Raw genomic sequence first — 72,089 nt, 5'->3', positions numbered from 1 at the left:
TTAAGATTTAGTGTAGGGTATTTTTCTCTTTTCATTTAGCAGTCACTGTAATCCTTCATCACCAAAGCTATCTTCCAAAACTATACCAGAACCACCAATATATCTACCGTCACACATACCACCATCATCACCACCAAGCTAGATTCATCGATTTCTTACCCTAATATAGAAATCTTTATTTATACTCGGGAGAAACAGCAAGAGTTGTAACTGATCACCGTGAATTTTAGCAGAATTAGGATCCAATACTTTACCAGACCCGACATCTTCGTCTTGACTTTTGGAACATCAGCTAATTCAAACTCGGTTTCAACTTCTGATGTTGTTGATTTATGATCAACAACAGGGGTATGTGTTGTTGTTGATGATTATTTCTTCACCCAACTACAACGACTTGTGTGATAGGACTAGGGTTAGGGTTCTTGAAGCTGTTAAAGGAGATGAAAGTACCGATCAATCTATAGGAGAGAGAGAGAGAGATGAAGAAGGGTAACAAAGTTAGGTTCGATTTGTAGGTCCTGATTTGTAGGTTCCAAAGAAGCATCATTCGTAATCTCTTCCTTCTCCTGCGATTCTTGGGTTCCGATTTTTTGGTGTCGTCAGATGTTTGGGGAGGAAACGGGTGGGACACAAAGAAACATGTGGAACGGGAAGAAACGGGTGGGACGGGTTCAGTGGTGATCGTCGACAATGTTCACCTGGTTCCACCGGAGACTGTGATTATGACGGAGCACCACCGCCACCCCTCATCGGAATCTGTGATTGAGAGGATAAGGGTTGGGTCACATTGTGGGAGACGAACCTGGTAGGGAAAAGGAAGGGGACCAGGAGACGTTGGGTTAGCTATTTAATTTATTTTAACTTTTTTAATCTGAAAATGATGATAAATGAAAAGAGAAAAATACCCATGCACTACCGACACAAAAGTGACAGGGTTAGAGTCAAGGACTAATTGCGAAATGAACTGAAAACTTAAGGACCAATGGTGTGACTTTTTGCTAGGAAGTCCTCAAAATCCGATATTTTGTAAACCGCAAGGACACGATATTGATGCTAGTGACGATATCCTTGATACTAACTAGCATGAATGCGCTAACTATAGATATAATGCCTGAAGATGAAGACCTACTTTATATCACCCTTCAATTCGAATTAGCAAAAGTAATGTCTCATTGCATAATATGGATTCCAAACAACCAATTGTTAAATTTTATCTTAAAAAAATATATAATATAATTATTTAACGGGAAAGATACATTTAGTCCAAATTAAGCTCTGATTTTTTATTTGGGTTGTTCTAAATGCACGAATAAAATTCTATATACACCAACGTCACTTTGTTAAATTCTAATATACTTTATCAGTTTTCATTTAATGCCCTTTATTTTCTATTAAAGTGTCAAAATCTACCTTCCATTTTCCGCTTTTATAGTTTTTATTTTACTGTTTTGTTTATTTAGTTGTTTTATTAACTAAACTTATTTTTTATATATATAAATAAAACACATGGTAATTATTATTATTTTCAACATTTTCTTTTTTTATTGATTGAGAATTTTAAATTGTTCAATACTAAGTTACAAATGTTTATAAAAATACATTGTAATAAATTTATATTAATAAATAATCAAGATTTTATCAAACAATAATGTACTTTTAAAATATACTTTAAAATAAAATGAGTACATTTTATGTCTATATATTAAAATAAAGAAACGATAATAAAATAAGGCCATCCCAACAAGGGTTTCATGAAAACTTTAATGGGTTAAAAAATAATCGGGATAATGACTTGAAAGGGTAACGAACTTTCGACTTTTGTCACATTTAGTCACTAAACTTTTTTTCGTTATCTATTTGCCATTGAACTATTGAAACTGTTTACATTTTACCCTTATGACCGGCTGTTACCGGTCATAAGGGTAAAATGTGAACAGTTTCAATAGTTTAGTGGCAAATAGATAACGAAAAAAAGTTTAATGACTAAATGTGAACAAAATCGAAAGTTCGTTTCCCTCTAAAAAGTTCAATGACTAAATGTGAACAAACTTCCTATTGTATTATGTTTTAGCAAAATTATTTATTTTTGTTTAATTGTAGCAACATTTGTTGATGAAGAAATCTATGAAATAATTTAAAAAAAAAAAAAAAAAAAAACCTGAATAAATCTCCGATAGTAACCCGCTAATCCCAGGAAACTCCGAATCTCAGATGGAGACTTCGGAACCTCCCATCTCATCACGGCCTCGACCTCGGCCGGATCGACCAGAATCCCGTTCTGGTTGACGAGGTGTCCAAGAAATTGCACCTCGCGCAACCAAAACTCACACTTGGAGAACTTGGCATACAAGCTCTCCCTCCTCAGGGTCTCCAACACCTCTCTTAGATGCTCCTCATGTTCCTCCCGAGTCTTGGAATAAACCAAGATATCATCAATAAAGACTATTACAGACCGATCCAGCATCGGTCTACATACGCGATTCATGAGGTCCATGAACGCGGCAGGAGCATTGGTGAGCCCAAACGGCATCACCACGAACTCATAATGGCCATAGCGCATCTGAAACGCGGTCTTCTGCATATCCTCCTCCCTGACTCTCATCTGATGATAACCCGAACGCAAATCAATCTTGGAGAACTAAGATGCTCCCTGAAGCTGGTCAAAGAGGTCATCAATCCTCGGAAGTGGGTAACGGTTCTTCAACGTTACTTTGTTCAGCTCCCGATAATCTATGCACATCCGATGCGACCCGTCCTTCTTCTTTACAAACAGAATCGGGGCTCCCCAGGGTGAACTGCTCGGACGAATAAATCCCTTGTCTAGCAGCTCCTGCAGCTGCGTAGACAACTCCTGCATCTCGGGAGGAGCCAACCGATACGACACCTTGGCTATCGGAGCCGCGCCAGGAACAAGGTCAATCCTGAACTCCACCTGTCGCTCCGGAGGTATCCCAGGAAGCTCCTCTGGGAAAACATCTGCAAAGTCTTGGACCACCGGGACCTCGCTCACTGTCGCCTTACCCGCCTCCCGGGTATCCATCACATATGCGACATATCCTGCGCATCCCTGCTGAAGATAGCGCCTAACCCTCGCAGCTGAACATACAGTGGGTCCACACTGAGGCCTCTCTCCATGAATCACTAACTCTCCCCCGCTTGGGGTCCTGACCCGCACTAGCTGCTGCGCGCAATCTATCACCGCCCCATTAGGGCTCAGCCAATCCATACCTATAATCACCTTGTTCCCACGCAACGGAATGGGAACCAAATCTACCAAGTAGCGCTCCTCAAACAAACGCAACACGCAATCTCGAAATACCATCGATGCTCGCACCGATCGGTCGTCGGCAATCTCCACCTCCAAAGGGCAATCTAACTCGCCCGAAGACTCATGAAACTTCTTGCTAAGCGCAAGGGAAACGAATGATCGGGATGCACCCGAATCAAATAACACCTGAACTGGGAGGCCGTTCACATGGAACGATCCTAATGCATACATATACATACAGGGCACAAATCAATAACATAACATCATAAAAATAAGATAGAGGGAAAGAATCATACCCGTCACCACATCGGGTGCGGCGCGTGCCTCCTCGGCAGTCAGCTGAAATGCCCGGCTCCTCACCACGGGAGCCTTTGCCTTGCCCTGCCGACCATCCGTGATTCACAGGGTCGCTGGAGCTGGCGCCTTTACTGGCGCTGCAACTGTCAACTGGGGGCAATTGGCCTTCTTGTGGCCCCTCTAGTTACAGTGAAAACACAGCAACTCTGATGTCTGAATAGCTAAAACTGGAGTAGTACAATCCCTGCTAAAGTGCCCTGCCTTGCCGCACTTGTAGCAGCCCACTGATCCCATCCTACATGCCCCCATATGCGTCCTGCCGCATTTCCCTCAGCGGCTCGGTCCTGACTGGCCTTTCGGCCTACCATCTGATCCCTTGGGCTTCTTCCCCGAAGCCCCTCCTACCTGACCCTCCTCTAGTTTCCGTTTCCGGATGTGCTCCAAATCTATCTCCCTATCCCTCGCCCTGGCAATCATGGAGTCCAGGGTAGGGCAAGCCGAAAAGCTAACATGCTCCCGGATGTCAGCTCGTAGCATATCATGGTAACGAGTCCTCTTCATGTCCTCGTCACCAGCATACTGGGGCACCAATAAAGCCCTCTCCCGGAACTTGGCGGTGATCTCTGTCACAGTCTCCGTCGTCTGCCTCATGTCTAGAAACTCCCTGGCCAGCTGCTGAAGCTCGACAGCCGGCGCAAACTCTGCCCTGAACCTGGTCACAAAGTCCGACCAGGTCATAGCCTCGATAGCTGAGGCTCCCAACGAGTCACCCACTGACTCCCACCAATCCCGGGCTCGGTCCCGTAAACATCCTGCTGCATACCTCACCTTCGACCCCTCGGGGCAGAAGCTAGTCAACTGGGCAGACTCGATGTCTGCAATCCATCGCCTGGCAGCAATAGGGTCCTTCACCCCATGGAAATCCGGTGCACCACTGCCCCTGAAGTCCTTAAAGGACAGTGTGCGAGATCCCGTCTGGCCAGATGCCATGTCGCTCCTGAACGCCCTGAGGCGATCCTCCATCAACTCGATGATCCCTTCCTTGCTCGTTGTTCACCAACTTCCAAGCCAATGACTTAATGGCTTAAGATATCAAGTCCAAACTTCATATCCATAACTAATAGAATGTCTAAAGCCATAAAGTTGCAAACTTTATGGCCATGCATGGTTACAATGATCCCAAAAGCTAAAACTCCAACTCCTTAACCCATTAAGACACCTCAAAACTTGCATGCAGTGAAAAGAAGGTCCAAGCTCACACTTTTATCACTTAATCTACCCTAAAACGTCCATAATGACAACTCCTTTGATCTAAGGTAGTTCCTACCCCCAAAAAGACCAAGAAAATGGGGCTAATAAGCACAAACTTTTAACATAAAAAAATCTAGATATATGATGATCAAGTTCAGAACTTTATACCACAAAATGATGCTCCAAGATGCCAAGAGTCCAGATCCACAAGCTTGAGAGCAACACCAACACTCCAATGATCTTCCTTCTCTATCAAGAACACTAAAATAATACCAAAAAGATGCACAATGTTTCAATCTCTCATACACACTTACGATTTTCTAAATGAGGATAGGGACTGGAGTGTTGAAGGGTTTTGAGGCCATAATGTTCTTTAAATATGGTGAAAACCCTAAAAATTAGGGTTTGGTCTCTGAGTGCAAACACATGGCATCAATCATAGAACGATTGGTGTTTGAACGCCTAACATCCTACGCCAAACGCATGGCTTTTAGACTAAATTGCCAAAAATTACCACAACACGGTTAAAAGTGTAAATACCTGGAAACCATGGTGGTACAGAGGAGATGTAGTTACAAAAGCATATAGGCGGCGACAGAGCTTGATCTGAAACCCTAAGAGATCTATGAAATCTGTGACGAAACCCAAGATAACGTCCATAGCGTCGGTAACAGAGTTCGATCTATCAAAACCCTAGCCGAAGTTGATGGCGGCATACATGTGACGAAACCTAGTCGATGGAGATCGTTTGCAGCGCACATGTGACAACAGAGATCGATAGCAACACCATAGAAGGAGAAAAAAAAGGAATATTCAGATGATGTTCGAAGGGTGCAGGTTTTATACGACAGGTGGTTACAACTGAGGTGGGCTTTCCGATTTGGAAGGTAAGGTTTAAAGTGGGTGTTGGTAGCGGTTTACGACGGTGAACAAGGGTGCGACAAGGGTTTTATGATAGTGGTGTAACCTGCAAAAGGAGGATGTAGGAAGCTGGTGGTGGGTTTTAAGGTGGTATAAGGTGTTTGATTGAGGAAGAAGGATGTTGGAAGGTGGAGATGGAAGTATGGTATTTGAGAGATGCAGGTGGTGTGCTGTAGTGGTGGTTGTCCGGAAATGGTGGTCGGTGGTTCTTGAAGAGTTAACAGAAGAGGGGGGGAGCTCAGTAAAAGGAGGTGTGGGGTGGGGTGGGGTGGATGGGGATGTTGGCGTTATGTATGAAGGGTGTTGTTTTTTCTTTTATTTTTAAATTAATAATAATTATAGTAAGATTAAATTAAATAAAAAAGAAATACAAAATGGCACAATAGTCATTTTATGTCCCATAAGGGACGAAACATGTAAACTTAAACTAATGAGGGATGAAGAGTACATTTTTTAACCAAACGGGACGATCCGAGTTAATTTTTGAAAATAACGAATAAACTTACTTTTTGAAACATACACGAGGGACGATTCATATAATTTACTCTAACTTTTTGTAACGACCCAATTTTCACATCCAAAAATTTTTGTTTAAAAACGTTACTTTAGAAAATATTAATAACTAAAATTATCGTTTAATCAACCATAACGTAAAGTGAACCATGTCTGAAAACCAAAACATACAACTAATCAGAATATCAGAGTATCTATCCTAGTGAAGCTCGTAAATGCGGAAACCGGAGAGTGTGTGTGTGACATGCTGCTACCGCGCCGGCTCCTTTCCCTTAGCTGAGGAGGTACCTGAAACCAAAACTGAAAACTGTAAGCACAAAGCTTAGTGATTTCCCCCATAATACCCCATACCATGCATACAGATAACAACCAATGTTCAGCTAGGAGTTACGGGCCTTGCCCACACTCGGGAAGATACGGGCTCTGGCCACACTTCGCTAGCCGGGAGATACGGGCCTCGCCCACACTTGTGAAGATACGGGCCCTGCCCACACTTCGCTATCTGGGAGGTACGGGCCTAGCCCACACTCCACCCTCGGAGAGATACGGGCCCTGCCCACACTCAACCGCTAACCCATAACATACAAGTATCACGCAGACAACAAGTATAAGCAACTCTATCATATTAACACATATATCATACTTGATTAAACCCAGAGATACGGGCTCGGCCCACACTCTAGTACTAGCATCTCTTCTACGCGGGTCGGCCTTGGTGCCTTAGACCCGTTCCTACTGGAAAGGAAACTCACCTCGAAATGGTTGTTGGTCTGTGTGGGAATTGATCACCTACTACTGCTGTTGCTGCTCCGGAAACCCTCCGGCTGTAATTCCCACAATATACTCAATCAAACACTGCTCGCTGTCCTTTGGGTAAAATGACCATTTTACCCCTGACCTTGCCCTAAGCCAAAGCCAGATTCAACTTTCAGTTGACCCGACTCGCCGAGTTGGCTTTCCAACTCGCCGAGTCCCTACCCAAACGACTGCCCTGAATCCCGATCCTACCCGTCGAGTTAGGCGACGACTCGACGGGTTTGCCTTCTTAACCAATATTCAAGTCCTTCATCCTACTCGCCGAGTTGTATGAACAACTCGTCGAGTTCATCTTCATCCGATGAACACTCATGCTGAGACTCGCCGAGTTGTATGAACAACTCGTCGAGTCTGTTCTTGATCTAAGGAGATTACCTTGAACTCGCCGAGTCAGGGCATTGACTCGCCGAGTACCTCCATAGATGGGTTAAGCTTCCGACTCACTAAGGCACACCTCGTGACTCACTGCTCACTCGACATTACGAAAAGGGGACAAACTCGGAGACTCGCGAACAGACTCGCCGAGTCATATGAACGACTCGCCGAGTCGTTGCCATGCACCTACTAAATACACGGATTTGCTCGATTCCAGTCCATGCCATTCATAGATCTGGACTTCCAGGACACGAATCACACGTAAAGTTTCCAACTTTACGTGTGGATATTCACCAATATGGATTTTAGGGCTCAAAATGTCTCAAAAGGGTGGATCTAGGGCTATCAAGCAACATGGGGCCATAAAGCTAACAGATCTGAGCTCCTGGAGCTCAATCTTGCCTAGATCCAGAGGCCAAACATCTTATTACGACATATAATGCACATACAAGCTTGGGGATTTGACCAAGAAGGACCCAAATGAAGTATTAAGCATAGAATCATGGGGAAAACGGGTTATACCTCAAAGGAACTGCTGGAAGAACACAATAATGCCTGGATGGCTTCCCTTCTTCTGGATCTACTTCCTTCCTCCTTCCAAAACCTTCAAAAACCCACACAAAAGCCTCAAACTCTCAAGAAACGGCTTAGAACGAGGGATACCGGGCTCTAAGGGTGAATGGGGCTGGCTAGAGGCAGTTAAGTCGTTTAAATAGGGTGCAAACCCCCGAAACTTAGGGTTTCATCCAACAGCTGTGACTCGCCGAGTCCAGGATATGGACTCGTCGAGTCGACAACTTAAACGTGTCCCGGGTCCCGCATCCACTCGGCGAGTCGGACCTATGACTCGCCGAGTCCAAGGCTAAAAGAAGGAAAATACTCAATTAAGATTTACGTACCAGGAACCGGGTGCTACACTTTTAACATAGATTTGGTTTACATCTATTAATAAGGCTTTTAAATTTCATAATTTTAAGAACAGATTTTCTCATCCTTTCTAATGAATTTTTCATATCACATTCATGTTATTATTTTTTTACTTTCAGTTTTGTCCGTCCTATCTCACAACATATGAAAAATATTCTTTTTTCATGCTTTCATTAAATTATTTATTATTATCTTTTTAATTTAAACTTTTACTAAATTGAATTTATGAAAAATAAAATAAAACTAAACATAAATTTTTTTATTAAAACATAGAATAGTACAACTAAAAAAAACAAAAAAAATAATTAAAATTCAAACACGATAATTGAAAATCCCAAAACGAATGACATTGGAGAGAAAATGAATGTAATTGAAGAATGATGAAATGGAATGGAAGAATATGCGATTTTTAATGGTAGAAACGGGTATTTGCTATTTATATTTGTAAAAAAAAGATTGAATTTTTGATCGGTTAGAGAGAGAAAGAGAGTAAGCAAGCAGGTTAAGATATCTATTTCTCGGACTTAATACGTCGACAGTACTGCACCTATCCGTCACGTCAAACTCATGACTTTGTCCATCGTAAAAGGATATCCAATGATCAACCTATGATATGTTATTAAAATTTATATTTCTTAAATAAAATGTCATTAAATATTTAATAGGTATTACTAAATAGTAGGAAATAATATATTCAAAATCAAATTTAATAATATAGTAAAATAAAATATAATTAATTGGGAAAAGAGTTATAAAACATAAAAATGTATTGACTGATATATATTAAAATGGTTTAGAAAAAAAAAAAAGTTTTCTAATATAATATACGGCAAAACAAATACCAAAGAGTTATAAAATAAAATAAAACTCTCTTTAAACATATAACAAAAAATCTTCTTTTTTAATTTAAAGAAATCATTTGGGTTTTAACCATTCTTCCATGCTACCTTCTTTTTAATTTAAAGAAATCATTTGGGTTTTAACCATTCTTCCATGCTACCTTCTTCCTCTGGTGTATCTGGTCGACCACCCCTAGCCTCCTTCTTTCAATTATTCATAATAGCTATGTCTCTACTACCAATAACCTCTACACCCTTCACATCTCTGTCGTTCTAGTCTCGTCAAAGACAACCGGAGAAAAGGGCCTAAAACTAGAAGAAATATTGGAGAAATACAACTGTCAGGATTTTGATTGAATTTACCACAGAGGGTAGCATTGATGCCACTGATTGAAACTTTCTTTTTCACAATTGCATTGCTTTTCTTCCTTTATTATTCTTCCCCAAATTTCGATAAAATTATCCAGTTTTGAAGCAAATTTGTGACGGGAAAACAATAACCATATGTAATAATCAAAACCCATATGAAGAAAAGATGAGAGATAGTGACACGCTGGTTAAACACCCAACTTACATAGCTGAAGAAGAGAAAGAGACTTTGACTTATACAACCAAAAAAATTATTTGTCGAGAGCACCTACCACCTGGTTATGTCTACATCTCACAAAAGATGAAAGAAATCTCACAAACGAATAATCGATTCAAATCTCCCCCAACAAAATCAAAATAAAACTAAAAAGATTTACAGCCAGAAACCGTTGTTTACAAGCAGAAACCTGCAGGAGATGTCGGGTTGGATGAGACAGAGATTTGGACCAGTGCAATTGTAGGTGAAAGAGGGGTCGTAGCATATAGGGATGTCGTCGGAAACAAAACAAGTGGCGCCGAAGTCTGAGAGGACGGAAGCATTAATAGTGAGGATATAGGTCATGGTGAGAAAATGTAACGCCCAGTTCCTGGTATGTATTAAATTCAAAATTTATTCATTGTTATATAGAAACTCGACGAGTTGTAGGCCCCAAACTCGTCAAGTAGGAATGGATTTGGACACGGTTTGAAAAGTCTACTCGGCGAGTTGAGAGCCTCAACTCGACGAGTATGACTGGCAGAATGAAACCCTAATTTTTAGGGTTTTACACCCTATTTAAACACCTTAAACTCCAAAGGCTGGCCTCACTTACAGCCTCCATCATCCCAAAACCTTGCCACGAAACCCTAATACACTTTTGAGAGTTTTGAGCCATTTTTGGTGCATTCTTGTGGTTTTGAAGAAGAAGATACTTGAAGAAGGAGCAGGGACGTGTTGGAGAAGAATAGATCCATAAGTCTAGCTTCATTTATGACTCATTATAGGCATAAAGCTCCTATATTGCCTATAGTATGCTTAGATCTAGTTTTAGGGCATTTTCTCCATATTTTGGTCCAAGAATGTAAGCTTTTGGGACTTGGACGTCCCAAGTAAATACCCTTTCAGATCTAGGGTCTAGAAGGGTTTTAATGGCATAAAGGTGCAAACTTTATGGCCATTGAAGCCCCATGAAAGCTTTAGGATGTCATTTTGGTCTTTTAAGCTCCAAAAGGCCATGCATGAAGAGAAAGTCAGAGACTTTACGTGTTCATGTAGTGTCTAGGGTCCAGATCTATGTTTTTATGCCTTAGCTTGAAGTATTATGGCTTTTAGATCAAGATATAGGTCTTAAAGAGTGAGGGTTTGAGCTAAACCCATTAAGGAAGGCTATTAACGGGTAAAGTTGGAAACTTTACCCGTAAAAGGACACTTTCAATATGTAGATGAAGTTTGGAGCTTAGATCTGAAGGATAGGAGCTTAATCTATTAAGATGGCTTAACAAACTGAAGAACTCGACGAGTTGGGTCGAAGTGTCTCGAGTCTGTAAAGGGCAAAACTCGACGTGTTCAAGGGTGACTCGACGAGTTGACTGGAGAAGCCCTGATTTTGTGGACAGGAGGAACTCGACGAGTTGTGAAAAAACTCGACGAGTTGGATCGCGATTTTAGGGTTTATGAATCATGGAACTCGACGAGCTGATGGACCAACTCGGCGAGTTGAGTCAACCCAAAATATTGACTTTGACCAGAAGGCAAACTTTGACAAAGGTGTTGACTTTGACTTTGACTTTGACTTTGACCAAAGTTGACCCTTAAGGGGTTATGGGTATGAAAGGGTAACTAAAGGAGATCCTTTATGTGTAGGAGTCTGATTGGAGTTGATTTCAGAGTCGAGGACAGTTCAGCTACTTCACGACATTTGAGGTGAGTTAGCTTCCAGTAGAAGTGGGTCGAAGGCACCAATGACGACCCACCAGTAGTTGATTATATTTGAGATAATTGTCTTTGTGATAATTATCTGGTATGCCATTATTTATTATGCTTTATGTGCCAGTATGCTATGATATTATGTGAGTCGTAGGAAGGGTAGGTTAGACCCCGCAGCCGGTTGAGATAAATCGGAAGGTAGGTCGGGCATTCCGATATGCCTGATAGTATGTTAATGCTATGTATTATGTGGTAGTGGTAGGGGTGAAACAATCCCCGTAGCCTGTTGAGATAAACCGGAGCGCAGGTCGGGCACCCAGACATGCCTGGCAGGGTAGATCGAGCACCCAGATATGCCTGACAGGGTAGGCCCAACACATAGATATGACCGACGGTATGTTATTATATGGTATGCGATATGATAGGGGAACTCACTAAACTTTGTGCTTACAGTTTTCAATTTTGGTTTCAGGTACTTCCTCTTCGAAGGGAAAGGAGCAGGCATGATCGCATCGAATCACAGTACATTTTTCGGACCAGAGATCTTTGGGATTTATACTCTGATGATGTTTTATCATGATATGTTTTGATTATCGATACATTGGCTTTTGATATGAGTGATACTACGATTGTTTTCTGACAAGTGATTTTATAATTATTTAATTTGAAATTGAAAATTTTGAACCGTATTTTTGGGATGTTACAGAAAGGTTGAAGTGTTTTCCGATTCGAGAGAGAAGAAGATGTGGGTAATTTTTGTCGATCCAATGGAGGGCACCATCGGTGCTTGGTTTAATCTAAAGAAGGAAATCGGAGGCGGAGGCAGCTGCTCCGGTGGCTTCCCTTGGTTTCTCTCATTTTCTGGTTCGATATTACAACATGTGGCAAAAGAGCAAGCTGCAGTCGTTGATCAGGGGGAGCCATTTTTGGTCTTCAGCAGCAATAGAAACAATGTTTTAAAAACCGGTTTTTTTAGTTCAACCAGTATGGTGATCGGTTTCCGGTTCAATATCCAAGTAAACCGGTTTCTATAATTCTTCTCTTTTTTCTTTTTTTTTTTTTGTATTTTCCTACACATACATGCATTCATAATTCAAGAATTTGATGTCCACAATCAAACATTGAAAATACACATAAAAACAAGTTGTAGATCAATCTAAATACGTTAGAATAACACATAACTATAAGTTTTGCATCGATCCACGTGCATTAAAAAGAAAATAAAGTCATTGATAAATATAAACGCATCAAAAAACTTCATAACATTTATCATGTGCTTCTATTCATAAAAAAAATTAATAGATGTGAAAAAACCATCAAATTTTTTTATACAAACTGTTTCAATACCTTTGCGGGGAGGGACATCCCTCCTTTCATTTATTTCCATTTATTTTTTTCATTCATTTCCATTTATTTTTGGAGATCAAAATAATATATATTTTTAAAATGCAGAATAAATAAAAAATTTCGAAGAAAAATTTAAAATATTATTTTCATGGATTCAAGTCTATTTAGGATTCTTAATGGATTAGATATTAATGGATTAGATTAAGAATAGGATACAAGAAAAACTAAACAGCTGAAACTCTTACAATCAAAGAAGACAGGTCTATATTTTATTAAAGAAATTTTAATTAATAGGATAAAAAAACATATATAAGATGCACACAGATTTAAACATACAGACTTACCGTTAAGAACAATAGTTGAAAAGATTTTATCTGTACTATTAGATTATCGCAACTAACGAAATGAAAAAAAATAGAATATGCAAGATTGACTGATTGAGGATGGTTTTCAGGAAGAAACTGCTTATGATTGGAAAACATAACAATAACACATTTTCTAAACGTCTTTTAGTCAGTAAATCAAAATCCAATATTACACATACCAAGATGAGAAGACAAATCTTAACAACCATTTCATTAACATTTCAATTTCAACTTGAAGAATAAAAAGTGATGAAAAAGCTTAACAATTTTTATTCTTTCAACCATCCATCATATCCCATATCTCATCCAGATTCAAAAATATGAATCAATCATATCCTCATCCCATTGCATACTTCTGTGTCCAGCTACGAGCAGTGGCTTCATACTTGGTCTTATCAGTCTTGTACATATGAGCTATCTCTGGCACCAACGGATCATCAGGATTTGGGTCCGTTAACAATGAGCAAATGGAAAGCAACACCTGTATGTCATCACAGATTCATTAGAAAACTTTTAAAAATAATTAAAAAAACAAATATTCAGAAGATCAAAACCAGACCTTGGAGATTGTTAGTGCAGGACTCCATTGTTCCTTGAGGATATCTAAGCATATGCTACCATTGCTGTTGATGTTTGGATGGAACACCTTCGTCCTAAATGCAACCTGAAAATCAAACTCTACAAACTTTAATCTTTCAAGTACAAGGACCTAAAAGAATACCAGAAATCATATGTTTGATAAAAAAACAGAAGAAGCAAATCTACCTTAGGAGGCTTGAAGGGGTAGTCAGGTGGGAAATGAATTGAAACTAAGAACACACCACCAGAGTATGGACTATCATTAGGTCCCATGATTGTTGCTTGCCAATGAAACATGTCTTCTGCAACTGGACCTATAATAACAATAAACAAAATTACATCAGCTTATGCATATATTAAGGTCTAAGATCAGTTCTCAATACAAAGAATCTAATTCAGGAAGACTTATCATTCAGATATTGTCAACTTACTTAAGCAAATAGGATTACATATGTGATCACAAGTTATTTATTTAACATATCAACCTTGAAATACCTCGATGTCATTAGTCAAGAGAAGTAAAAGCACCTAAATAGTATTCACTCAAAGAATTCCATTGAGCGATCAATTTTGTATAAAGAATCATAAATCAGGCATCTTTATCATTCAGCCACTATTGACACAGTATAACAAGAGGACGCACAACATCCACTGCAGGATAACAATAACGTTTACAGAGAATATTTGGTTCCTTAAGCTCTATGTATAACTATATATACTTGCAGTGGGTCATTAGATACCATACAAACTTGGTTTCCCTGAATTACCCACACCCCCTAACCAAAACCTTGTTGATAAGCATGCTTTCACCCGATTAAAACATCATTTACTTGCAATCAAACAATATAAACTTGTTCTAGCACAAATCAATCATGGCAAAACATGATTCCTTACGAGAATTAAACTTAAGAATGAAAACAAGTAGTTTTACCGGCACTGCATGACGTAGGAGGGTCCTTCTGCAAATCCTTGAGTTCCTTCAAGATACGTTTCGATGCCATCACCAGAGCTACTTACGATCTCAGAGCTTTACTCTCACCAAAATGTAAAAGCAGATCGCAAGTGCACAGCCAAAAAATCAGCACCGTCTAACCACGCCCTAATTCAAATAAGAATAAGAAATCAGTCCACGAGACAATTGACACAACGACAATCAAAATACCCAAGCGAGCAATCAGAGATCTATACTACCATAACCCTGTGCATACAAACAATCAAATTTTGATTGTCGCGTATACTACATATACAGATAATAGAATTCAGCTATATGTCTTTATACGTGAAGGAGGAAGTACCTGATCGAAGATATATGGAAGCAAAACTGTTGTAATTGGTGGTGTAACAATTTGAGGAGCAGAGACAGCAATAGATCGAAATGGAACTAGGGTTTGGCTTAAATTTACAGCGTATCAAATTTATAGGGCGATCAGCTTCTAGAATTTTCTTTCAATTGCGGGCCCCACAAAGTTGGCGTGAGATAAACGGGCGTCGGACTGTAAAGGCGACTTTTCTCGTTTTCCAACTTCGGCCCACTTTTACGCCAGAGATATCTTTTTTTAATCAAAAAATTTATTATTTTTCTTTAAAATCTAAGAACTTTTTTAATCCTAGAGATTTTATTTTTCTTTTAAGCAGATTAATTTTGTTTATTATTTTGTAAATTTTAGTTATAAATTATAAGATGGATCAAAATAGTTATGTGAGACTTGTGAAAATCTCTTTAAGCTCCAAATATGAAAATCTTTAATTTTTTAATAAAACTAAAGAATTTAGAGTTCTACCTACGAAAATGAGAAGATGGGCTACCGAAATCTCCTACTATGTTGAAAAAATCTAACTTTCGGCCGAGTTTAATGGTCTATTATGGTCTCGGTAGAAAATATTATTTTCTTTTTTCTCTTTTGGTTTTCGCATAATATTCTAAACAACATAATATAAAATTACCAATAAAGTTTATATTTTTTTTTTCTAAATCCGCACATAAAATAGCCCTGATCTACCTGAAACCTAATATTTTCATAGATGTTATCCGCGAAAGTATCAAAAAGTTCTATAAAAATTGGTTTTTTTTCATATGAATCTGACATTTTCTCATACAACATCCGCAAAAATGTTTAATTCATCCCAGAAAAATCTCATTTTTGTAGATCTTCTCTGATATTTCTACAAATGCCAAAAATGTCAAGTTTTAAATAGTCATGCTTATTTTGTGTAAACTTAATATCTATAAGTGTATTCTTGTAATTCTAAGCGTACACTTAGAATAGGTAATTCTAAGTCTAAAAATCTTAATTATATATGACCCTTTCTGGATACGTTAAGGTTATATATAGCCGAGATTTTATGGACTTAGAATAGGTGATTTTCACTCTACTTCCTTTTCCTTGTTTGGATGTGATTTTAGAGTAGGATTACTTATTCGAAGGTATATTTGATCTGGATTATATATAATCGGTACACCCCATGTGATTATAGGAGGACCAGGAAGGATCACCTTTGTAAAAATTTAAATTTTCTCATAGATTCTTTAGACATTCCCATTCTCGTATAAACCCCTTAGATAAATACTCTGGAAATCAATAGAAGAGTCAAGGAGGATCCAACAGAATTTCATTAGGGGAATCCCAAGAAAGAAACATATGAGAAGCACATAGACTATTGAAATCATTTAGTGCCCTTACCCTATTAAGGACACCAATGAGATATTCGCATGAACTTCAGAGATTCAAAATCTTCATTACGAAGCAATGGGGACCAGGGTCAGAATCGGAAGTAAGACAGCTCGGGAATTCAATATACCTACATAGGAGAAAAACACTGTATAGATACCAGGAGAGAATAAATCAATACCAAGAGAGAATAAAATGGAGAACAAAGGAAAACCACACATCATTCATGTAAAGAGTTTGAGCACCATTTCATCTAAGTAATAACTAGTAAATTGGATCAACCTAGTGAATTATTGATTTCATTACTCACATTAGGTTTGGAGCTTATCCTCTTTTCCTGTCATATCTAATGACCATAAATCAGATCACGAAATCTTAATTGATGGTGATTACTTCTCAAATTCATAAGTCTATTCTATGTAGACACTGTTATGAATTGTTTTCGAATATTTTCGAAAATTGGGAAACGATATCCACCAAGCGAAGGTAACTTAGTTCAGATGATACTCGGTTCCTAACCATTCAAGAAACTTAACTATATTCCTTACCAGGACTGCATCATAGGGATGCAGGTCGAATCATTAAGAACAATATAACAAAACGAAAGATTAATACATAGATACAAATGGTTAGAATACATCTAGAGACACGATAGTCGCTCACGAACTCATTTTCTTATCATATAACATAATCATGCCTCCAAAGAAGTGTAACCAACCCACCAGCAAAACACCAATCCTTCAGATAGATGCAGCTACGTTTCAAGCTGCGGTCACAACAGCTGTAACAGCTATCCTGGCACACCTTAATGCTAACAATGCAAATGTTAGTAGTAATGCTATCGGTAAACCCGATCGTGGTGATGATCAAGTACAGCCACAAGTACTTACTTGTAAGGACACCTCGAACCTTAAGCCTAATATCCTTACACGAAAGTTCGAGAACTTGAAAAGGAGTTGTTCAACTCAAGAACCTAACAGAGGGCAACAAACTGGGGCAGTCAATACCCCCATCAGCCCTGTTATTCTTGTTGGATTAATGTCTAAGTCCATAACTATAATTGGTAAGACTTGACCCGACCCGGCATGGTCCATTTGGGTTGCATACCATCATGCACTTGGATGAGAGAAATAAGACACTTATGGTTATTAATATATTATAAGTTCTAGTATATTAATAATAAGAATGATAAGATTATTTAATTAGTATTGATCAAGAATTAATCTAGGATTAATTAAGTGATCAAAAGAAGACTAATTAAATATATGGGTTGATTGTGTAAATCATCCATACTTGTATAGTGGGCTAATGCTCCATGGATAATCAAGTTTGGCTAAAACCCATAGGATGGTTCATGGATGCTCCATGGTGTATTTGTACCCATGGATCCAAGGAAATGGAAAGTCATGACAATTAGGGTTTGCCCTAATTGTAACACTATATAAAGATCTTATTCTTGACAAAATTGGCGACTAGTATTATTCTAGTGAGGGCTAGCCGATTTTGATAAGTGTAGAATTCCCTCAAGTCATTCCAAGTGTTTTGATGATTGTGATTCCATTTGAGGTGTCACACTTGGGGCACTAGGCACTCAAGCTTCATGAAGACTTTCTACATCAAAGAGGTATGTATTCTATCTTGCTATAGTTATTGTTTTGTATGCTAGATTAGGATAATACCTTGGAAGTTCTTATTTGCATGTATAATAGAGAAAACATAGATCCAAGGTATTTAGGGTTGCATGTACACTTAGGAGTGTTAGAATGCTCAAAACCCAACAGTGGTATCAGAGCCTAGGCTTGTTTTCTTGTTATACTTGCAAAAGAAGCTGGAAAATCGAGTTTTGATGCTGTCTGCCCAGCAGACTCGCCGAGTCCATAAATGGACTCGCCGAGTCCAAGGCAAAATGCATCCAACTCGCCGAGTTGGTTGATGCCACTCGCCGAGTAGGAGCCCCAGACAGCATATATTCGAGGTTTTTGGCTAGAAATGGACTAGGAACGTTACCCTAAGTTGTTTTTGATCTTATAAACTTGTTTTTGATGTGGTAATGTTCATGCTAATCCATTTTCAAAGATAATTGTCAATAGATTCATGTTTTGTATTAGTTTAAGGTTTAGACTAATTACATGAAAAAGTTTGATTTGAATTATCTTGTTCTTATGAGTTGCTTAGATTAATAGAAATGTTGAGTGAAATAGTTGTTTTCAATCCATTTTAATCTAAGAGTTGAGTATAAAATGTGTTTGTGTAACTTGTCCTCAAGTTACATGAAGAGTCACATTAAAGACTCATAAAACTCATAATAGTTGGCAATGGTTACAAAATGAAGAGTCTTGTGTCATTGAATGTTTTTTTATGACTCCATAACTTGTCCTCAAGTTATGGAAGTTCAAGAGTCACTTCATTAAAAGAAAAATATGTAACCATAATTAAATCCATAAGTTATAAAATAAAGGAAAAGTTAGTTCTTTTATTAGTTTAAAGTCTTCCATAACTTGTCCTCAAGTTATGGAACTTGAAGAGTTTTTGGATTAAAACTACTTTAAACACATAAGTTATGGAATTAATTAGTTTTGAATAGTTTCAAAACTTGCCCTCAAGTTTTGGAATTTGAAAAGTTTTCAAGTATGAATACTTTAATTCCAAGTTAGCCCTTAGAATTTTAAAAGTTAAAATTCAACCCTTATACTTTATAATATTATAAGTTAATAATATATATATGTATAAGAGTAAAGTCAGTCTTACCGCTAGTACGCCTCATTCACGAAGCCGGTCTATAAGGTGGGTATAAGGTTGTTGCCTATAAAATGGCAACTTAATGGGTGTCCACTCTCACCCACCGCTTGCTTGACTGGTGGAGGGTCGTTAGCCGAACGGGTTTGACAGGACTTGAATTCTCCCTTCATTAAAAGTATTAATGAAAAATACTAAGTAACTAAACTCTTAATAATACCCAATCTTAGTTACTTAGGAAAATGTGAATAAGGTGCTAATCCATGAAATTACACTTTACACTTTGTCAAAGTCGTTAGTGGAGCGTGTGTGGTTAACCGGCACACTAACTTGGACTTAACAAGGTAGGTAAAGGGTGACTTAATATTTATCATAGTATCGATGGAGCGTGTGTGGTTAACCGACACATCGATTGAGGGGTAATTTATTAAGGGTAACAAGTGATTTGCATGGTTACTTCACACCTTGTTTTGTGATCCTCGGCATCCCAGTCACAAAACCTGAAGGGCACACTCGAGATTGAAACATGCCATTGAAAAGTTCAATGAATCTCAAAGATCTAGGAGTTTCAAAACCAATTAAAACCTAATTATACATTTCATTTATCTTGGTGGAAATTGGTGAATCGTCATTCACCTACCTTCAAATATTTTATAGCTTGGATTACGGCATACCTCTTCTAAGTTATAAAATAGTTTGTTGGGTCCTAGCCTTAATATTTCAGATTGGGTGTCATATTAAGGACTTAAGATCAACTATCTTGAATATCTCCCAAAAGATGTCTAGTTTAGACACCTATGATCTTCCCAAATCTCTTGAAACAAGGTTTCCTAATGAAGATGATGTCCCATGGATATCATACTTCTTTCTCCTCCTCCAACTATTCTCCCTAACCCACAAGTTCTTGAAAAGTTTAAGGTCACTCAAGCCCTATTGGCAAGGCAAGGTCTAGGTGTGAACACATCTTGGAGATGTAGTCACATATTGACAAGCCGGGAGAGTTGGGTGTCAAAGTCTTGAGAAAGTTGGTGGTTCAATCACTTTCTAAGTCACATAGTGAGTTCTTTTGGAACACCTATGAAACCGACTATGACAAGACCCTTAATGATCTTATCTATTTGCTAAGATCAACTTCCTAAAACTTTATGGACATTAACAATGATGACATTGGACATCTAGTAAAGCATTCTCTTCCCGATGGAAAGGGATCGGCCATAGTCAACTCGGTTGACCAAATGGTAAAGAGAAAAACTAAGTCTGTGATAGTCCTATGTACCATTATCAAAGGGTCCATATGTTTGTATTGCCAAAGAAAGGGGCATTGGTTGCGAAGCTTCCAAATTTACCTAAGGATGTTAAAGTCAATTAGTTTGACTCTACTTCAGGTAAATTCCACTATCTAACTCTGTTAAGTTTCTATTCTGAGATTCTTGATACATGATGTGACTGGGTCACATGGTGATGTGTTAAGAATGAAAGAAAAGTGAAGAAACTTAAAGAAAGAATATGCTGAATCTGATCGCATAGATGGATTTCTATCGCATAGTTTGGAAAAATCGGATTCTTGAGCTACTTCTTAGGAGTTATGATATATTGCTTAGGAATAGATAACAACAAGTTTTCATGTGCTTATGGATTGTAAGGATAAGTTTTTTCCGCAAAGTTTTAAAATAAAAGAAAAATTTTTGATTTTATTTATTTTAAAAATATCCTTACAATGGCATTTGAGGAAAAATTGTTGCTTATATGATTCCATTAAGAGCAAGAGTGGAAATATGAAATTGATTCTTTCATTTATGGTAATGTCTAAATTTACCAAATAAGGAAAGATTCTCATCACCCAAGTTTCAATTGGACCGGAACTTGGAATCATGCAAGTTGTATAGCATGATGAATGAGAACTTTCAAGTTTTGGAAAATTAAGACTAATTACTTGTTCACATGGATGTGTGAGTCAAGCAATGGACTAAGGGATCGAGTACATAGTCTTGTGCCCTGATTTAGTCCACCACAAAAGTTTGATAAGACTATTCGTCATGATTTACTTAAGTTCAGTAAATATGATTATACTTACAAGCTTAAGTGTAACTCTGATACATTGGAAAATGGTTTCAATGTATGACAGAGCGAATAAGAAGAATCAATTTAGGCAGAAGGATAAAAGTTTCTCAAATCTGAAAAGATGGGAGAGTACTTTAGTATCAGCTTTTGTGATCATCTTAATGATTAAGAAACCATATCACAATTAGTTCTCTAAGGAAATCTTAGTGCATTCTTATGACTAAGAAGAGGGATCTTGAATTGTTGAAATGGTTAAATCAAGAAGATGAGTCATACCTCGTTCCAATACAAGTCTTAGAGTCATACTCCAAGATTGTAATTTGAGTGACATGTCTTAAAGAAGGTTTAAAACACTTGTCAAATGTAAGAGTAAAAGTTTTCTACTCTTGTACATTTGAAATTGGTAAGTTGTGATGTTTTGGATAAAACAAAGACCAACTTAGGCCAATTGTGTGAAGTTTTTGTCTTGATTAGAATCCACACTATATCTTGGATATTTGACAAGGGAGTCTTATATGTCAAGAGGACAGTGGGAGTCTTAAAGGTCTTGAAAGTCTCAAGAACTAATCAAGAATAGAACCTGAAGTTCTTCAATAGCACACGACTTGAGGTTTATAACCTATCGTGTCGACATATTCTGTGCCCATTCCAGTTGAAGTTGGCTTTGCATATGAGTTCTTAGAGTTCTCAATGTGTTGCATAACAACTTGGAAGCAATGGCAGGCCCTTGAGCTGCCAAGTGGCAAGAAGTTAAGATTGAGTTCAATCCATATGGTTTTGGATTTGTCATTATCTTTGTCTAGTGACTATGATTTTGACAATTCACATGGATAAGAACACATACACCATTAAATCTAAGTGTCATAAGGTTTCTCTCCGATTCATGAAAATGATGGTGAGGAAACACTTTCACTAAGTAGATTTTATCTAGATAGCAATTGTGATATTTGCATTCTCAAAGTCGTTAGTGGAGCGCGTGTGGTTAACCGGCACACTAATATGGACTTGTGAGAAGTGGCAAAAAGGTCTAACCATTATGATTACGGCATACCTCTTCATAATTGTTTAGACTCACAAGTGTGCTATCTAAGGGAAGGTGTATGATTTTGATAAAGTCTTATCAAAACAATCTAGTATCAGAAATCTGAACTTTGGTAAGAAAGTCAGCTGATTTCTGAGTACATGTCAAAGCTAGTGGGAGCATAAGTGTTATGCTAATAATCATCATGATAGTGGGAGCATGATAATTATGTTAAGTATTGCAAGCTAGCAATGTTAATTATAGAAAACAAAAGTTTCAATTAGGAAAAAGTTGTTTTGCTATAATTAAGGGAGAGGAAATTATGCTTCATCTCAAATCTATAAGCTTAGATCGTGAGGTTTTAATCATTTAGTCAAGGATATATATATGAATTTCATGTTGGAATGGCTCAACATAAGGAAATTCTGTATATGGGTCCATTATTTGCGTTCTAAAATTCGATTATGATTACGGCATCCCTTTTCATAATCTGAATTATGAGAACTTGGCAAATTGAAATGGACATATTATAGCAAAAGACTAGTTTAGTCTTTATGTGAGACATCATGAATCGTGTCCCATATGCTTCGGATATAGGATTGATTACATGTGCTATATTCATCCGTTCTAAAATTTTCCAAATGCCTGGGGCATTAAGAAGGGAAAAGGTTTAGAACTGGATATGACTAAAAGGATTAAACAATTGTCGAGGACAATCTAAGGTTTACCAAAGATTGGTTACTCAAGGACAATTGGAAGTATAGTGATAATTCTGGAAGGACCATATTGACATAATCTGTAAGGAGGCAACTCTTGTTCAGAAGTGATAGTCAAAATGGAATCTGGAAATGTTTCAAAGTTAGAATTTTCAATCTGTGTAAGATTAAGGAAACTTAATGCAAGAAGAATATTTCCAAGGAGTTGATCTCCTTTGGAATACTCTGTAATGATTGTTGCCAAGTCTTTATGACTTTGTGCATAATCATTACAAGAGGATCAATGCATATAAGTTTAGAATCTAACAGATTTCAGTAAATGGCATGAATTTGGAATTCTTGCATTTGCGGTAAGGATTTGGGAGTGTGAAAAGAGAATCATTGAAGTTATGTTCAATTGATCTAGTTCACAAAGTAAAGATCATAGACAAACATAGTATGCATACTTGGTGTGTGGCATGACTAGTGTTTAAGAAAACATAGTGTACATGCTTGGAGCATGGGACAACTATTGTTTTAAATTCAAGAATAAAGTTGATAGCTGAAACAGTATACAATGAATAATGTGTAATCATATGGTGATAAATAAAAGGTGTTTTATTTATGTTCAAAGAGTTGATACCATATTGGATTCAATTATTATTGTGTTTCACTTTGCATGTTTTGACTTCCCGAATAAATTGGGTTATTCTTCTGGAATGACTAAGTTATTCAAACTATCCACAGTCGGTCATATTTTGGAAGTAGATATGAATTAAGACTGTCATGATGGGTTGTAGAGGTCTAAGGTGTTGGACAAGGCTACAACAATCATGAGTGCTCATAAGTTCTGAGTATTGGATTCAACCCGCGCTCATTGGAATCACTTCATGGATTTTATCACGAGTGATCATGAGACGATAATATCTTATATTCTTCAAACCTAGAGATATGAGTTGTTACTATGAGTTGATAGTACATTGATTGCACGAAACCGCATTTGGTAACTCGGTGCTATAAAACGTGCTTTTGTGTATGATTCAACAAGTAGTAGAACAAGCCATATGAGTCGAAGTTTATCCGTTCCTTTTACCTTCGGGATAAAAGCGATATCTGTGGGCCCCTCGATGATTTGATGATGACAAATGGAATTGCTCGGCCGGGCCAGGACTGATTTGATTTGTTCAATTAGTCAGTCGTCATAAATCGGAAATCGGGAAACAACAGATGGACAGAGAGAATGATTATAATCCATGTCTCAGTCCATATGATATCTAGAATGGAGGAATATATGATCCCTTATCTAATGGACAAGTCACTGACAAAGGTCAGAGTTCATCTACAAGGTCAGAGTTCGACAGAAGCTTTTTGAGAGCTACGATTGCCGGTCGGTTCTTGAAGTCATTCGCAATAATAGTTTTAGACTTATCCAAGTGGGAGACTGTTGGATTAATGTCTAAGTCCATAACTATAATTGGTAAGACTTGACCCGACCCGACATGGTCCATTTGGGTTGCATACCATCATGCACTTGGATGAGAGAAATAAGACACTTATGGTTATTAATATATTATAAGTTCTAGTATATTAATAATAAGAATGATAAGATTATTTAATTAGTATTGATCAAGAATTAATCTAGGATTAATTAAGTGATCAAAAGAAGACTAATTAAATATATGGGTTGATTGTGTAAATCATCCATACTTGTATAGTGGGCTAATGCTCCATGGATAATCAAGTTTGGCTAAAACCCATAGGATGGTTCATGGATGCTCCATGGTGTATTTGTACCCATGGATCCAAGGAAATGGAAAGTCATGACAATTAGGTTTTGCCCTAATTGTAACACTATATAAAGATCTTATTCTTGACAAAATTGGCGACTAGTATTATTCTAGTGAGGGCTAGCCGATTTTGATAAGTGTAGAATTCCCTCAAGTCATTCCAAGTGTTTTGATGATTGTGATTCCATTTGAGGTGTCACACTTGGGGCACTAGGCACTCAAGCTTCATGAAGACTTTCTACATCAAAGAGGTATGTATTCTATCTTGCTATAGTTATTGTTTTGTATGCTAGATTAGGATAATACCTTGGAAGTTCTTATTTGCATGTATAATAGAGAAAACATAGATCCAAGGTATTTAGGGTTGCATGTACACTTAGGAGTGTTAGAATGCTCAAAACCCAACAATTCTAGCACCAACCAAGCCGTACTTAGGAAACCTCCCACATTGCAGCAAGTGTACCTACCATAATCATGGAGTTTGTCGAGACCTGCATTGCAATAAATGCAACATAAAGGGGCATACCGCCCGCATCTGTAGAACTCCGGTCGAGTTCATCATTGCAACTACCGATGTTGGAATCATTCCCATATGTCACCTTTGTGGTGAAATAGGACATTACAAGAGGGACTGTCCAACAGAGAAGAACGACGGGGGAGCAGGAGGATTTTGATCCCAATACATGGGAAAGCATCAAAGAACCTTGCTATATTTCGGTACGCTTCCAAACCCCGATAACTATTTATAATTATGATTACTTTTCCGTCCAAACTAAATCATAACACTTATATAAAAATTTGAAACCCTAACAGGTAAGCTATGATGACTTAGTGTATACATAAGGGTCATTTATAATTAAGATTTGTAGACTTAGAGTGAGTAATCCCGCCTCATTTCTTGTTCCTTGTTTGGTTGTGGATTTAGGGCAGGGTTGCTTAGTCTAAGGTCTTACCAATCTTAATTATACATGACTTGTATGCACCAAGCAATTATAGAGAGACCTAGTAAGGATCGTTTCATGAAAGTTCATAATTTCAAATTATCAGGACCCTCGTATTGGTAGTACCCACCAACTTCGAATCAAAAAGGGGTTCGTAGTGATAATAACAGAATAAAACCAGAAGCGCGAAAAACTTAGGTACTTAGGATATCATTCTAGTAATCATTCATCCCAGAACGACTTAATATCTATTTCATCGAGAAAATTCTGACATCCTCATTCGACATGGTTTGGCCTGGCCCTTACCATGTGAAAATTCTTATGTTGTATAAGAGAAATTTTCCTTAATCAGCTGTAAGATGAAATTCTTTCAATCCATAACACAAAAACCCTTAGGTTTCCTCTCGTTTCAAAACTTCAGAAGTACCCATGAGAAGAGTACCACACCATTCTAACCTACTTAGTAGACAGGAAACTTCAAACGAAAAGCACAGAAGTAGTCTTAGAAGTCAGTAACTACTGAAATACCTCAATAGATCTCATAGGAAAATCATTGTAACGCAGGTCAAGTTCAAGAATAGAGACTAAGAACTCATTAAATTGATCTATCGTTGCTAAGTGTATACACGAGGGTGGTATATAAGTTAGACTTAACAAGATTAAGGATGTGTGCTTCCGCCCTATCTCATGTTCCTTGTTTGGTTGTGGACCTGGGGCAGAGTCACCCATCTGAACGTTTTGGGAAATCTAAATTATATACGACTTGTATACACGAGGTGATGATGGATGAGCCAAGTATGAGTCTGATCAGGAACTTCGAAGCAAAAGCCAGCATCATGTATTCTACCAGGTAGAATTCAACATGAGACCACGACAGTGGGTCGAGCTACTAAATGACTACGAATTTGAAATTCGTTATCATCTTGACAAAGCCAATATAGTAACTAACACCTTAAGTCGAAAAGAGTACCTAGGTCATAGTTCCAATCATTGACTATGATAACCCATTCAAATCTCTCCACACAAAGTAAGGAGGCTCAACAGGAAGCCGTGAGACCTGAAAATGTGGCTAGTAGAGAAGATAACTGGAACGTGTGAGAGCACGGTATGCGAATATCTGTTATCTCCACTGAGATAATAGAATCATCTTCTAGTTCAGGCCGTCACTAAAAAAAATCTCTAGGAACTAGAGTAGTCATGATTCGATGGGATCAACTATGGTAAAGAATGGGATACCCATTTACCAATTAGTCGAGACCATTATCACACTAGCATTCAAGTTGCTCCATTCAAAACCTTATGTGGTCACAAGTATAGATCCCATCTGCACTAGACTAAATTAGGTAATATGCAACTAGCTAGCGATCCAATTTCAACACATCACCCTCGTTGATCTGGAATTCATCCGAGAAACTACTAAAAAAAAAATACGAATCGGGAAGCTCCATAAAGCTTCCAGAGTTAACCAGAGACACTACGGCTTCGATAAATGAAAACCCTTGGAATTCCAGGATTGATGACCTTGTCATATGAAGGTCTCACTCAGGAAAGACAAGATGCGCTTTATAAAGCGTGAAATACAAAACTCAAAGTACATAAGACCATTTGAGGTTATTACCAGAATTGGTCTTGTACCTTTAAACTTAGACTACCACAAAAACTTAATAACATTCATCCCATCTTTCGCATATCTAATTTTAAGAGGTGTCTATCTGATAAAACACTTGTTATTTCACTTGATGAAATCAAGTTATATAAAAGTCTACACTCTGTAGAAGAACCAATAAAAACCATGGATAGGGAAATCTAAAGAACCACGCAAAGTCTTATCCCGTTGGTGAAGGTTCACTGGATTACAAACTGGGGACCTGAGAAAGGGAAGATTAGACCTAGTCCATGAGTATCACTTTAGACTTAATTTCGGGACGAAATTCCCTCTAATGGGGGGATAATGTGACACCAGTCAAATTTTGGTCAAAAATAAATTGATCAATAAACATAATTGGGATGAACCAAGTGGTAGAGATTGTAAAAAGGTTTCCAAAAATATAAAGAATACTAAAATCCGGGTTATAACGAAGAAGTTATGATCAATCGGAAATCTGCGATAAAACCGGCAAAACACTATTCAGTGTAAAAAGCGAACTTTCAATAAAAGTTTTTTTAGACTTAACAATCTAAATAAAAGTTGTATAATATGTTAAACCGAGAACGTTCATAAAAAGAACGTCAAAATCTGACTTTGTATGAGGAAGTTATGATTTTTCGAAGTTTCGGTTTAGCAGTAGACAGCTAAAAATTTGAAATATAAATCGATCGATATTTAGCCGACGCAACTTAAACGAGAATCGAAGGTCTCTTCAAAAGTAGCACAACGGTAAAAAGACAGACGAAAACGGACATCGGATGAAGAAGTTATGAATTCTTAACGGATTTTCCTGTCCCGGTCTGTTAAAAATAATAATATTAAAAATAAAGTCAAAATTAGCCGACGAAGTCTAAATGAAAGTCGTAGAGTATAATTTTACCTACGTGTGCATATAAAGAACGTTAAAAACGGAGTTCGTATGCAAAAGTTATGAATTTTAGAAGTTTTTGGCTCAAAAACCGAGAAAAATCGCATAGTCACTATTCTGCCACGTCACCCTCGCATGCGAGGCTTCCACGTGTCATCTTCGGGTTGGACCGCAAATCGCCGTGTCACCATCGGATTGGACCGCAGCTGCGGTCCAGTAAGAAGCCTACACCTTCGCATCGGACACACCCTTCGCATACGTGGCCTTCTCTTATTGGACCGAAGTCCGGTCCACTCAGAAGCTGCCATGTCCGAAGCCTCGCCTCGTGTACTAGCCTCCTATCCGACGCGTGGCTGCTGACTCCTCGCCCTCGCCACCTGTCTTCTTCGAGACGCACCCTCGCACCCCTATATAAAGGGTGCGAGACTTCTTGGATTTGAGAGGTTTTTCACCCCAAATTTCACCATTTTTCACCTTTTCACCCCTCGACTTTCTCACGACCCCCGAAGGCCCTGGTATCACGTCTAAAGCCTGAAGCAAGCCCCAGAGCCCCGGAATTCTCAAGAATTCATCCTCTCTCCTGTTGAAACTCTACCCAGTTTGAGCTGGTTTTTCGTCAAACAAACTCTTTTCCGGGAAACGAATCGTTGCCCGAATCACCGCTTATCAAGGTGAGTTCATACCCCTATAAATTACCTTTTTAATGGTTTTTAAATGCTTTTTAGGAGGGAATACAAGTTTAAAACAATATTAAATTGTGTTAATAACTGTATGTGATAATAATCACACAAAGAGTTTCTGTATGCTTTTAAGAATTACCAAATACATCCAAAATGACTTAAAGCCATGTTAAATCTTTAAAGTCATGTAAGCTCCGTTAAATTCTTTGAAAAATGTTTTATAAACTATTTCAAATTATAAATGCCAAAAATCATGTTTATATATGTATAAATATATAAATAAGATTTGAAGGGCTTAGGACTAATGAATTATCTTATTTCCTTTTCCTTGTTTGGATGTGGAGTTAAGGTTGTGTTATTTGTCCGAAGGTCGTTTCCTTCTTTATATATATATATATATATATATATATATATATATATATATATATATATATATATATATATATTATACATATATGAGTACAAAAGGTTACTCCTTTTGGTATCACCACCTTTGTATCGGGCTGAGCAAATGTGTTCATCGATGAGAAATCATGCTAATTAGATTAGAGCATATAAATTATAATTGGTATAATTTATGATTCAAAACTAAATATACAAGTATGATTCACGACTGTATACTTTCCAAGGAAATTACCAACAATTCATTTATCTATACCAGGATATGTATAATGCCTTTAATATACGAATAACATATTAAAGAAGTAAAGATACATCATACCGGGTTTGCATTAACAAAGGTATGATACAGAGTACCAGGGTTAGCAATCACGGGGTAATAATACATCATACCGGGTTTGCATTAACAAAGGTACGATACAGAGTACCACGGTTAGCAATCATGGGGTAATAATACATCGTAAATCTCGTTGAAACAATAAATTTGTGAGAACCTTCAAGGTGTACTTATCTAAGTACGACTTTAAGTCCTAACCTATTAACCAGAATCTCTTGTAGGGAGAGCGTGAATTTGTGTATAGATCTATATAGGACTGACAATCCCGCATCTCTATTGTTCGCTACAGTTTGGACGGCAGGCCTAGGGTGTCAAATATCATTCCATTCCGACGCCTGAAGAATGTCGCCGCAGGCATATCAGTCATATTAGTATGGTTAATAGAACTCACATGGATAAAACAATGAGTGAATTACTAAGTAATATACTTCTCTTAAAACCGTAAGAAAAGATAATTACATCCCGACCAAATATACCTTCTGTAGTTTTTACTTACAGTAAAAGCTACGTATCATGAAATCAAGTATGGTAAATATACTTGTACTTCTGTTTTTGAACATTTAAAACCACAAAGCAGTATTATGGATAATATAATATTTTCCAGGATTAATACTAAGGTTTTTACCATTGAACATATATAACTAATAATACTTTTACAAATGAAACGGTTTATGGAATTAAACCACTCTTTCAAAAGAAACGGTTTATAGGATTAAACCACTTTTACAAATGGAACTGTTATGGGATTAACCATTTTTACAAAGGAACGGTTATGGGATTAAACCACTTTTACAAATGAAACGGGTTATGGAATTAAACCACTTATCAAATGAAACTTAGTCATTCAATCTCTGTAAACTATTATAACATAAAAGACCTTTAGTGGTTAATTCTATAAGTCCTTAGCTATTACATCAGAGGTATATATAAGTAATATCCGATTGACAGTGAAATGTGTGACTTCCGCCTTACTTCCTGTTCCTTGTTTGGTGGTGGGCTTAGGGCAGATACACCCATTTCACTGTCAGTTCGATATTTGGTTATACATAATTAATATAAACTAAGTAATTACAGAGGGAAACTATTGAGGTTATCAGTTTATCACCTCAGGAAATATAGGATTTTCTGGAGGAACCAGTGAACTTTTCCAAAGAACCTAGAGTATACTTTACAGAACTAAAATATTTATGAACTCACCAGCTTAAATGCTGATCTACTCTTTTCAAATAACTTGTATCCTCAGGAATCCAGTAGACAGGTACACTCCCGAAGCTCTTGCGAAGACTACCTAGTACCGTACCGTGACTCTTGTCTTCTACTGTACCTACTTTGGTATTTGAATATGTAATGTTTAAACACTTATGTAAAACTTATACTTATTAATGAAATGATTGTTTGTACTTGGATTACTATATTGCATGTGTTGTGATACTTACATGAAGTCCTCCGCCCCCGAACGTTTCCGCTGTTCTGGTTTGGGGGTGTGACACACTATACTTACCATGAGTGGTATTTTTGTGTGACCGAGATGTATTATGTGTTTATCTGTGTATTGTGATATTCTGCATTATATCTTTGTGATTTATGCTGAGTATTATTATTATGAGCTTATTGAGTTAGGACCGGAGAGTCCACCCGAGTTGTGGGATCGGAGGGTCTCCACTGAAACACATTGACCAGAGGGTCGTATTGAGTTAGCCTCGAGTAGCTAATGTGATGTGTGTGGTATTTTGAGAAACTCACTAAGTTTCGTGCTTACCGTGTTATGTGATGTGTGTGGTATTTTGGGGCTTTTGACCGGTGCATGACAACGCCTCAAATCGTAATGGTTTCCATATGTAACGGACGTGTTTGTTGGGAGCACACATGACTTTCCCTTCCATTTCAAAAAAAGATTTAACTTCTAATGACTTTACATATGCGATTTCAATTTGGTAGAATGGATCTTTTACACAAAATTTCTTTACAAAATTTCTTTCTCGAAAACATAAAAATCAATAAGTGTATCGTTTTATGTATCTCTGATTTCATCTGAAATCCAGATATTGATTTCTTAGATTATACCTAAACAACTTTCTTGTTGACCTCGAAATTACATATTTTAAAGATGTGTATATTTGATTCGTTATGATATTCAGAAACCTTTTTTTTTTCTAATATTATATTAACTAAAAATGTATTAGGTTGATGGAGTTATATGAAAAAATGGTGTTGGCTGGAACCAACATGTAAAAGAGCAGAAGCAAATAACCAGTTAAATTAAAACTTGATTTCCCTAAAGGTGCACAAATGGTTAAAAATAAATGGGAAGGACGGGGAGGCACCCCAAGATAATCAATCCTCCACACATGGTATTGCAACTTTGGTGCTTCAAGCAGGTTCGTCAACTCGTTGCTCCCCTCTTTCTCTTTTCTCTTGCACATTGTGCTTCTTTATTTTTACCATATGTTGTTTTGAATGTTTCTCATTTAGTGGACCGGAAAATATACCATTTTATAAGATTGATTCTATATTATTCACCGATCAAAAATTATCATGCTAGAGAGAGTCATTTATTAACCCACTAAAAGTTGTCATCTAATTTGCGGAGAGTAGAATTTCAAATACTTTTATTAAACATTAAAATATTATATGTATACAACTTAATTTCTAAATATTATTTTACCCTTCACTTTAAAACATCAAAATATCATATATGTTATTCTTAAATATTGAAATATGATATGTCATTCTTGAACAACAAACTATCAATAATAATATCTAAAATATCCATAATTTACAACATGACAATATTCAACAACAAAAATTAAGCAATAAATTCATACATTCTATGGAAAAGGCTGAAGATGAAGCAATTTGTTTGTCAAGAAAGCAACATTTCAATAATTTAAAAGTAGATGTTTCATTATTACAGACGTAAGGATAAAATGTTAAAAAAAATTTAATTATTATAATAATTCTAAGAAATAATTATAAACTATCAAAGACATTGTAAAAAAAAATAAATTAGACAAATATTATATTTTGAAGGTTTAAAAATGGTATATGAAATTCTCCTGTTGGACAATGTCGATTTTGATCCTAAATCTAGAAACTTAAATTTTTTACGATTAGTGAATTTTTATGTTGTGGTAAAATTTGTATGTTCGTATAAGCAAAAATATATCTCTTGAAGGGGTTTTATTATATTTTGCCACTGAATCCTAATTCAAAATATGTGTTTTGGGCCGCTTGTAAGGATTTGAAAGAAGATTTAAGCATAAATAAAGAAGAAAATAGGCAAAAACTTTGGGCCAAGTAAAATACCTAGTGCACAAACTGATATTTTTCTAGATCTTGATCGGATTTTGGCCAAACCGGTTTCTAGCAAAAATATGCAAACGGAGAGAGTTGGATTAGGAACCGGATTATGTAGACCGCGTGAAAAAACCAAAAACTTTATATAATTTTTGATTTTGAAAAATAACAAAACAGAATTTGCAATACATTCAATCTAAAAACAGAAAACAAAACATATCTAATAGAAATAGGCAAGATTTTTAGTCTTCGGATTGTTTTAGGGTTCAAATTCAAATGCTATTTTTCTACTTTAAGTTTTTAGAAACGTGTTTCTTGGGCATACAAGATAGTACAATTACTTTTTTTTTGTGCACCTCAGCCTAGCACATTTCAATTACTTTTGTAAAGCTTGTATTTTTCTTGCATGCAAGCTTGGTATATTGTAAGCATATGGTAAGCGACATGACACCTATGGTTTAGCTATTGGAAGAAAGTATTCCGCATAATGATGTCAAGTATTAATGTATTATGTAAGCTCGTAGAAGTTTTTGTGGAGTTTCTTGTGAAGTTGATGTCAAGCTTTACTTTTTGATGTGAAAATGAGGATCTCCAAGTTAAGTTTCAACTTCATATACGAGGATTTGGCAACCTTAGGTGTTATCATCAACTTAATTTCAAAATAATCACATTTTTTATCCAATATATCCCAAAATATAGAGAAAAAAAATCAAAATTGTCCAAGTAGAATAAAAGAAATGGGTTTTAAATAGAGCTGTCAAAATAAACACTTACAGTCTAAGGTTATACCTTATAACAAATAATTTTAAATACGGATCAAAACAGTTGAATAATTTAATTGAGGCCGGGAAAAAAATTGTCCTTCACTTTTTGTATTTTATAAAACTAAACAATGAAATATGCTGATACAAACTATACTTATAAGATAATAAGATAATAATATACTTTAATTAGATAAAACCTTTCAGGAGGTTGAAGCATTTAAGTATACTTTATGAGATTTAAGAGATTATCCCCAAATTTTACTCATTTACCGTTTAAGGTATAAAACATAAATGCATGTATGAGTATGAGCTTAAAGATAGTGAAAAACAGAAACCCAAAAAGATTGAGGAAATTGAACCAAATTCACTGTTTAAAGCAAGCAACTTATTCAATCAAGTCCATGCGTGTACACAAACAAATCTGATAGGCATAGGGTAAGTATCTAAGTATTAGAGAATCAAATATATGTTTTGTTTTTCTTCCTAAGTTTCTTCAGTAACTAGTTTATACGTACTAACCTGTGTAAAGCTGAAATGATGAAGTCTGCACTCTGCACATCTGAATCTCTGGATTTGGTTGATTTATTCAGAGGGAGGCCGGTTTTCAAAGTTGTATAACTGGATCTGCTCCAGCATTCTCACAACTTCATGGATGGTGGGTCGACTATCAGGTGACTTGACAACACAAGCCAAACCAATCTGCAACATTTGCATCATCTCCTCTTCAATGTTATGAAATCTCATGAGCTGGATATCAAAAACCTCAGCTGTCCATTCTTCCCTCACCACTGACTGAACCCACCTAGGCAGATCCACCATCTCTCCTCTCCCTGGAGATTGAACTGGCTGTTTCCCAGTTAACATTTCAAGCAGGAGGATCCCGAAGCTGTATACGTCTGATTTGTGAGAGTGTTTTCGGGTTTCAACAACTTCTGGAGCTCGGTATCCAGCAGCATGGGATGATGATGGTGCAGGATGGAAGTTCATGAGTGGAACTAACCCCATATCAGAAATCACGCCATCCATTTCGTGGTTGATAAGAACATTTGAAGACTTTATGTTTCCATGGCTGAACTTTGGGCCTCCAAAAGAATGGATATGAGAAACGCCTCTTGCAGTTCCAAGGGCGATCTTGATTCTAGTTTCCCAGTCTAGTGGTATTCTCCCAGAACCACTGTTTCCTGCATGCGGTTTTATTGTAAATTAGTAATGACAATTCACAAAGACAAAGAAAGATTGGATTTTTAACAAAATGCTTACCATGTAAGAGGGACATTAAGCTACCTCCAGAGAAATAGTCATACACAAGAAGCTTCTCGTCCTTTGAGTAAAAGTAAGCACGAACAGGGACAACATTGTGGTGATGACTAACTCTCTCTATTATCTCCATTTGCTGTTCAAAGTCTTTCTTGACTGCTGCTACTTCTTTCAACCTTTTCACAACCACAGTGGTTGACTCCTCCAAGACCGCTTTATAAGCTGTTCCGAAACTACCCTTCCCTAGCACCTCAGCAGAAGCACGCAACAAGTCTTCAAGATCAAAGTTATAAGAAGAGCCTTGAAAGAAAACCAGCTTGTTGTTATCAGTATCTAGCACCCCACTACCAAATTCCTCACTGGGCTTCTGACCATTTCTGTTAGTGAAAGACTTCCCTCTCTCAATCCTACGTATATCACCACTTTCTTTCTTAAGACAGCAGCAGAGGACAAAGATAATAACTAAAACCAAAACTGCAACGCCTCCTCCTGCTGCAATTGCTATAATAGCCCATAATGGGAATTTGAATTTCCTTGAGGAAGGAGGATGGTGTAAACAAGACTTGAGAGGTACACCACACAAGAAAGGGTTTCCCAGAAACGATGCACTTGGTAAAGCTTTGAAGGATGAAGGGATAGAACCGTTGAGATGATTGTTGCTTATGTTGAAATGTTTGAGTTTTGGGAATGTGACATTTGGGATTGGACCAGAGAGGGAGTTGTTTTGGAGGAATAATCCGGTAAGGCGTGAGAGAAACTGGATAGTTGCTGGAATGTTTCCAGTAAAGAAATTGTATGATAGATCAAGGATATGAAGTCGGCGAGGAAGAAAGTCTGGAATGTTACCAGTGAAGTTGTTATGTTGAAGGAAAAGAGAACGGAGGGAAGGAAGGGAAAGGAGATCAGATGGTAAACTTCCATTCAAGAAATTTGATCGAAGGCTGAGAACTCTCAAGGCATCAAGCTCTCCAAGAGTGTTGGATGGTATGGGGCCTGTAAGTCCAACTGCAGGAAGTCTAACAATAAGGACTCGAGTGGCATCAGGTGTACATGTAATGCCTACCCATGATGTGCAGATGTTAGTAGAATTGTCCCATTGGAGCTTTGAACCATGTGGAACAGCAGCTGCAAAAGCCTGTAGAGCTTGTTTATCTGAGTTCAGGTCAGCAAACACCAGAGGAAGAAGGGAAATTATGACAAAAACTTGCAAAAATAGTTGACTGGAGCAGAGTTTCATGAGGATTTTTTCACACAAATGAAGCTTGTGGTGATCCATGTCGAGTGTCTTTCCTGGTTCAGCCACACAAAAAGAAGATTTGGATAATAGTGACAGTAAGTTATCTAGAAAAAGAGGAATTTATGAAAAGAGAACCCAATATAAAATCAATGCTGTAAATGAATTGTCTATAAATGGAAAGGCATGTATCTAATTTTAGTTTTTTTTTTAATCTTTTTTATATGTCAATTTTATTTATGATTTAATTGAATTCAATACATATCGATTGAAGGCAAACAGGCAACAAGCTGCGCCGCTAGCCCGTTATGCAAATGCAAGTTTCCTTGTAGCATGTTATCTCTGTATCATAGCAACCTAAATCTGTCTATTTCTGTAGGAAACAAGAAAATTCTATTGCATCAGTCTTGAACTTTGTGGATTTCCCATGCTTCAAGTGAAAAGACACAACGATTTGGTTTAGCAAATCTTCATGTACATGTGAACAAGTTACAGATTAATTCATTCAGCTAATCCACCATAATCAAAGCAATTAACATGTTAAGTTGCACAGTAACAGATTATCTATGTATTAGTCAATCTTAATCGATGAACTTAATTAGGAATATTAGATTACCATAACAATCATCTCATTCTGATAATTTTCTACAGAACAACATTTTACATCTAACTAAACTTAGAACGAACAATAATTCTAACCAGAATGCATTAATTGTTTATTAAATATACAGATTTTATGCTAGTTTGGCTAGTTGCAAATGGCATGCAAGTAGATGATAATTTCGCTAAACAAATTCACGAACAAACACATATTTAACTAATATATGATTACATGAACAGTAATATATAACTACATGAACTCTCGACGAAACAACGAGATTTCAATCTAATAAATCTAAACTGTAAATAGCGTACAAGCAAGAGAACTTTTCATCGAACAAAACTACACGCACGCCAGAATTTCAATGGAAACTCACCTCTAAACATTAAGACGCACAATGCTTCTGAAGATCTTATGTTTGAATGTTGAGCTCCGAGTCGTCATTAGAGGTCCAAACTATTAAAGCAGTTCTAATTCCCCCGCCAATGCGTCGAGAACATTCTTCAGAGAAAATCCATCAGCATTTTCCTTACGAAGTTCGGATGATATAGAAACAGGAGATGTTAATTTAGGAGAAAAATGGAACTCGCTCACTTGAAATTGACGTGAAACAGATGAACAAGCATCTAAAACTTCAGCAACATTTTATCTGACACGCTCAAATGCAACGTATATGTGTTGATTGAACTGGATTAGATTACTTATACTCAAAATTCATCATGAACTTAGTCTAAATTTGAAGAAATCGGAAGAACACGCACTCACGCAGGAGTGCGTGTGTGTATGTTTGTGTTAGAGAGAGAGAGAGAGAAGCACACTGGTATTGTTGACTCCAACAAACTACTGTGTGCGAGGGTGGGGAGATACACTCGCCGGTATTATTTGATTTTATTCTAATTCTTTTTTCAGATAATTACATTCTTTGTTCGATTTAAAATATTGACAAGTTTGCTTTGAGAAAAAATAAAATAACATTGTTCTTATTCAACTCAACCCAAAAAAAATATATAAAAATAGGATTTGTTTATTTGCTCTATGAAAATCGTTATAGTCTGTGAAACCTAAAAAGCATATTAAACATTCATTAGTTTGAAAAAATAATCAGAAAATACAAATTGAAGATACCATAATACTTTATGGACACCGAAAACATGGACACTGAAAAAAAAAATCCCATACAAGCAATACGAAATATCTAATTATACATCTTCCTTATCTTCCCTAACCTATTTAAATACTCCCCAGATATAATGGCTCGTAACAATAACAATTAGAATAAGAGAAATTAAATATTTTCCTATCTTTTGATCCTATCAATTTTCATACTCATTTAAATGATGACCTGTGTCATATTATTATCCTAAAATATTGTTAAATCACATTAAATGAGCATTAAATGTTATACATGTCACCATTTAATTGGATAAGAGTATATGTAGGAGCAATGAGTTACAAGGTAATTATCTTTTCGTCTTGTTCACATGTATGCAACTTAATTTTTTTTTCTATATATATTTGACAATTTAACTTGTTAAATGTGTTCACATATTACCATTGTTACCTACTATAACATGTGACAATGATAATATGTGAACACATTTAACAAGTTAAATGATAAAATGTGTACAAAAAAAAGAAAATTATCTAAATATAAACAATTTTTTTTTACAAATTTCTTACGGTTTTTTATAAAATCTTACAATATTTTTATTATATTTTTTTCTTATAGGTTTTTTTAATATAATATTTTAAACTTTGCTTATAAATTTTTAATTTTTTTATAATTTTAATACAAATGCTTTTAAATCAAATATTTTATAAATGTTTTAAATTTTTCTTACAAATTTTTACCTTTTTTTCGTACAATTTCTTTTGTAACTTTTATATATTTATTTCTAAACTTTCTTTTATAATATTTTTAAGAGGAAATCACACAAATGTCCTACAAACTTTCTAATTTGACCGACGGATTTGATTTTTAATTGAGATTTATTTCGTGATTAAGAAATTCCTTTTACATGCCAATAATATTTTAATTATGTTTATAAATTAATTAGATATTAATATATTTAATATAACAAAAATATTATATCTTTAAAATATCAATAAAAAATTACTAAAGAAAGTAGGTTGTTTTATTAATTTGAAATTTTGAATGTATTTGGATGACCTTGAAAATTTGAATGTATTCAACCCATTAATGCAATTATGACATCCACAAAGACAAAACTGAAAAATTAGTCCTTGTGGTTTTCTAAAAACTTTGGATAGGGTCCAAAACGTTTTTAACTTGCATAGAAGGTCCAAAATCAAGAAATTCCTGCGATTTTAGTCCAAAAAAACTTGAAAAAACGGTTATACCCTTATTTATTTACTTTTACATTTTTTACATTTTATTAACATTTCAATAACAAAAATATTAATAATAATAAAAAGAAAATAGGTAAAACTCTCCTTCTCTATCTTATCTCTCTCTCTCTCACACACACACATACACACACAAACACATACTTGCAGGCGATCAAACCCAAAAGGCTAGAACATCTCCGACGCATCCCATCCTCCGATGTATGTTATCGTTCACCCCTCCCTTTCTCTTCAAAACCCACAGCCATATTTCACACACGGACATTAGTTTCTTCGTTTTTTTATATTTGTGATTGTATATAAAACCAGTTTCAAAATTCAATCTAAAGCTTGAAAATTACACATACATACGCACCGTTGGTAACTCCTCAAAACTCGAGGTTTCTCTAATAATCTTGCATCCGGTCTCATCCTAATCCCTCCCTTATCAGCAAATGAACGAAGGAAAACTAATTTCATAACCTCTACTCAGTTGACTTGTGTGGTATTAAAATACAATGGTTGGTGGTTTTTGACACCAGTGAACATAACCCACCATTGGTAACTCCTCAAAACTCGAGCACCATTGACCGATCTGATCTTTGCTTCCCTCTCTCCCCACCGTTCAATCACCCTACCTGGAATCTATTTTCCAGTTCCAAAATTGGAATCCGCAAAACCCAAAACACATTGCATCTGATTTCAAATCGAAACTTACCTCTTTTTCTCTGTAACACACATCAAATTTCTTTTTCTTTTGATCCAATGTGACCATCTCAGTTCTCTATGCAAATTAGATTTTCACTGAACCTGAAAAACTTCTCCAGAAAGGCGATACATGGTTCAAAGTTTAATTTGACCTCCTGAATGGGAAGGGGGTTTCATTGGAGCTGTGTTTAGGAAACCTACAGTGGGGTTCACTCATCAAGAGGCTGCACAGTTGACAGGAGGATGCCGACAATGGGGTTGGGAGGTAGACTCTTGAAGATGAAATGACAAAAAAACTTGTAGATGTCTGACAATGGGGTTTTACCATCGAGGTTTCGTGATGGCAGGTTTCAATCATCAAGAGGTGAATCCATTGGTTCAAGAAGGAGAGGGGGAATAGAGGCGATGAGAAGTAAGATACTTACCGGTGATGAAGGGTGGCGAGAAATCTGGGCGGTCGACAGCGACCTTAGGGCGGCGGCGTTAGGGCTTCTCGACGGGAAAGGTGAGTGAGAATGGAGAGCAATTTTGACGCCGATGACTTTTTGATGAGTGAGAGAGGGAGAAAGAAATGAGTCGAGGTGTTGTAGCTTGTAGGGCCCATTTCTTTATTATTATTATTATTATTATTATTATTATAAAACAATTAAAATAAATAAAGAAAATTTTAAAAAGAAATTAAAAAGGCATAAAAGTCATTTCAACTATTTTAGAGACTAAAACCAAAGAAAATTTTTGTTTTTACACCTTATCCAAAGTTTTTAGAAAATCAGATGAACAATTTTACAGTTTTGTCCTTCCACAAAGGAAAAACAAAAGGAGTGAAACAAGTTGCATGCAACGTCCAAACCTTTGATGGGACTTATTGATCATATATCTTCTAATGATCGTTATTACGTAAATATCAATCAAAATATCTTCTTTTCGTGGATTGTCCATTAAAATAACTTAAAACAAACAAAAATCTTTATGATACCAAATGAAAATCTAAAAGGAAATGACAAATTATATAGAAACGGTACACGGTACACATGCCATACAACTTTAAGATTATAACTTTTAAGGTAATAAATATGATTCTAAATGAACAAAATTTACGTTTGTTTAAGTTAACAAATATGATTATAAATGAACTAAACGTTTGTTTAAGTTAATCGAACAAACAAATAGGTATGAACATATAAACAAACAATTTTATTTAGCAAATTATTATGTTCATATTTGTTTTGATGTTCGTTAAGATGCTAAATAAAAAGAAAGGTTCGTAAACAAACGAACTTAAAATACATAAATGATAAATAAACAAATAAAAATGAATATAAAGATCCAAAACAACCGTAAAACTTGACCGTCAACATCATTGATATGTTGACTGTACTTATCAATGTTATTTTTGATATTTTTACAAAACCTAGAATTAATAAAGTTAAGTCTCAACTATGCTTTCACTTTCACTAATTTTAAATATTATACATGTAATGCAATACAATAATTGAACATAAACAAAAAAATATAAAAAGAATGAACATAAACGTATATAAATAAATATAAATGAAGTAATACAACCGTATACTGTATTCGGTTGTATTTGGTTGATTAACTAAACAATAAAAAAACAATATTTATATTCATTTATTTATTAAATAAATAAATATAAATAAATTTTCCGTCGAACAATTTATTCACAGGTCGCTACACATTTAGTTCATTTAGAGACCTAATAATAAATGTAATAAATGTAAATCTTAATATGTTACAAACTGCTACTATTATAAAAATTTACATATAGAATTTTAAAATATGAAACCACAAACTAAAAATGGTGCAATGACATGCTTGTGGCATACTGGCATATGAGTATGACTATTTTTCAATTGGCACAGTCTTAGACACATAACAATGCCGTTTTTCTTAGTCTTTCTTATTAGTATTAACTAGATTATATCCCGCGTTAAACGTGGGAAACGCATAAAAAATATATAATCGTTTATAGATATTGTATATAATGATTATAAAAAAATATATGGTTATTGATATTATTGAAATGTGTAGAAAATGCACTGAAAACGATAAATATATATAATCATTAAAAGATATTTTTATAGACATCATTTTTTGTTTTATTAGTTGAACGACTTTCTTCGTCTCATATAGTTATGATATTTATATATTTATAAGCATTTTAATTAGACGTTCCTTGCATAATAATATTACCTAATTTAAACATATATTGACAACCAATATACCGTTTTTTCTATTGCATTAAATATTCACAACTATTTCATTTATTCAAATAAAGTTATGTAATATAATTTATAAAATGTTAAATGTTATATAGATTTAATTTTAGTATATCATCATTGGAGATTCTTTTCTAAATCATGATTGGGTTATTTTAAATTGATTATAAATATAAATGCTAGCTTTTATGTTTGTTTTTATTTATTTAGTGTTCGCAAGAACTTTGCATTAGTTTTGGCGCAACTTTGAATAATTTTAGTATATCATCAATGTAATTTGATATATCTGTCAATTATATGAAATATCAAATAATGGCATTTTATTACTATTGTGATAATTTAGTTTATATATTCTATTTTCACTAATCTTAACGGTCTTATTTTTTCTAATAACCGTAACGTTTTTACTAAATGTACTTTTTACAAATCTCCTAATATCTTATAATTTTTATCTTACTTTATAATTTTTCATAACTATGTTATTTTCAAGATTGACTGCTTTAATAGTGTTTTTTTTTCAGTTTATTCAATTTTATATTTCATTGTACAACATCATCGTTTGTATGTATTCTGAAATTTCACTTTAAAAATGTTTAATGTTTACACCTTGATATTAATTTTTTTAATAAACTCGTGTAATAATTATGGAATATATATCTCATTTTAATTAACATTCACTTCCTTTATTATATCAAATTCCTCATTAAACGGATATACTTTTGGAAAATAATAATTATAATAGGGCAACATTATCTAAGACGTAAATGTTTGTTGAAATTTAAATTTTATATAAAGAAAATACAAATTTAAATTTGTTGAAATTATGGATGAAATTACTGGCGAAAATCTATTTTGGAGGGAGTTGTATTTTGTAAGGTGTAATAATATTACAAAATTTGAAATATCTATATTTGTTGTGTAAATTAATAAATTTTATTGTTATTATACAAAGATAAAAAAGTAGGTTGATATGATATACAAAAACATAATAATTTCAATGATATTTTAAAATCATGCCAAAATTAACCGGATTCTTATGACATAAAAATTAAAAAAAAAAAATCATAATTATCTCTAATATATAAAAGTAACATTTTCGTAATTAATGTCAGTTCCCAAGATAGTTAATTTTTGTTTTGTTAAAGGTACCTAATATCTTTTCATATTTATTTGAAAAGTTTCAGAAAAGTAGTTAACTGATTTCATGTAATTTGTGACAAAGAAAATCGAAATATATGAATACATACATTTGATATAGGAACAAAAAATAATCGAAAAAAATATAAAAAGCGAAAGAAGGTACTGACCTTCTAGCGCACAAGAGCGAATGTTTATAGTAGAGAATGATGATGGAAGTTATAAGCAATATTAACGATGTTGTAGGAGAAGGTTTGAAGAAAATAAACGATTGAAAATAAATATGAGTCGCGGATTCAATGATGAATCGTATATGTATGTGATAATTTGAATATGATTTTTCGGTGTTAATGATTTCCTAATAAAAAAAGATTTTATATTAATGGTTTACTAATATAAACGGATTTATATTAATGGTTGATATTAAGGCCTTGATTGAAATAATTTGTTAGTAATATGTTTTTAAAATTGACCATATTAAAATCTTCATAGCTGAAAATTCAAGATGTAAAATATGGAAAGCTTTTATTGGAATTAAATACATTCCATTTCAATGAATGTAAGTTATTAATTGATGATTGGAAAACCTTTATTGGAATTAAATACATTCCATATGGGGAAGATGATGTCAGCAGTTTGATCTAAGGATGGAAAAAATAAGATTAAAATACAATCAATGGTCCAGATTATTTAAGATGATGTCATAATGTTTCTCTTTTAATAATATTTAAGATTGTTTAAGTGGAAAAATCATCACTTTTTTTTATTAACACATCACATTACTTTTACGTCATCTATAATTGATTTTTATTTGACTTATATAAATGAAATTTAAAATTTTAAAAATGAGATCGAATTTGCAGATTGGTTATAAAGAACTTTGTTTATTTCCCATGATGAATCTTCAACATTTTTATTGCTTATTAATTAAAAAAAGGATTAAGAGGAAAAAAATCAAAGGGGTGTTTTGTTGAATTTATAAAATGATTTAAACAACCAACATGAATATTCAAACCAAGCCGATTTATACAACTTGCAAAATAAAACTATATTGCTAAAATATGGAAAATATAAGAATATAATACTAAATATGAAGAAATATAAAAAACCATGGTGAACATGTATTAAATATGACTTTTATAATAATTATTTGTTTGTATTACAAAATTGTATTTTTAAAGTAAAATGATATTATATGTTATTAAGTCTACACACAAAACTCACGTAAGTGATCTTAAAGAACAAAGACTAAAAACGACAAATGATGAAACATTGGAGGCTTGGAGAATTAAAGAAAAGAAAAACCCACGAAAAAAGTTGAAGTCACGTCGTGGACTTCACTTACACGACGTGGCATGGGCGATTCTAGAAGATGAGTACACGAAAAGTCGAAGTCCTTGCCCGATAAGGATTCATCCAAATTCACGACATGGAGTTCAAAATCCCGAAAAGTATATATATCCTTGGTGTTTACGGATTTGAGAGGTTGGCTAGACATTAGAGGGTTCTGAATACGAATTCCAGAGGAGAATTAAGAGAGTAATCAAGCTTTTGCATAAAACGAAGGAGAAGGAGAAGATAATAACTTTATTCTTAGTTTGGTACATTACTATGATTTTAATAATGAAGATTGTGTGTTTGGTTGTTACTATGAGTAGCTAAATCTAGCTGCTTCTGTTTAGCTAGATAAAGCTTGAACTCATGGAATAGTTATTTGATTATGGATTTTTCGTGTTGGTTGAATGCTTGTGTTTGATTGCTAATACCTAGCATGTTAGAATTTGATACTTAAATTGCTTTAACTCATGTTCTGTATATTTTGGTGAATATTAAATTGCATGAACTTGACACCTAGTAATTTAGTGACCATTGAATTGCTAGAACTAGGATCCAACCAATCTTAGTTAAGTGATTAGAGTATTAGTTTTGGTTGTGCTCAAGAACATATATTATGACTATAATATTGTGTTTGTTTAGTCAATCTTATATAGCTCCAATAATAATTAATAAGTGATTATGTGTTAACTTATGTGTGACCATGCATAGCTCTACATGAATTAATTCAATATTAGTAAATTTGGACTTGAATTGCTAATAATATATTAATTGGTAACCAACGAGAATTATCCATAATTAATAGCTAGCTATTGAGGAAAAGTTGATTCGAACTAAACAAAAGTGTTTTTAATATTTGATTGAATAAGTTGTTAAGAATTTAAGTTTGTCTAAACTTGCAAAATTAGATAAAAAAAACCATTTTACTTTTAATTAGAATTTTAGGTTAATTTAATAGTAAGTAGGTTAATTAATTAATTATGTTCTCTGAGATTGATACCCGACTGTTTGTGCTATACTATTTGTGAAAATATACACTGCCTTTAGTCGAATAGCTAGTAGGATAGTAGGTAAAATTAGGTGTAGCATTATTGACACATCAAATTTTTGGCGATGTTGTCGGGGAATGGCTAATTAGTTTAGGAATTTATTTGCTTTAGATTAATCGATCCTTTTTGCAGGGTAAAACCTGCAAAAAGTAAATTTTTTTCATTAGTTTTTTTTTTCAGTACTGAACTCACAACGTGGACCTTAAGTCCACGATGTGAACTAAGTTGTTTCACAATTTTGTTTTTCGGTTTTGTTTAGATTTTTTTTTGCGAAATCCATGACGTGGTACCCTTTACCACGTCGTGGTGAGAAGTCAGTAAGCATTTTTATTTAGTTTTTGTTCAGTTTTACGTTTTTATTTTTGTTTTTCTTGCAGTAGTTCATGACTTGTGGATCCAACACACCTTTGGTACCACAGCTTGAAGATCCAGAGTCTGCCCTTCACAAAAAGATGGATAAAAACGCAGGAGAAACTAACCCGCCAAATAAGTCACCTTTCAAAGATCTCAAATCAGTTTTTGGAAAAAAGAAATTAAATAATGTAGGAGATTCAAGCAGTCAAAAAAAGGACGATAACAAGATTGAAAGCTTTGAACAAAATCCTAATCCAAAAGATCCCGAATAGGAGACTGAACCTGAATTTGAAGAAAGCGATTTCGAGGACGAGCAAACTAACGAAATGACGAACATTATTGATATATCTACGGAGGCATACAAAAAGAGAATCTGAGATGACACCGATCTCGGTCTAGTGCAACATGCAATCATATCTACAACAACATTCGAGCTGAAGGGAAACATTCTATCCGCACTCAAAGAAGTACCATTTTCTAGGAAGGATCATGAGGATGCTTACAAGCACCTAGATGAAGCCAATGACATTGCTTACTACTTTAACATCCCAAATGTCCCACACACTACAATTTTTACTTAGAATACTACTTGTTACTTTCAAGGGAGCTGCTAAAGATTGGTTGAAAGCACTTCCACTCAGTGCAATTACTACTTGGGTACAGATGCGTAGGCAATTTTTATAACACTTTTGCCCACCCTCCAAAGTTGCTAAACTCAAGAAAACCATAACAAATTTTGAGCAACAACCGGAAGAATATACGAAGCATACGAACGCTACAAGGGATTGATAAGGATTAATTTTGTGGCTAAAAGAGATTAATTAAATAAAGGGGACTGATTGTGTAATTATAAGCATGGGAAAGCCATAACAAACTGTTGGATTAGGTGTCTAAGCCCATAATTACTTTGGTATGTACTTGACCCGATTACGAGCATGATCCTTTTGGGTTGCCTTCACCATAACAACTGATATGATGAACTAAGGAGAAAAAGGATTAATTATGATTTATTAATATATTATATGAATTATATATTAAAAGAGAAATCATATTGTTTAATTAATATTAATCAAGAATTAATTTTGTGGCTAAAAAAGATTAATTAAATAAAGGGGACTGATTGTATAATTATAAGATAGTTGCATAAATGGGCTAATGGACTCCATAGAAGTTGGAGTGGATGAAATCTATGGGGAAACCCCTAAGAATTCGTCCAAGGTCGCTAAGGAGGGAGTCCATGGGTTGCTTAGGACCTAGGCAGTCAAATTAGGGTTTCCTAGTTTAAAACCCTAATAGCATACCTATATAAGGAACCCCGAAAGCCCCAAAAACGTGGTGAAACAATCCTTAAGGGTTCTTGGACGTTTTTGGTACTCCTCCTCCTTCTCCTAGGTCATCTTGTTGCTCATGGTGTTTGTGACCCCATTAGAGGTGCAACATTTGAGGCACTAAGCTTTCAAAGGTCAAGATCAAGAGGAATTGAGATTGTTATTGCAACATAACAATCAAAGTAAGATCTAAACTCTATTCTTTTTTCAATTTCGATTATTGTATGCTAGAATTAGGGTTTATGAGCTTTGGATGATTATTGCATGTTCATTAGACAAACTAGATCCAAAGCTTTAGGGTTTGCATGTACACCATAGGATTGATGTAGTGCTCATAACCCATCAGTGGTATCAGACCATAGGTTGTTTGTTTGATGTATTTGATGCTTTACATAATCGTTCAAGCTGAAAATCCCGAACATCTGCATTCTGGAGCCTGACCTCGCCGAGTTCATTGGTGAATTCGACGAGTTCACTGGGAACTCGACGAGTTCATCCCTGACTTGACGAGTTTGTAGGTCTGATTGCAGATTTTGCGGGATTTTGACATGTTTTGGTTGTGAATAATTACCATAAACGTTTTTCATTGATAAAATCCGATTTTTATTAATTTGGAGTGATTATCCTTACCAAAATAGAAGATAATTGTCAATTAATTAGATAGTCATTGTCTTACATGATAAACTAGATTTATTTGAATTATTTGATTGGATTATCTTACCATAAAATTGAATTAGGTCAAATTTAGATAATTACCAATTATTTGATTACTTAAATTATTTGTAATTTGATCTAGATAGTTTTGAAAAAGTTTCAAAACTTGCCCTCAAATTTTGGAATTTAAAATTTTGATTAAAAGCTTTAATTTTGAAATGTTTAAATTCTAAACCCTAAGGTTTTGAAAAGTTTCAAAACTTGCCCTCAAGTTTTGGAATTTAAATTTTTGATTAAAAGTTTTAATTTTAAAATGTTAAATTCTAAAACCCTAGTATTTTTTTTGAAAAGTTCAAATTACACTCTTATGGTTTTATTAAATTAATTAAGTGTATAACTAAAAGAGAGTTAATAAATCCATAATGATATGGTTTATATTTAATTAAATCAAAAGGTATAATTTATTAAATTAAACCACCTAGTATTTTAAAAGTGTAAAATACACCCTTATACTATATAGAACTAAAAGTTTAATATTATATATGTATAAGTAAAATGTCAGTCTTACCGTTTGTAGACCTTCTTCACGAAGCTGGTCCATAAGGGGTGTTTAAGGAATCGACATGTAAAATGACCGCCATTGGGTATCCACTCTTACCCACTACACTCTTGACCACATTTTTCCGATTCAAGGGGGAACAACCATGTATAGTCGGAATGTTATTTCAAATGATTAAGCATGTCTCATTCATACAAGATTAGGAATATCACTCTGCTCACACTAGTTCTTAGTAAACACATATGTTCTTTTCATTTTGATATAAAAGCATACCTTATATCTTCATATTATAATGACTATTCCAACCTTGAGATGTTTGTTTTATATCCATAAATGGATCTTAAGCCTTACACATTTGGTTAAGATAACATGGATTAAGAAAACCTCTAGCTAAGCTATATATATATATATATATATATATATATATATATATATAGAGAGAGAGAGAGAGAGAGGTTCAAATGTTTCTAGCAACTATTGTGTGTATGTATGCACCAATGAGAATTGAGGAAATAATAAATTATTAAATAAATCATTTAAGAGTATTATAGTAATCTCTACATATTTAATTATGGTAGATAATTAATATGTTTATTATCTCTTTAAATATGGGATGTCAAAGTTAAAACCTGTAGAAAAAACCCTACAATTGTCGTCTTCAGTTTTCTTCCTTCTCTGTTGTCTCGCTGGAGAAATCGAAGCATCAAAGTCGTTCCTCCACCTTCGTCTTCAACATCCCAACCCATCATCTTTCATAGCCCCACTACTTGTAGCAGCACACAATTTCGTCTTCCTTCCTTCCCTTCCATTGCCGATACCCAAACCAAATCATCATCTCGTCACCACAACCCTCTCGTCGGACCACCATTAGGTAACGTCGATGTCCACGACATCGATGACGAGTTGCTCCTTATCGGCAACGTTGACAATTTAGTTCCCGGTGACGACGACCATGACCATGTAGCTTCTTCTTTTCTGTTTTTCTTTTTTCGTTCTCTTCCCCCTGTGACATATTCGTTATTGATGTCCAATTGTTTCAATCCCTTGCCAGAATTGTTGAAGATATGGCGGAATTTGTACTTGTCTGTCGATATCTTATGTTATCTCTTGGAATTTGGTCGGAAAATTGGTCTTGCTGTCGTAATACCGCCACAACTCCGATGTCAAAATCGAACTGGTAAGCTTTTTCTTGTTCCCTTTTTCTTTTCATTAATCTGATAGTACATGTTACTCTGTTGTTGTTGTTTTTTTTTTTTCTGATATGAGGTAACATATGAAATCATATGCTGTGTTTTTTTTAATATAATATTATATATTCTTTGTTTGCTAAAACACTGTGTTTGCTGAAACATGAAAACTAGATGCAAAAGTCAGTTTTTTATTTTTTATTTATTTATTTGTAAATGATATTACTTTACTGAAATATGATATTAGATGAAGAAATCTGAACTTTGATGCTATTTGTATGTTAAAATATGAAGTTAGATGTAAACAAAGATTCAAACAAAGGTGGTTTTTTACAATTGGCGGGATAGATACTATCTATTTGGACCTTTTCACCCTTGGAGGGTCTTCTTCCTACTGTTTGGTCCCTTACGAAGATGGTTTATATATTCTAATTGTTTTTTTTCTTAGTCACCATTTGTGTTTACATGATCTTTTCATGCATTTATATTTCAAATATTTTGTTCGTTGTGTATATTCTTGATAATACAAATTCTTTAAGAATATTCAAAAACCATTCTGCAAGAATAGTTTATTTTGTAAGAATATTATTGTTTTATTATGATAGAATTGCAGTTAATTATTTATATGTTTAATGTGCAGTTGTTACAAGTGTATCACTACAAAATATTTGACAATGAATTTGTGATAGAAATGGCTTGAAGACCTAATGGGAAATGCTTGAAGAATGAATTAAAGAATTATCACACTCACTGTTTAAGAATGTTGTTGTTTTTTAAGAATTACACTTGTTATTCTTTCAGAATGTTGTTATTAATCAATGAATCACAATCATACAATGTAATTATTTGGTATATTGATAGTTTATTTTAATTACTTATATTTTTTAGTTTATTTTAGTTTATTTCATCCATAATTTAGTTAATTTCCATGCATATTTTCCTTTTTGTTATTTTATGACCATTTCGGGTATTTTCTAGTTTCGTGAACTTTATTGCAGATTTCATGGAAATTAGTGGAGCGGGAATGTTCGGGACGTATGGAAAGCGATGGGAATTGGTGGAAAGCAAGGATCTTAGGCTTGATGGGTGGTGGAGATGATGCATGGAGCGAGCTTGATGATTATTTGAAGGCTTGGAGAGAAATAAACATTTAAATTTGCAAGATGCGGGAGTATATTCAAGCATGCATAGATTATTAATCGGGCGAGTTTGCGAGCTATGAATCATTTGGAGAAGCCAAATTGGGCTTAAATTGAAGAAAACTTGAAGAAAAATGGGCTAGGAGCTGATTGGGCTCGCACTGGGCCAAGTGGGCTAAGCTATGGAGGCCCAAAACCTCAAAGATGCTACATTCAGGGACCACCCGCGCAACCCACCCGCGCAACAGCACGCGGGTCGCGCAAGGCTCTGCAGGGGTAATTTCGGAAATCCATTTGGAAGGCTATTTGAGGAAGGTTGGTGCCCATCTTTTGGAGACTCTTGGACATCCGATTTTTGAAGATTCTCTCTGGAGTTTTGGAGACTTTTGAAGGCCAAGAACCCTTGAAGAACATCATATTTTTACCTCTTGATTCTTGCTTAATGTTTGGTACAATTTTCTCTAACTTTGTTTCTTTGTGTTTAGCCATGCTTGGCTAAACTAATATTGGTTGACTTTTGGTTAATCCTTTGAACTTTTGTTGAATGTTGAAGAATCCATGAACATGTTCTTAAATCTTTATGGGAATGTTTTGTGTTTTAACATCTTATCACTACTTGTATGTTTTAGTTCATGAGTTTAAATGTGTTTGTGGTGATTAGTTGGCTAATTTCTTGATTAAGTAAAGGATCCTCAAATTAGCAAGCAACAAATGATTTTTGTGTTGTTTTTGCTTCACACAATCATAAAAACATTTCCTCCAACATGGTGGTGAAAGCATTTGACCCCTCTTGGATTTGGTGACTTTTTGGTTCTTAATGCTAGTTGACTTTCACTAATTACATGCTATTTGGAATTAGTGACTTTGACTAAGGAAATTGTTATGAGCTTCTCTAGCCATTTCAACAATTAAGAAAAGTCTAGGTAATCTCAAGCTTCTTGGATTACTATAGCCAAATTAAGGATTTAAAATAGTGTATAGTGGTAAAGGGATCGAATCCACGGAGATCGGTTCAATTTATAACTCTATGAAAAATCTCTTTGTAAAAATACTTCTAGAATGACAATAAAAGTAAAATGGGGGGTTTTGGTGTTTTGAAATACTTGAAACAAACTAGAATTAACTATGATTTAAATAGACAAATGCAACAAAAATAAGAGTTTGATGTAAAATCAATAAGGGAGAGATGGTTGACTTAAAGTTTCCTCACTTTGACTTTTGATGAACATATCATTAGAATCCAATGGTGCAATACTTTGATTTAAATCCTTAATTTGGCTATAGTAATCCAAGAAGCTTGAGATTACCTAGACTTTTCTTAATTGTTGAAATGGCTAGAGAAGCTCATAACAATTTCCTTAGTCAAAGTCACTAATTCCAAATAGCATGTAATTAGTGAAAGTCAACTAGCATTAAGAACCAAAAAGTCACCAAATCCAAGAGGGGTCAAATGCTTTCATATATTATTAGTTCAAGAATCGATTTTGTGTATTCTTTCAGAATGTATTTACTAGTTTATGATTGACATTCTATCATTCTAACAGAATAAAATCGAAAATATATTTACTAGTTTATGGTTGACATTCTGTCATTCTAACAGAATAAAATCGAAAAATATATTTACTAGTTTATGGTTGACATTCTATCATTCTGACATAATAAAATTGGATTTTTAAATTCGAATTATTTAAAATATTCAAAAATTTAAAAATAAAGGAATTAATTATCCCTAAAAATATGAAAATTTCATTTTTTAATATAGGTTAATTGACTAAAATGCCCTTATACTGAATTTTTTTGATTATATGGTATATGTTATCCTATTCTAATATCATAGACCCTGAGATCATAACCTTTGATTTATTCCATCCGGTGGTCCAGATCTGTGCATTCTGGCACACAATTGTTAGTAAAAACAAATAATCCAAACTTATATATATATATATATATATATATATATATATATATATATCTTACTACTTTATAATATATATATCTTGGTGGGCCATCTTAAATTTAAGATGATTGTTTTAAAAACAAGGAGATAAGATATTGACCATTGAATCTATGATGGATGGTGTAGATGAGTGATCCATGTCATTTAAAACAAACCAATCAAAACTTAGTTTACAATAAAGACACATATACAATACACTATAAAAACAAATGCAGCCTACTCGAAACAATTTATTTCTCTGATTAAAAGGATTTTTTTTATTTTATTTCTAAACAATCTAAAAACCCTACAATTACCTCTTGTTGTCATCATGACATCCAATCGACACCCCCACCATATGCCATCTACGCTCCCAACGCCACCACCATTTGTCGTTGACGCCATTCGGCGCCACCCCATCATCTTCTTCCTTACACATACTACAGAAAACCCTAGATTTGAAAATCTTTCTACTGAAAACTTCCTGTAAAAACCCTTAATGGGCATGCTTTGATCTGAGATGGGTTCATGCCAGGCTGGGTGCAGTGGCCAAGGGCCCTAAACGCCATCACCAAAACGTTAACACCTCCAACAGTACTCTTATCTAATTCATATAGCATCGTCATATGCCCATCCACTGTAAGCCTCTCCTATGAACAAAAGGTTACTTGTTATGAATATCATGGTGCGTAGGTGATGACTTAACTCATACGGTCTTGTGTATGATCTTGAAGACTCGTCATGTAATGCATACAATGATATTACATTAATGTGTTTTCCATTAGTGAATCTGTGAATATACAATCTATAAAGGCTTAATTTATATTTGTACATAAGTTGGTATGTTTATATATATATATATATATATATATATATATATATATATATATATATTCATCCATTAGACCGAATGAAATCCAATAGTAAAGGTTTTTTCCAATGTAGATTGTATTGTATAGAGTGATCATGGTACACTATACCCAGATTATACATGCATTAGTGATCACCATGCAAATTGTACGAGCATTGAAGCACCGAGCATGGGTCCGAAGAAAAGTGGTATGAAGTTATCATGTATGGTCATACAAGGTTGTGTACATCCCATACAAACACACTTGATGAGAAATTGATTTGTAATAGCTATAGTATTGTTACAAAATGGTCTTACATGCACTATGAATAAGTTTTAGTGTTCAGTGAAGCAATAACAAGCATCAAATGAGCTAAAACTTTGAAGAATTGAGGTGATTATATAGGATCTTTGAGTTCAAGTCATATATTAATATATTATTATCATGTATCACTTTAAGAGTACTTGGTAGCTATAACTTGTAATTTACATAATGGAAATGAATCTAATAAGAAGTAAAATACTTTTTTCTTTAAATTGTAATTAATATTTAAGGATAATGAAAATTCATATATGTAATTGTATATCCATGTAAATTAGCCTTGTAAGTTGTAAATCCAGTGTAGATAATTGTGGAAAATACTTGAGAATCTTTTGAGATATTAAGGTGACAACCCTTATAAGAAGCCAATATGGGCAGAGGCGAGCCTATATATATCTCAAGGGTGTCCATGGACACCCCTAAGTTTCGGGTTTCTTTTGTAGAGTATATGATAAATTTTTGATGGACACCCTTTGGGAAGACAAATTCGACACCTATAGCAGCACAAACATAACATAATATAACAAAGTGATTTTAATTTTTAAAACTTGTCAAAGATAAGATCAAATCCAACCTAATTTTAATCTTTAAACTTGTAAAATGTAGTATTACAGCTGTATTAGGAGGTTAGGAGATGGTTACCAAAACAAAATCTTTTCTCTAAATATCCTTTGAAAAGATAAATCTTCTCAAACTTGTAAAATATAAGATATAAAAGACTATAAGATGGGGGAAAAAGTAAGAAAACGGTGGAAACGCAAAACCCTTAAAAAATAAAAAAATCATCGGGTTGTCGTCGTCTTGAAATTTTTTCTGCCGCCGCCAACTCTTTTGATGCTTCCGACGTGGTCACGGTTCTACCCATCTCCATCTTCAAAAATTATGGGATCTCAGTTCTTCCCAACATGGTCAGATCCCCTTTAGCGACCTATCTTCGCCATCTACTGTCTCTTTCCGTCGACCGTTGACCGGCCGGTGCCTTCTCCATTACACTCGTCTCCGTTATTTCGAGGTTTCTCTCTTTCTCTTTGTTTAATATTTAGTCTATTGCATTGTGTGCTAAACCACCTATAATCTTATTGCCATTAAGTACAAATCAAAGCCTATATACTTTACTAGAATCACTTTTGTTTCAGATGAGCGTTACTAGGTTAATAGTACATGGTATTATCGCCAATATATACGTCCTCATTCTTTTAGTTTTCATTTTTTTTCTAAATATTTTGATTTACTCAAATTATAGATTTATAATTATATTTATAACTACACTTAATGAATTCAAAATAATGTTAATTGTTATGGTGTTCCTTGTTTATAAATTTGGTAATGTTATATATTAATATTGCTCACAGTAAATTACATGAATAGTTCCTATGGTTTAGGGTAATTTGCGTGTTTGGTCCCTAACTTATTTTTTAACTCGTAAGGTCCCTACTATTTGTTTTTGTTACTCGCTTAGTCCCTGACTTACCTAAAAACACTATTTTGCCCTTGATTTTTTGATTTATTTAAATTAACACACCCCCAATCCCACCTCCTTCACCTACCTTACCTATCCCACCATTTTTTCCTATTTAAATAATAGTCTTTTTAGGTAAGATAGGGACCAAACGTGTAACAAAAACAAATAATAAGGACCAAATGCGTAACAAAAACAAACAGTAGGGACCTTCCGAGTTAAAAAAATAAGTTAGGGATTAAACGTGCAAATTACCCCAAACCATAAGAACCATTCGTGTAATTTACTCTATTGCTTAATGATTTTGAGTTTGTGACGATGAGTATATTTTAGGTATACTATTAAAGTTTTTTTAGAAAAAAATGAAACAAGTTATTTTTCTCGTTATAATGGAAAACCAAATTGAAATAATGAACAATAAACTCCTTTTTAGAAGTATGAACTAAGTTATAGTTATTTTTTTTTGGCTTAATTAGATTTTAAATTGAAAAACCGATCCAATAACAAACGTTTTCGATCAAATTTTTTTTTCCACCTCATTCAATTTGGACACCCGTGAGTTTAAATCCTGCATTCATCACTGAATATGGGTATATAGACATTCGACGAATGCGCACGTAATGTAATCAATGTTGCACACAAGGAGATTAAAAACTATAAAATTGCGAATTTTGAGAATTATCATGCATATTACATATATTTATTGAAATCTACGTGTTTTGATTATTTGAATTCAATTTATTTTATATATGAAACGTAATCTATGTTTCTCACTAGACATTTTAGTCTAATGTACTAGAACTCATGACATGGGTGCCGAGTATCGACTTGCAGTTAGGAATTTGAAGGAAGACTTGGGAATTTAGTATTTGAATTTTATCTTAGCATTGTTTTGATGTTAAATAAATCAGTTTCTCATACTTTGTTTTAAACAACTCGATATTATGTTTCTTAAACAATTTGGAACTTCTGCTATGATTCTACAAAATTTTGAAATTTGAATTGGCTTATTTTAAAACATGCTTTCTAAAATCAAACATATATACATATTTCTTCATTCAATGCATATGATATTGTTTTCATAAAACATTTGCATTGCATAAAATAAACCAAAACATAATTTGATACGATTCTTAGAACCAACATTTGAATTGAATTATTTTAATATTTGTTTTTTTTTATAATCCAACATATACACATATCTATTTTTCATTTTGTTTTCATAAAACATTTGCACTACATAAAATAAACAAATATATAATTTGGTACGATTCTTAGAACCAACATTCAGGACGAAAGAAATCTTTGATTTTCTACATACACACTTGGGGGACTCGCTCTTGTATACATACAACATAAAAAATAAATGAAAGGAAAAAAATCACACTTCACACCAGTTAATCTAATTCTTCAGTATTGGAAAAGGTTTTCAAGTCTAGGAGATGGAAAACCGTCTCCTCCTAGGCTTTGTAAGGTCAATGTCGTTGACATCATCAATATGAGAAGTGTCCTTTGAACCGTTTTTGAACGGATTCAACTTCCCCAATGTCTTAGACATCGACGAGAAGAATTTATGCTTCTTTGCATTACCAATTCTAGAAGACGTCGATCCCACTTGATTCTTGTGTTGTATATCAGTTATATAAGCCTTCATTTGCGATAATTCGGATCTCAATGCTTCATTTTCTTTAGCCAATGAAACGTCTGCTTGTACTTGAGATCTCATGCTTAAAGCATCGGGTGTCTTCTTCTCATCAGTACCACTTCGTATCTGTAGTTGATCAAAATAAAGCGCGTGCAAAACTATTTGTACGGGTAATCTTTTATTTTGTGAAGCGTGTACTCGTGCTTCGTAGGAGAGTTTTAGTGGGTCCATTGCGCTACAAACTTTCTCACGTTCAATTTCGTCTAAAGTTGGATGAGCCTGAATGTAAATGTTGAATAATTACTAATTGGCATAGCCAAAAAGATCAACTTTTATATTTCATTTCTAAATATAAATATTTTATATAATTTCTGTATTTTGAAAAAAAATTTAATAGTAAGAATACCTTGAGGTATATATCAATTGCGCGGTATAGATCATCATCAAATTTTCGTGAATTTTTTGGCACCAAATTGGCAATTCCGTTGAATTTTGAAATGGTCAACTCAGTAACCATCGCGATTTCACCGAGGTACGCATCAATGGTCTTTGCAACCCTAAGCATCGCCGTCGACGAGACTTCTCTGAAATCACCGCCGTTGAACACCGACACACTCTTCTCCTTCTCCACGAATCCAGAAATGATCCTCCGTACGCTCTCCAAATCAAACAATCTCTCTCCGTCGAAAGTGTATGACAGCACAAGCAGATCATCGATGGTGACATGCTCTAACATCGCTGATATCCGTTTCTCCAGTTGCTTCTTGCAAACATCATCGTTTTCGAGGAAGATCGCCGTTCGGAGGAGGCAACAAAGGAAGTTAATCGGAAAAGACGCTCGTTGATTTTCAACGGGGAGTAGAGCGACGACTGACTCTAGGAGCTCTCTTTGTTTGTTTCTGGAGGCGGAGTCGATGGAGATCGAAGATTTTATGGTGTTACCGGAGTGGTCGCGGACGAGGCCCGGTAACGCTCTCTCGGTGTAGGTTATGATAGCGCTAGCAATTGTGAGTGCTTTTGCGCCTCGTGATTTCATCGAAGCGATTATTTTCTCGAAGAAGTGTATGTGGACGATTGATAGCTCTTCTGTCCACCAATTCGGCGGCGAACGGCTCGGAAAATTTGCTTCGTTACACGCCTGCAAATGGATTATTCATTCAGTTATATTGGTCACGATCTACTGATCGATTTAGAAACCAGTTCCTAATTGTCAGAATTTTTCAAAATGATGAAGATACAGAAACACGTTGATTGCAATTAAGTTACCTTAGCACTAGCCACTTCAACACATCGTTGGACAATGTTGATCTGTTCAGCAATGGGAAGAAGATCTTCACATGATTTTAAGACGACGACGGCGCCGGAGAGGCTCGTTAGGGCTACCTGAAGAAGGAAATCGTCCGTCCGGCCGGCAAGGTTGCCGTCACAGTACTGATCTGTCATGTCGAGATACTCTGCAGCACAGCGGAGAGCTGCTACGTTATGTACAGTAATTTCGAAATTGACACCATAGCAAAACTTTGCTGCCTTCTCAAAGATCTCAGCTCCTCCAGGGATACTCGAGAGGTCTAGCTTTGCCAAATCAGGTTCTTTTGATTCTAGTATTAATCTTCTTATGTAATTGCTCTTTGCTACTAACATGAACTGTCATAACAATACACGATTAGATCAAATAATCAGTACTGACTAATTGACAAAATTCATTTCCAAAATTTCTTCCATTATCGATTTATCATACCTTGTGAAGAGGAAACTTTGCTTCACCAACTTGTATAAGAATATCAGTTGGGATATCTTGAGAGAAAACCCTGATTAAAAAACAGATCAAAGAAAACAACATTGAGTTTTTCGAAAATCTTAGACAAAGAACAATTAACAACACTGTTTAAGGATGATGTGTAAGTTGAGTTGTGGATGATTACCATTGTCCAGTTCTCTCCATTGCAAGCGTAACCCTGTTGGTGTTCTTGGCATAAGCAGCCATGGTTTCAAATTTAGATATGGGAGCTAGGATAAGGTGATGATGATATTGAGTGGTATGGGTTATATAAGGACGTCAGTAATAGATCGAGTAGACGACTAGTCGTATATGTTGCCTTTTTTAATTCACTTTTAATAGGCTTTTGTTTGGACATTACTCATTAGGAAGAAAATATTACATCATGGTCAGTTTTTTAGATATATTGGATATCTTACTAAATACAATTAAAACTATTAGATTAGGTTATCTACTCAAGTTGTAAAACCTTTTGCATTTTTACCAAGTCTTAAGAGATGATTTTTTTTTATTATTATTTTTTATTATTATTATTATTATAGTTTTTGATTGAGTCCGATTGATTGAATTAATGTCTCATTGAATTAGACACAACTTCTTACTAGACCCGTTAAGAGGTATATTATAAGCTATATGGCCGAATCAGTGACTTCTAAATTTTTAATTGTAGTATCAAATGACGACATAATAAAACTCATCCTTTTAACAAACCTAAAAAAAGACATATCGACCAACCCATTATCCAAAATAGAACAAAACCATAAGCAAAACATCAAACTCAATTTCGATTATTGATGAAAATAATGAGATGTCTTTCTTGATTTGTAGTAAGACATGACTTTTTAACCGTTTGGTAATGGACTGTAGTATAAGTTGTTAGGCATTATTTAGACAAGGTCTTTAGTTTTCTAGTTTAAAGAATGAATTATGGAAGACATTGTAACACAATCGATTAAAATTTGTAATCTTAATTTTTTAAAATTTGTAATCTTAATTTTTTAAAATTTGTAACTTGTACATTAATAATACAATAGACATTTTGTTGATATATGCAGGTGCCGACTAGGAGTCAGGAGGGAGACCTTTTGGTCAAACATAATGTCTAGCATCAATGACTACGCCAACGCCATGTGGTGGTGGTCGGAGTTTCCCTCCACCTCAAAATTTTGTGGCAGAGCCACCTCCAAGTTTGGTTCATAGTTTTCTTTTTCACATAGGATTATTCTACTGTTTGGCCCACTAGGGTATCCGGTTATTGCAAATGATAGTTAATACACGTGGATTATTGTCCCCCAGCTACCATATCTAATCTCATTCCAAGATAATATTTTATAATCACTGCAATTTCATCCAGCAACAAATCTTTTTTAGGAAAGAAAATCGGGATTATACATCCTAAGGCATCCACAATATATTAGTTTTTCAAAAGCCTTTAAAGAAAATCATGATACTGAGCCTTCTTCATTGTTTTCCATAGATTTTTTTTAACTTTATTAAATACACCAATTAACCATACAATACAAAAAGAATGGTATATTTATACGTTGTTATCCTTTTTTCTTTTACATACTCAAACACTCATTGCAAGTCGCAGTATAAAGTAAAACAACCAAATGCCAACACGAATTAGGACATTAGGTTATGATGGATACATGAACAATTTGATAACTCCATCCACCCAATTAAAGACATGGTTGCAACAATGTGCCGATGAGTTAAAAGCCCGATTCAAACGAAAAAACAATGACACATCACACATGTGATTAGATCATCTTCCGTTGGGCACACTTCAAGGCACACTTCCATTATTAGGCTCACAACTTTAAAAGGGTAGTTGCTACAAAATCAAATCTACTACTCTCGGTCAATCCGTGAGTGAAAAATGATAAAAAATTACATTTTCTATTTCAACAAACATTTTATATTCACCGTCGATATTTCCATGTTTGCCCTTGAACTGTAAGTAAGCACTATGCAACCCTTCAACAATTCATTAGGTGCTAAGAAACTTCTCAAACTCTTTTTTTAGTTTATTAAACAATTTCCAGAACAAAATTGAAAACTATTTCCTAATTTTATTTTAACAGTAGTTTCCGTGATGTGAGTTGGGAGTAATATTCTATTACAGGGCCTGATTTTTAAGTCTGGGATTATTCCATGGATCGATATTGTTATGTGATTTACCTCTCATGTGTCAAAGTATATACCTTCAAATTTCCAAAAATAAAAACATAGGCCTTAACATTAAGGCTATGTTTGGCGTACTAGTTGAAAAGCTAGAAGTTAGCTGAAAAGCTAGCTGTTAAATAAAAAGCTAGCTGATAGCTGAAAAGCTAGCTGATAAAAAAATGACGTTTGGTAAAAGTAGCTGAAAAACTAGATGAAATATATAAAATTACATAAAAGGATATGTAAGAGTATGTGTTTCTATAATTAATTAAGGGGTGTATTTGGAAATTTTTAAAAAAACTCCTAAAAAGCTAGTCTAAATAGCTTTTCAAAAAGCTAGCTTATAAGCTACTTTTTGGCTTACCAAACACGACAATATAAAAAAGATCGAAAAATAAGCTAGTTTATCAGTTAGTTATGGCGTGCCAAACACAACCTAAGTTGCATATAGTATAAACCTTCTCACCATATCTTTTTGATCAATTGTGATACTTAGTGTCAAAAAAATAAAAAATATATATATAAATTCAAACGAATTTCGAAACTAACATAAAGTTACATATATTTCATTAAAATTACGAAGAAAAAAGAAATCTATTCGATATATGAATGTCTTATCTCTATATGAAAACGTCATAATTCTTACTTGGAATGCATTCTCGTGACCCCATAAACACGTAGACATAAATTAAAAATGTCTTTTTATTTATATTGTCTTCTCTTCATCTATTAATAGTTATTACAGTCGATTGCTGAGATTAGATTTTTTTATGAATATTTTAAGTGGTTTCATTATTAATAATCAAAGCTCTTGTCGATTGAACCATATATCAAGCAAGACATTAGTCTCTTTTTCTAGAAAAAAATATATATACATTTATATAGAAGTTGATAAAAACATATGTAATATAAGTTAGGTGGTGAATATTTTATAATGAGTTATAGAATTGGTAATTGGTTGATGAGAGAAATCCTTATTCTAATAAATAAATAGTTTTAATCTCTTTTTACTAAGTGTCATTATAATATAACTCTTCATTAATATTATTCAATGTGTCATGTAGATATATTTTAGACAACTCATTTCAAAATTCAAATTTATATTTTCTAATTATATGTTAAAATTGAAGTTATAATAACTTTAAAATTTTGATATATCTCTTGATTAATATTTTAAAAGTATTTATTTAAAATAATTGATAAATAATTATAAATTTTATTATAAAATTTTAATTAATTTTATAACCATGATTTTCACCGTTTATAAACTACGATAAATAAATATATGGAATTATTGTGGTGGGGGTGTATGCATTGCGCCGTATTTGTCAAATCTGGTCCATGATGGCTAATGGGTCCAACTATTGGGCTAATAAGTAGACGCGATTAAGCGAATGTGTGGTTGCAATTTCTTTTGTATACTTGGATGCAATAAAGCGACCCGTCTTATCACAAATGGGAGTGTGGTCCCAGTTAAAGCTGGCCGAAGCAACACCGCTTTTTGTCGTGGAATTCGGACATTCAGTTACTTAGTCGAATCTTGTCTTCAACTCGATCACTACACACATTTTAATGTTAAGCGAAATAAAAACTCTTAAAAAGAATTGAAATGTATATGTAAGTGCATTTTAATTGTATGTAACGATAGATTCCAGTATTGTAAATTTAGTTTACCAAATGTTAGGATTAAGAAGAAAAAACAATTTAATGGTTGTGACTTGTGACGAGGTAAGAGAATCTATAAAGAAGAAAAAGCAATACAAACTGATTGTATTTATAGTACATTACACATATTATTCGATTCATAAGTATATACTATAAATTTTATTCCACATGGTGCAAACCCTAGCTCTAGCTCGGTTGGTGCATAATGGGTTGCACCAACACATCCTAATAAGATAAGAATATATGTAAGGGCTAGGGGTGTTAGGGATTTGTTTGTTTTCAAAATCTTCTACTTTATTGTGTTATAGCATATGGTACCAAAATAATAATAATAATAATAATAATACTATTTGGATTAGTTACTAATAGAAAAAAAAATTGGATTGCTTTATAAGATACATGATACGAAGATGCCATAAGTTTTTAGATTGGTTTTAATGTTTATAAATTTTGTTTATACATATAAAATGTTAAAAGTTGACTCCAATCTCTCTTTTTATCTCATTATCACTACTATGATTTGATAATGATGAGGACGGCGGGGTACATTGTGGTACAACTACGATGCAGGTTTGTGGTGCTCGAGAAGGAAGTATGTAGTGCTCTATTAGAGGTATGTGAATCTATTAGTGATTAAGATTAGACTAATACCTATTGGGGTTTAGCTTAGGCCAAAAGACCATTTTGTATTCTCATTTATATGACGTTAAATCCTCATTATGAGATATGAAAGAATTATTTAAAATAACATGTTATCCGAACTCTAAGTTAAAACTCTATTGTTGACCATAACCTGCAGTCGCCGTCCTCCACTCCGAAAACATTCTTTAATAGTCGTCGGAGGTGCCTTCTACCTCCTTCTTTGGCTTCTTCTACAGCCTTATCTGCTTCTGCCTCCTCCTCCTCAGATGACCCTGCATTCGAGCCTTTTGTATCCTCCTCGTATGGCCCATCTCATCGGCTGGCCTCTTTTTCTCCAGGTATTTTTCTGAGTCAGCCACTTCTGATGCTGCTACCGTCTCTATCTCCCCCTCCCCCCCTCTATATGAGGATTTCAAGATTTAGGGGTTTTAGGAAAAAACCGTTGTTGCAACGCGAGTAGTAGAGTGTGTTCTACGAGCCAAATCATAAGTAGTGGCGCGACCAAGGTAATGGTCGCGACGTAAAGATGCAATCAACCTAAACCTTAGATCTTGGGACTTGAGCTCTATTTAACAAATATCATATTTAGGGTTTGCCTCATTGATTAGTCCCACCTCCATAAACCTTCCAACTTTAAAACCCCAACCTCTCTCCTTCCTCCTTATGCCTTGTTGGTGTTTCAGTAACCTTTGGTGAAGAAGCAAGTTGATTGTGTACTCAGGAAGCTAGATCCAGAGTAGATTCAACCTTTTAGCCTCCTTCTTAACCTTTGTAAATCATCAAGTTCCTGCCTTTAGGTGTTTTACTTAGCAGATCTTGGATATTGAGCATTTTTTGGTCCTATTAAGGATATTTATGTGGAGTTTGAAAAACTCCAGGCTCAAAGGTTGTTTTTGATGGTTCTCTGGAACCTTCGTGGTGGAAAAAAGTGATTGTCATCAAGCCTTTTGAGCCATGCATGAGGTTTGTAGTATTTAGGTCTCATTTTATACGTACGATAGAGAAGAGTGTGTTTGAGGCATTCAAATGGATAAAGTTGAAATTTTTTTCCATTAAGTCATTATTTTTAAGTGATCTGGAAGGTTCGAACCTTAATCTTGATGGATTAAGTGCTTAATAAAAGAAGTAATATCCCTCGATGATCGTGACGCGACCAAATAAGGTTGATGTCATGCCATGAATACGGATCTGATGTCGCGATCGTGTTGTCGCCTAGTGGTAGCAACGCGACCAAGGTATGGTCGTGACGCATTGACCGTTGACTTTTTGACTTGTTTGACTTTTGGTCAATTTTTTTGGTGTTTTGAGTATTTGACTAAGTTTTAGTCTTGGATCGGCTTAGGTGAGTCTTCTCACTCTATTAATTATGTCATAGTTGGATCATCTGTGTGTTGGATGCATGTGTAATACTATGACATGATTATCTACTTAGCTATACTAGTAGGGTCTTGCTTGCTTTCATGTATGTTTTCATGTTTCGTGGGGTTTGTTGACGAGATCTGTGTTGTGGCACCGTGAGCCAAATAGGCCATTGGGTTGATGACAAGACCGGTGTTGCAGCAACGTGAGCCAAATACGTTGTTAGGTTGATGACAAGACTAGTGTTGCGGCACCGTGAGTCAAACAAACCATTAGGTTGTTGGTATTAGACCGTTATTGATATGTATAATTACGACTGTGACGTATGTGATATTTTGAGGGACTCGTTAAGCTTTGTGTCACACCCCCAAACCAAAACGACGGAAACGTTCGGGGGCGGAGGACGTCATGTACAGTATCATAACAATGTATAATTGTAAAACAAGCAACAACATCATCCATTGCATTAATAATATAATTTCAATACAAGTGTGTTCTGCATAGTTTGAAAGACACCAAAAATAAGAATCAAAATAAAAGATGAGTCTTGAACGTGCTCTGTCTTCTCAAAACCTGGTCATCGGTACCTGTCTACTGGTGACCTGAGAATACAAATTATTTTGAAAGCGTAGATCAGCTGTAAAGCCCCGTTTATTTATTAAATCAATAAATAAAATAATGAGCGAATAGTAGCCCTAAAATCGATAATTATTTAGCAAGATGTTGATCTCGAGGAGCTAATCGTTATAATTTTAGATATTTGGGGGTTAAAATGTTAACATGGCTAAAGTTTGAGCATTGGACCTTAAATGAAAAGAAATTGGAAAACAAGGTCTGTTTTTGTAAATTCTGGATTAGTTTTGTAAAGATTTTAGAAGTTAGGGGTTGTTTAGTAAATCCGGACCTATTATGAAAGAAATTTATGGATTCAGGGACTAAATGGTTATTTCTGGGGCTTAAATTGAAGAGATTTTATGGAGTAAGGGTTTGTTGGTAAAATTCGGATTTAACTTGTAAAAAGTTTTATGGGCAGGGGTTAAAAGGGTAACTATTGGATTAAAGTTGAAAAGTTTTGGTAGAGATGGGGGCTGAACTCGTAAATTAGGAAAGAAGTTTGAAGGAGTACGGGTGAACCCGTCACCTTCTTGTGCAGCGTCCATATTTAAGCAAACGCAAACCTTAACCCTTCTATGAAGCACCAGCCGCCACCCCCACCTTATCACCCCTCGTCCAGCCGCCACCTCTGTGAGACCATCGTGAACCACCGACGAACTCCTTGCGACTCCGATGACAGGTACCGAGGCTACCGCTGTGTTGTTCCTTCTTTCGAGACATTCATCGCTCTCCGTTATCATCCCCCTCCTCCCGTTTCTCCTCCATTTCGATCTACTTCCAGTCGGCTATGAAGTCGGGAGCCGCAAGTTGAGGACAACCGTTGAGGCTCTTGCTGCCGGCGAGAGCAAGGACCACCGGGAAGCGAAGTTTCATGTGTGCTGCTACCATATTCTCCTTCCTCTTCTTCGTTGTCTCGTGTCGTCGTCATCCCAAGTGGCAGACCATTTTATTCCGGCTATGTGTGTGCCACCGAGAGGAGTGGCTACGTGATGTATGTTTTGTGTGTGTGTAGCGGCTGTAAACTCTCTCTCTCTTCTCCATGATTTTTGGAAGTCTCCATTTCCGATCGCTACCAACTTCAGCCGTGATGTGCCGCCTCCTCGGAGGTTCCGTCGTCGTCAACCGCCACCAGGAGGGTGGCTAGATCCAGTGGCAAGCAAGAAAGTGTATGGATGTTTGTTTCTGTTGTATGGTATGTTGTGTGGGTAGTTTATTTGGCCGGAAAAAGTCATCTTCGCCACCAGCCACCGCCGGCCGCCACTAGGGTGGCTTTGTGTGTGTGTGTGTGTGTTTATTTTGGTTCAAAGCATTGTAAGTGTAATAAGTAAGAATAATGAAAAAAAGAAGAAGAAGAAGAACCAAACCACCACCGTGAGGTGGTGGCTGCCGCCGCCTACCGCCACCGGCCGCCGTGTCGGGTGGCGGTATGCCTCGTTGATGTTGTGTTTTGGTTTGAATGTTTGGACAAGGGACTAAAACCCTAATGGGCTCAAAGGAGCTCTAATGGGCCCAATGAAGCTTAATGGACTCTAATGGACCCAATAAAACCCTAATAGGCTTAATAATATTTTAGTGGGCTTAATAGGCCCAATAAAGCCCTAATTGACATAAAAGACCAACAAATTGATAAATGGGCTAATATTTGGATTGGAAAACCCTAATGCCAATGAAACCCTAACTTTAAGAATTAATCGGGTCACACACACAAGAATTATTTAATAACTTGAGATATTAAATAATAAACTTTGGCAAAGATTAATCTAAGCGATAATGGACTTATTGGATTAAGTCCTTAATGGGTTAAGTAGGAAACTTAACCCTAATCATCATTTTATGTGAAACCCTAATTTCACTTGGGTTTATTGTTGGGCCTTTTTATTGGGCCTTGATGATTGGATTATTAAATGGACTATCCAAGATCAAGCAAATGGTCTAGAGTAATTTAATGGGCCTAGGGTAAGGCCCATGTAAGGGGCTTGGGCCCGATTTGGAAAATTGGGCCATAGATGGGCTAAGGTTTGGGCCTTAATGAGTATATGATGTTGGGCCTTAGAATGAGACCATGTATAGGCCTAGGACCAATTTGGAAAATTGGGCCATGTGTTGGGCTTTGATTCCTAGTTGACTTTGGGCCTACGGATTGGGCCTTGGGCTTGAATAAGCCAAGCTTGGGGTAATGTAGTTATCCAAAGTAAGTGTTATGGTTATGTGTTGGGACCCAATTATTAATTGGGTGATGTTTTGATATTGACAGATCGGAAATCTGTCATCCAGCAGCTGGGGTTGAGTCTGCGGGACTTCAGCAGTGTGGGATTGTGTCTACGGGATTTCAGCAGTGTGAGGTGAGTTACCTTCAAGTAGAGGTGGGTCTACGGCCACAATGCCGGCCCACCAGTAGGAGTTGTTGTTAGATGATTGTCTTTGTGACAATTGTCTATGTTTGCTACTACCTGTTATGTGTATGTGCTAGCATGATATGATGTTATGTGATAGTGGTAGTAGGGGGTGAAATAGTCCCCAGTTACCGGTCGATAAGGCCGAAAGGGTAGATTAGTACCCAACTATGCTAGGCAGATTATGATATATGTGATATGATATTATGTGGTAGTAGTAGGGGTGAAATAGTCCCCACTTACCGGTCGACAGGACCGAAGGGGTAGGCCAGCACCCAGATATGCTAGGCAGTATATGACTTATGTGTTTATGTTATGCTTTTATGTGGTAGTGTTAGGGGGTGAAATAGTCCCCGGTTACCGGTTGAAAGATACCGAAGGGGAGGCCAGCACCCAGATATGCTAGGCAGTATCCGGTCGAGAGGACCGAAGGGGAGCCCAACACCCAGGTATGCTAGGCAGTATCCAGTCGAAAGGACCGAAGGGGAGGCTAGCACCCAGATATGCTAGACAGTATCCGGTCGAGAGGACCGAAGGGGTAGGTCGGGCACCCAGATAGGCCTGACAGTATATGTATGTTATATGATTGTGTGGTATGTGGTATGATGGGGGAACTCACTAAGCTTCGTGCTTACAGTTTTCAGTTTTGGTTTCAGGTACTTCATGTTTAAAGGAAAGGAGTCGGCTTGATCGCAGCGCATCACACTATGGTTTTCCGCACATGAGATCTTTGGGATTACACTCTGATATTGTTTTATGATAACATGTTTGATTATTTCTACTTTAGTTTTGTCATGACATGATATTACAAATGTTTTATTACACTGTTGGTTTTATAATGACGTATTTAAAAATGAAATTTTTGGCCTGTATTTTTGGGATGTTACATCAGCATTTAAGTCGGTGAGTTCATAAGTATTTTAGTGTCTTTGTTTGTAGAAGTTTGATGAAAATGTTTATATGTGTTTTATGTACATGTTTGTAAGCGTTTGATGTAAATGTTTGTATACTTCCTAGAAAATCCTATATTTTCTACTAAAGTAGTATTCTACGAAGACCCGACTGTTCTTTATGTTTGTTCTTTTGTAAAAGTGAGTGTTTTTCCCAAGTATGACTATCATTACCAAAATATAGTTTACATTACCGTTTATGTGAGAAGATCATAATGTGAATGTAATGGGAAAATAAAGATGTATTGTAGTATTATATATATGTTACTACCAATGTACTAACTACCTTAAACTAGTTTGTTTAATTAAGGTAAAAGGGGATGAGATTGTAACCATACTTTATTGACTAGTAAACATGACGATCAAAGACGTCGAAATGATATGTCATTCGTGACCCGTAGAACTGTAGGTCCCACTGTAGCTAGCAACAAGGTGTAGGATGGTCAATCCCGTATAGATCTATACATAACTCACGCTCTCCCTCCAGGAGACTCTGGTTACAAAACGTGACACAACAGTATATTGCCATGTCATGAAGTAGTGGTTCACATTAATGTTATAGAGTTCTTGTATTTGTATAGTATGTTCTCTCTGTTCTAGTGTATAATATGTTCTCTCTGTTCTAGTGTATAGTATGAATTGTTTCTCGTTATAGTATGTTTGAACTGAATCATGTATGTACTGACTCTTGTAAGTTTCATTGTTCTAGAAATAGTAAATAGTAATCCTCTAAAATATACCTATTATAGTTTACTAGTACTGTTGTTTGAATGAATGATCATGTTTGTACACCTTTGCTACCCAAAGGTATTGAACTGATTGGAAGAACTTTTATATCTACATACATATACATAATATATAACTAAGATTCAAACGACACTCGGACAAACAACCGATACCCTAAGTCCACAACTAAACAAGGAACAGGAAATAAAGCGAGTTATTAGTCCTAAGCCCTTTCAACCTTATTTATATAACTATATCTATATAGACATGATTTTGACAATATATAAGTTTTAGAAGAGTTTGATAAAGAATTTAGCATATAAAAGAGTATAAAATGATTTGAAATAGTTGTTTGATAACACAGATTGAAGTATAAGAAATCCACTTGTTTTGTAACATCCAGATTCCTAGGTATCTTATTTTAAGTATATATCTTGAGTTTTAGGGAGGGACTCAGCGAGTAGGCGCTCAGACTTGTCGAGCAGGATCGCGAATTCTTGTCTAGATTAATGATCGGACTCGACGAGTCGATGAGTGGATTCGGCGACTCCGTGCTGTTAAGTGAAACCCTAAATCTCAGGTCCTGGGCCCTATTTAAAGGCCCTTATGGCCGTCATTTTCGGCCACTACTCCCCTGTGAAGACCATAGAGAGAAAAGAGAGCTTAGAGAGCATTTTGGAGGCTAATTCTTCATCCTTTGGTGTGATCTTGCAAGAAGGAGTAGGAAAATCCAAGCTAGATCGATTGTGGAGCTTGGATCTGTGTTGTTCACACTGAGATTCACGTTTTGAGGTACAAGTTCCTTCCCATTTCGTGTATTTGATAGATTCCTTGAATCTAGGGTTTCCTTTGTGCCATTTTGAGTTGGATTGTGAAGCATATGAGGTCGCTTTGGGTATAGATTATAGATCTGGACCTTGAGAGGTCCAAAAGGTCCCAAGCTTCCAGCTTTATGAGGTTTCATGTGAGCCTTGAGAGTTGAACCCAATTTTAAAGGTTATTTCTCCATTTTTGGTCTTATAAGTATTGCTTGAACGTAAAGTTTGAACCTTTACGTGACTTTTGAGTGTTTGGAAGTTAGATCTACTGGTTGGTGAAGCAAATCTGACCTCAAAGGATCGTTTGAGTGTTTTCATGGGAAGAACTCGCCGAGCCCATAAGGGACCCGACGAGTCGAGTCAGGTTGCCCCGCGATTCGCGACCTGTGATAACCCGTTGAGTGTAGGGTTGACTAAGTGAGTCGAGTGAGGACCAGGGGCGAAAAGGACATGCATGGACTCGCCGAGCCACACGAGTGCACTCAACGAGTCTGGTCAAAGTGTGACCGTTGAATTTTAGGGTTTGGTCAACAATCGGTTTTGTGGACCATTTGAAGGGTAAAATGGTCTTTTAGCCTTCTTAGAGGACATGGAAGAGACTAGTCTAGCCTGGAGAGCCGTTATTGATTTGTGATAATTGTTTATGTGTTTAGGCGGAGGCTAGATCAGTGTATACGAGTGTGAGACTATCCGAGATAGCCGATGTGAGTCTACTCACTATACTGTACCTGGAAGGGTACCTATGTGTGACCGGAAGGTCTTATATGCTATGAGATGTATGTGTTATATGCTGATATGTGATATGTATGTGTTTATGTATGATATGTATGATAAGGACAGGAAGGTCAAGATGATATGGGCCGGAAGGTCAAGAGGACATGGGCCGGAAGGTCAGAAGGTTACAGACTGGAAGGTCGATACGGGTAGGACCGGAAGGTCTACCGGGATTTGGGATGGAAGTCCCCTGAGACACTTGGACCGGAAGGTCCCACATAGTTATGGCCTGGAAAGGCGTATGTGTTGTATGTGGTATTTTGGGGAACTCATTAAGCATTTATGCTTACACTTGTTGTGTTGGGTGTTTCAGGTACTAGCGAGGACCGTGGGAAGGCGCCAGCATGATCCGTACACACCGAGAGGATTTATGTAGTTGAGATCTTTTGAGATTCTAGGATTTGTTTGTTATGATGACATTGGATACATTTTGCTTTGTTTTGATGATTGAAAATATGATTTAAAAATGAAAAAATTGCTTTAAAAATTCACGTCGTTACATGTTTGATAGTTATAAATCACATGTGATTGATAAAATAACTATAATGTTTTCTGCTTGTGTAACATCCCGAGTTCAGGAGTGCAAGTTCAGGGTTCAAACTGTAAATAAGGATGGTCAACTCGGCGAGTAAGGTCGCGATTCTGGTCGCGTGTAAAGTGGCCAACTCGGCGAGTCGGCGGCTGGACTCGGCGAGTTGGTGTTGAAGAGAGAAAAACCCTAATCTTCGGGGTTGCACCCTATTTAAAGGACTTAATGCCCTCCCCTCAGTCCCCTTAGCCCCTTTTGAAGTCCAGAAACCCTAAATCCGTTTGTGAGAGCATTTGGAACCTTGATAAGTGCTTGGTGAAGAGATCTTTGAAGATTAAGAAGGTTGGAGCAAGGGACTTTGCAGAGATTTGGTTCATTCTTCAGTTGGAGCTTCCTTTTGAGGTAATAATTCGTTGTTGGAGCTTTTGAGCTTCTAGATCTATCATTGTGGAGTTTTTGGGAGCTTATTTAGAGTTATTTCGGGTTGGAGGTTGGATCTGAGGTTGCTACCTCAGATCTGGAATGGAGATGATCCAGAAGTGCATAAAGCCCCTGTCCTTGAGTTGTTAGTGAAGCCTTCTTGTCCCAAACCCTAGCCCAAGAGTGTTTTATGATTAGATCTCTTTAGATTCACGTAAAGTTTGCCACTTTATGTG

General features: G+C 35.5%; 2 protein-coding genes, 1 long non-coding RNA gene and 1 pseudogene across 4 annotated transcripts; all 4 read right to left on the bottom strand.

Annotated features, from left to right (window-relative positions):
* Positions 1-13,276: 13,276 nt before the first annotated feature.
* Positions 13,277-15,223, bottom strand: LOC145072548 (ubiquitin-conjugating enzyme E2 28-like). The gene is made up of 5 exons (XM_079018996.1): positions 15,069-15,223; positions 14,705-14,872; positions 13,960-14,087; positions 13,754-13,858; positions 13,277-13,675 (listed from the first exon to the last, which is right to left on the bottom strand). Exons 2-5 carry the CDS (start codon positions 14,772-14,774, stop codon positions 13,532-13,534), a joined length of 447 nt encoding a protein of 148 aa, XP_078875122.1. The 5' UTR covers positions 14,775-14,872; positions 15,069-15,223; the 3' UTR covers positions 13,277-13,531.
* An 18,797-nt stretch (positions 15,224-34,020) lies between these two features.
* LOC145073499 (putative inactive receptor kinase At5g58300) lies at positions 34,021-37,670 on the bottom strand (annotated as a pseudogene). Its single transcript, XR_013691396.1, has 3 exons — positions 37,145-37,670; positions 34,937-36,223; positions 34,021-34,857 (listed from the first exon to the last, which is right to left on the bottom strand). The product of XR_013691396.1 is annotated as a putative inactive receptor kinase At5g58300 (transcript).
* A 1,441-nt stretch (positions 37,671-39,111) lies between these two features.
* On the bottom strand, positions 39,112-40,432 carry LOC145075140 (uncharacterized). Its single transcript, XR_013692351.1, has 2 exons — positions 39,491-40,432; positions 39,112-39,364 (listed from the first exon to the last, which is right to left on the bottom strand). It is a non-coding gene; the product is annotated as an uncharacterized LOC145075140 (long non-coding RNA).
* Positions 40,433-56,608: 16,176 nt separating this feature from the next.
* LOC145072241 (root phototropism protein 2-like) lies at positions 56,609-59,090 on the bottom strand. Its single transcript, XM_079018637.1, has 5 exons — positions 58,939-59,090; positions 58,755-58,824; positions 58,283-58,660; positions 57,423-58,154; positions 56,609-57,295 (listed from the first exon to the last, which is right to left on the bottom strand). The coding sequence occupies exons 1-5, from the start codon at positions 58,998-59,000 to the stop codon at positions 56,807-56,809; spliced, it is 1,731 nt and encodes a 576-aa protein (XP_078874763.1). The 5' UTR covers positions 59,001-59,090; the 3' UTR covers positions 56,609-56,806.
* Positions 59,091-72,089: the final 12,999 nt, after the last annotated feature.

The sequence above is a fragment of the Lactuca serriola genome, chromosome 9 (assembly GCF_051521515.1).
Source record: "Lactuca serriola cultivar US96UC23 chromosome 9, Lser_US96UC23_V15, whole genome shotgun sequence".
Classification (NCBI taxonomy): Eukaryota; Viridiplantae; Streptophyta; class Magnoliopsida; order Asterales; family Asteraceae; genus Lactuca; species Lactuca serriola.
This window is presented reverse-complemented; position numbering and strand designations above follow the sequence as displayed.

What these genes read in the sequence shown, in the direction of transcription:
- LOC145072241 (XM_079018637.1), bottom strand. Translation starts at nt 59,000, where the DNA reads ATGGCTGCTTATGCCAAGAACACCAACAGGGTTACGCTTGCAATGGAG. An exon ending in CAAAGTTTCCTCTTCACAAG is followed by an intron (nt 58,661 to 58,754) that starts GTATGATAAATC and finishes TTGTTATGACAG; the next exon opens with TTCATGTTAGTAGCAAAGAG. An exon ending in CAATTGATATATACCTCAAG is followed by an intron (nt 57,296 to 57,422) that starts GTATTCTTACTA and finishes ATTTACATTCAG; the next exon opens with GCTCATCCAACTTTAGACGA.
- LOC145072548 (XM_079018996.1), bottom strand. Translation starts at nt 14,774, where the DNA reads ATGGCATCGAAACGTATCTTGAAGGAACTCAAGGATTTGCAGAAGGAC. An exon ending in ACCCCTTCAAGCCTCCTAAG is followed by an intron (nt 13,859 to 13,959) that starts GTAGATTTGCTT and finishes TTTGATTTTCAG; the next exon opens with GTTGCATTTAGGACGAAGGT. An exon ending in CTGCACTAACAATCTCCAAG is followed by an intron (nt 13,676 to 13,753) that starts GTCTGGTTTTGA and finishes GATGACATACAG; the next exon opens with GTGTTGCTTTCCATTTGCTC.